The sequence below is a fragment of the Argopecten irradians genome, unplaced genomic scaffold (assembly GCF_041381155.1).
Source record: "Argopecten irradians isolate NY unplaced genomic scaffold, Ai_NY scaffold_0293, whole genome shotgun sequence".
NCBI lineage: Eukaryota > Metazoa > Mollusca > Bivalvia > Pectinida > Pectinidae > Argopecten > Argopecten irradians.
Genome location: NW_027187760.1, coordinates 1 through 63,972, shown reverse-complemented (window position 1 = coordinate 63,972; position 63,972 = coordinate 1). Strand labels below are relative to the sequence as shown.

Genomic DNA, 63,972 nt, shown 5'->3' with positions numbered 1-63,972 from the left:
GTCAACAAGATGGCCGACAGGCGGCCATCTTGGATTTTGATAGTTTAAGTTTTGTTACCGCAATTTCTCAAAAAGTACTGAAGGGATCTTTCTCAAATTTCATATGTAGGTTCCCTAGGGCCCTAGATGTGTATGTTTGCATTTTGGGAAGCCGATCGGTGAACAAAATGGCCGACAGGCGGCCATCTTGGATTTTGATAGTTTAAGTTTGTTACCGCTATTTCTCAAAAAGTACTGAAGGGATCTTTCTCAAATTTCATATGTAGGTTCCCCTAGAACCCTAGTTGTGCATATTGCATTTTGGGACCGATCGGTGAAACAAGATGACCGACCGACGGCCATCTTGGATTTTGATAGTTAAAGTTAATTGTTATCGCTATTTCTTAAAGTTAATTGTTATCGCTATTTCTCAGAAAGTACTGAAGGAATCTTTCTCAAATTCCAAGCATAGTTTCCCCTTGTACCCTAGTTTGTGCATAGTACCTTTAAGGACTGCTCCATAATGCTTTTTGGGACTGATCGGTAAAAAAGATGGCCAACCGGCCGCCATCTTAGATTTCATTGTTGAAGTTTGTTACCACTTTTTCTTAGAAAGTACTATAGCGATCTGTCTCAAATTTTTATATGTAGTGTGTTTGAAAAAGTTTGAAAAGCAGGGAAAAAGATCCTCTTTCCATTGTCAGACATAAATCATTCTTTGGTGGGCGCCAAAGATCCCTCTGGGATCTCTTGTTGATTTTCCTCAGTGGTATATTTGATTCATATAACAGAGTTATCTCCCTTTCAGTTAAGTATCAATTGTGACATCATTATTTTGTGAGTGTAACTCATGTCATTATCTCTGAAAAGTATGATGTTATCCTCAGAAACACATAAGGGCAGACAACTCTGTAATATGCAAATATGGGAATATATAAGAGTCTTTAGCCCTTGTCCATTGGCATTGAAAGTTAAATCGGGGGGATAGACAAAAAACATCAGTTTTTATATTGTAACTAGAAAAATAGAATCTTTGTATTGTTCCAGCAGACAATCCTCCGCAAAGAGTGTTCTGTCGTCACCCGAGGCTAGCCTTCAGTGAAATCATCAGTTATAAGGCTGACCCGAGCCTCAAATGGTTAGCGGTCACAGGACTCACCCCTGAGGTATGGTTACATGAAGACATGCATGTTTGATGATGCTTTGTGTTCATCTTTTTGGGTGGTGGGTATTGCTTTATAGTCAAATGTGATTTTGTCTGGGAAAAAACCTTTGAATCCCCTTCCTTCCCTTCCTTTAGATTCTAAACTGTTTCAACTGTACTTGGTGTGTTCATATCTGTTTTATCAGGAGAAGAGGATCTCGGGGATCACCCAGCTGTACAGCGTCAGTGATGACATCACACAGTGTATTGGTGCCCACGCCGTCTGCTTCTCTACCTATCACTATGACGACAATCCGTCACAGTCCACCGTCATGTGTGTGGCCTCCAGGGAGACCCACGACCACGGCAAGGTCAGCTCCAACACAAAAACAAGGAATTTTTCACATTTTAAAGATTTTTCTTTGTGACTACATTTCAGATGGACGCTTCAGTTCTTTGGTATAGAATGTGTGTACCTAATGAGTTCTAACTATATCATCCACTAACTATTCAGTTTTCTGTGAACCAACTTTCTTTGGTGGTAATTCTAAATTTTGTCCTTTCCATTTCAAACCATTTTGCAGCGATCAACTTTTGCTGATATACCAATAAGATTGAAAAACCATCCATTGTGATTCAGCTACTTTATTTGAAGAGATGAATTTTCATCAATTGATGTTGATCATGTAAATAGCAAAAGAAGTTGGGTAACAGTAGTGGTGGATTGACAGTCAGAATTCTCCCCTGTATCAGAACGTCTCTATCTAATGTTCATTGTTGTAGAGGTATTTCATCATATTCAACATCCTTTAATAAATTCTAATTTGATAGAAAGAATAGATAAATTTTGCTAATTTACCAAAATAATGTAATATCAAGTCAAAAGTACTGTTCCTTGATGTGAATCTTACATGTTTAAAGGTTGGCAACTCAGCATCTGACTCTGACAAACTCTTGTTACAGGTACATGTGATAGAGCTGGGGCCATACAAACAGGGAAACTTTGCCCCGCGAAACAACTACGACCTCATTCAGTATCTAGATGACGTTGATCGTTATGATTTCCCAGTATCTCTGCATGTAAGTGTGGTAAAATTTGTTCGATAACTTAAAAGTTTAGATTTTCATATTTTATGAGAGTTTGAGTACAATATTAATGAAAATCACAAAAGAAATATAATTCAATCTTGATAATAAGTCTCATTTTGTAAGCCATGGCCTATTTGATAGGTATCTTTGACAAAATCGTCTAAATGTCCGTCCCACTAGAGCTGTTTGTATACTATTTATTAAGTATTGTGAGAGAATAATTTCCAAGCATTTATATATAAAGCTGTTGTTTGTGTGTGTGCAGGTATCCTGTAAGTACGGCCTGCTGTTTGTGATGACCAAATATGGTTATCTTTATCTGTGTGACATGGAAACGGCTGCCTGTCTGTGTTGTACACGAGTCTCGCTCAACGTCATCTTTACCTCGACGCTCAACACCGATTCTCAGGGAATAGTGGGCGTAACGCGGGGCGGACAGGTACACTTTTCCTCTGTTAACTATTAAATTTTAGTCTTATTTCAACAGTTAGCTTCAGATGTTTATTATGAAACTTTAGTTAGAGAGTATCTACAGAGGGCCTTGTATGGGGTATCTATCACACATGTTTTGTCAGCATTTATTTCATATTTTGTTAACACGATGGCTGTACAAGTAAATGTGAATGTCCTGACTCATTATTTGAAGAATTTATCAGAAATATTTAGAACTTGCTTTTCATTGATACTCTATATGTTTATCAAGCAATTCAAGTTTGACCTTGATTATATCCAAAACAGTTACAATAATAAAATTTGTATCAGTAGATTTTAACTCCAGGTAATATCTTCATTAAAACTTTGTATGTCAATATCAAAGACTTACAATTCAGGCTTGATCGTTAGTTTGTTATTCTTGGTTGTTTTAGATTGTAACTGTGGATATTAAAAAGGATGGTTTCATCAAGTATGTACGTGATACTGCCAAGAAGACAAACCAGGCCAATCGACTAGAGAAGGCCATTTCTATACAGATAGACAATGATGAGGATGTAAGGGGATCGCGGGACACCAGCACATCCTCCCAAATGGAGCCAAACTCTTTTCTGCTACGAGATGCAAACAGCAATATACCAAAACTGAAATGATACAGACATCAATATAAACACATTTGTCATGGTAACGATGTCTCAGGTTGATGATAAAGTTTGGCAAACAAATCAAGTCAAGATTACAGAATTTGTTTTTCTAGCTATATTTACCATCTATTGGAATGTAAAAGAAAATCTTGTATGGATTACAAGATAGTGTTAATGGATATGGTATTGCTGTAAGTCATGTGACATTTGGCTTATTTGAAACATTGACATCAATTTCAGACGGTTGTAAACCCACAATAACCACTGAAGTTGATCTCTTATATCTAATCTAGTCAGCATGATAGCATTTCAGAATTTCATTGATGGTTTTAATGTTCAAACATTTCATAAGAAGAAGCTTCATCTCTCATCATCAGTATCCTCATCAGCTTTATAGTGTGTTGTTTGACCTCTCAATATTAAAGCATTGATAGCATCATATACAGTAGTACATTGATCATCAAAATGTATCAACCAATGTGTTATAAGGCAGTGTACTGCAGCTAGTATTTACCAGTGTTATAAATGTTCTCTCTAGCCGAGGGTTACCAGTATATTGGGGCTAGTATTTACCAGTGGTATAAATGTTCTCTCTAGACGAGGGGTACCCGTATATTGGGGCTAGTTAGACGAGGGGTACCAGTATATTGGGGCTAGCTAGCCGAGGGGTGGCTACCAGGGTATAGTATTGGGGCTAGCTAGCCGAGGGGTACCAGTATATTGGGGCTAGCTAGTCAAGGGGTACCAGTATCTTGGGGCTAGCTAGCCGAGGGGTATTGGGCTAGCCAGTACCAGTATATTGGGGCTAGCTAGCCGGGTTAGGGGTACCAGTATATTGGGGTATAGCTAGTCAATAGGGGGTACCAGTATATTGGGGCTAGCTAGTCGAGGGGTACCAGTATATTGGGGCTAGCTAGCCCAGGGGTACCAGTATATTGGAACTAGCTAGCCAAGGGGTACCAGTATATTGGGGCTAGCTAGTCGAGGAGTACCAGTATATTGGGGCTAGCTAGCCGAGGGGTACCAGTATATTGGGGCTAGCTAGCCCAGGGGTACCAGTATATTGGAACTAGCTAGCCAAGGGGTACCAGTATATTGGGGCTAGTATTTACCAGTTTTATAAATGTTCTCTCTGGCTGAGGGGTGCCAGTATATTGGGGCTAGTGTTTATCAGGGTTACTGAAACTCTATTTAGCCAAGAGGTATATTGACAAATCGCCAGTGGGTAACACATGTGACTTTGCATTTTGTATTATGATTCAACATCTTTTGCCATGACATTGAATGGGTACATGCATGATGTGTGGCTACTGGCTACTCACTACCTGGTCAATGTTAATTAGAGCTAGTGGTCTCTAGAGTTACACCTATTCAGATTGTTTATTACTGGTAGGTCTTATTTCACCTCTCATCAAATATACATAGTATATAAATCTTTAACCTTCATAGGTCATGAATCATCAGTGTTTCCCATAATTTTAATTTGTGTTACGTATATTAAGATTAAATGTCATAGATAGTCATGTCTAATTAATTGACTGATATTGTCTAATACCGGCAGAAATGTGAGCCATGATGTTATGATTGATACACTAATTATCTTCATAAATTGTACACAATTAAAAGTCAATCTGTTGATTAAAGTATGTAAGTGAATTAGTTCCGAAGAGAGTACTTATACAATTTTTTAGCTCACCTGGCCCGAAGGGCCGGTGAGCTTATGTCATGGCGCGGCGTCCGTCGTCCGTTGTCCGTCGGCGTCCGTCGGCGTCCGTCTGTCCGTCAACATTTCCTTTAAATCGCTACTAGTCCTAGAGTTCTGCATGGAATGTAACCAAATTTGGCCACAAACATCCTTGGGGGAAGGGGAACAGAACTTGTATAAATTTTGGCTCTGACCCCCCGGGGGCAGGAGGGGTGGGGCCCAATAGGGGAAATAGAGGTAAATCCTTTAAATCACTACTAGTCTGCATGGAATGTAACCAAATTTGGCCACAAACATCCTTGGGGGAATAAGAACAGAGTTTGTATAAATTTTGGCTCTGACCCCCCAGGGGCAGGAGGGGTGGGGCCCAATAGGGGAAATAGAGGTAAATCCTTTAAATCACTACTTGTCCTAGAGTTCTTCATGGAATGTAACCAAATTTGGCCACAAACATCCTTGGGGGAAGGGGAACAGAACTTGTATAAATTTTGGCTCTGACCCCCTCGGGGGCAGGAGGGGCGGGGCCCAATAGGGGAAATAGAGGTAAATCCTATAAATCGCTATTAGTCCTAGAGTTCTGCATGGATTGTAACCAAATTTGGCCACAAACATCCTTGGGAAAAGGGGAACAGAACTTGTGTAAAAATTTTGGCTCTGAGACCCCCCAGGGGCAGGTAGGGGCGGGGGCCCAATAGGGGAATTAGAGGTATATATTCTCATTCCTTCAGAAAAGAAACAATGAACCTGTATTCAGAACATTACTTGGCATTACAAACCAGGTGAGCGATACAGGCCCTCTGGGCCTCTTGTTAAATAAATAATATAATTATTGTGTCAATATAACTTCTTATCCTGACTAATGCGATATTATTTGTTTAAACAAAGGAAAGATCTGTTTCAGCTTTGAACAGTTATGATATGTGATTAAACATACAATGGAATGATAATCCGGAAGCTGATTTAGTAAACGATAATTCGAAACATTTACAATCCCAAATGTTTAGGCCTGGGACACAAGAGGTCGGATTATAGATGGTCCACTATATTTGTTGTTGACTGAAATCCATAGAAAATCCACGTTTTTCTCAATAGAAATCCAGCCATTGACACTGTTGTATAAGGAAACACTTGTGATGTTGTAAACCAACTTATTCTCATGTGATTAAAGGAAAAATGCGGGAAATAAGTCGCTAAGAAAATGATTTGGTTTACAGTGTAAGGGTATTTTAAATCTTATTAACATCTTGTGGTAGCTTATTTGTATGCTTAACCGCTATGATATATAAACTAGACCTCATTGTAGGATCAAAAATTTTTTTTGATGAAATCCATGTGGGTGTGATGTCAATTCTATATACAACAATAGTTATGACATATGATATGGTATGAGTAACAAAATGGTCTTTTGCGTCTACTAAATTTCGCGATTTCCATTTCAAAACAAGTTCAAGAAGATAATCATTTGCAGATTTAAAAATTGAATTTTAAATTCATATCAATATAAATGCTGTAAATGTTCATTCACAAAGATCAACTTTCAAAAAATTACTTGGCATGTGAAATTTGCCAAAGTCAATCGCATGGGAAAGAATATTGGTTTACTTTAAGTCGAAGATCCATTTAATTTGAAGCATTAATTGTATTAGTCATAGCAGAACATACAAATATTCAGAATTGAACTGTTATGATGGCCCCACTTACTGAGTTACTGTAAATCCTTATTTTCACCTACATTACTGTAAATGCTTCACCTATTTTGTAAATCCTTTATTTTCACTACTGAGTAAAGCATTTTCACCTACTGAAGTAAATCATTTTCAGAATACTGGTTACTGTAAATCTGCAATAGAGTCACAAGAATGAGTAACATTTTCACCTATACTGAAATCCTTGAATTTCATACAAAATCCTTTATTTTCACCTACATTGTATGCTTCATTTTGCGGTAAAGCAGAAGTCAGAGAATGGCTAGCTGCAATAGAGTCACAAGAATTAACATACATATGATTGAATAAAATCAAATATCCGCAGCGAAGTGTTAAAAGTAATGATTTGGGTATGGTTGATATGTGGATCAGGATGCCTCGATCAGTCGTCGTCATTTCTTACACATTGAATACTTCTTGGCTTTAAAGTGAAGGTTTTGTAAAGTTTTGATTCAGCACTAAATTTCCAAACACAAAATTTCTTTAAAACAAGTTTGATAATAAAATCATATCATGCTTTTTGCTCCAAAAATACTTTGTTTATAAATTATCTTTCTTCAGAATATGACTGAAATTCTAACAGCAAAAATTTTCTTTCAATAAAAGAAAAATTTTATTGCCTTTGATTTTTCATTTCATAATACATGTAAATTACATACATTTGTATCAGAATTTCGAAATAACAGCATTTTGATGAAGATATTTCACATTGAATCAAACCTTTACTAACACCACTCAAATGTTTGTTGTATAACTATATATTGTTGACATTTGGAGCTACATCGAATAGTTGTTAGTTTATTACCTGGCTTGTTTAGTTTGTGTGTAAGTTGGGGAAACCCATCTGTAAAATCAACTTTGTGCCAAAAGTAAAATACAATGATCTGTAATTATAAAACAGTGTAGTCCTAATTGTTGTCGTGAAACATTTACTTCTAGCAGAATTTTAGTATTCATTTTAAATAATATTGTCACAAACACTCAGCTTTAAATCTATTAGAAATCCTAAAATTACAGTTTACATATTTACGCATTACCACAGTATTTTTTGTTCATGTAAAAGGATTTGTACATAGTAATATAGCTTTACTATGACGTTGTATATCAGTAGTTTTGTGTGGTTGCTTTAATAATTGCTCTTTGGCACTGAAAATTGGTTCTAAAATTTTACCAAAGCTTTGCACTCCATCTCCTTACATAGTTATCTGCCTTTGTGTGTAGATTTGACATAATAAGTTTACACGCACAAATCATGTTGTTTTCTCTTAGAAATATGTCGTTAAACTTACAGCAACATAACGTCAAAATCAATTACCTACACACAAGAGGAGACAACTCCAGAATATACTAATGCAGAATTAATTTTGGCAATGTCGCAGGCTCGACTAATCTGACAGAATTTTTTGGTTTAGCCTTTAAGATTATTTCCTACCTCCGCAGCATTTCCTAGTGCCTTCTGATGTACTGAAGGCAGCTTTTAGCCCTTATTTCTGTGTAAAACTGTCAAAAATTTTCAGGTACCATTACAGTAAATGTCTATATTTTAGCGTTAATCATATTTTATAGCTCTTTCTGCGCCAGACATTTTGTGCTAATTGCATTTTCTGTCATAAGAATAGTAATAACCATATGAATGTGTAGATTTATCATTACACTGATCTGTTCAGAAGTGATTTTTCACTAAAATTTGATAACATCATAATGAGAACATTTACAGTACAAATGATAGGTGTAATATTTTCAATTTGGAACTGAATGTTAGCAAATCAAAGAAAAGTTAGCTTGAGGTTCATGATGGAGACATATAGTATTCGTCAGAATATTGTTCAAGTTGAATTCAAAAAGTATTAAAAGCAAGGAATTGTGATATTAAAATTAAAAGTAATGAAAAATATCCAATTTAGTGTATTAACTATAGTACCATGTAAAATGGTCTTGGTTTAACCTTTAAACTTGTTGTAAATGTAAATGAGTATATATACCGTGAAAAAGTCTAAATTTATGTCTAGAAGTGCTAGAAATTTTACTTTATGAAGGCTTTATATATATATATATGTGTGTATTTCAATGCTTGTTATATATAGTTACTGTTTAACTTGTAAACAATCATTTGTATTTTTGTGCCATTTTTAAATGTATGACTATACATGTATATCAATGATATTTTGTTTTTTAGTTGATATTGTACATTTTTAGCATTATAGATAAAAACGTAACCTATGATTTTATCTGTAGTACCATATTTGACCCAATAAGTGTCCAGTTTGTTCAGAAAATTGAAAAATGAAAAGGTGCTTAATAAGATGAAATTATTGTAAATTTATGTAATTTTGGTCTTTATTTATGCTCGGATAATGATATTTAGGCCTCAAAAGTGGGAGAGGCGCTTATTTGGACATGGGCACTAATTGGGTGGAATACGGTATTTATTATGTTGACAATCCATCTCTGATCTTGATTGTAAATGCAGTACTTACTTTTATCACATAATCCGCCTGATATCCAGTGACTTCACACATGTAATATTTTTGGCTGGAAATTTATTGTGACCTCAGGACTTGATGCTGGTAAACAATAACGTGCCGTCGGGGTTTGAGGATGTTCTCACAAAGTGGTGTAATTATATTACATGATAAATAAATAATATTTTGATTAAAATATGAATCCTTATTCTCCATTTCATAAAAGATCTGACAACCGTTCATGCTATGGTGATCTGTAACTATTTTCTTTTTAATCCTGTTACAATTTTTGTGATATTACTACATACATGAAAAGGATTATGTATACTTTGAAAGCTCTGCAAACTGTTGAATCCTTGGAACTTTATCTTCAAGATTTTTGGAGACAGTATCGGTAATTTTGTTGGACAATCACATTGACTTCCCTGTGATGGGATGTTGTCAGATATCCTCTATGGAACAGAGTGGGAATATATTATTTATCTATATTTAAATCATATTTACAGAATTCCTACCAATTAAGTCCCTGTGTATTTATCAATCTTCAAATATCACCGACTGAAACTGATCTTCCCATGTTTTACATAATGGCTTTTTACATCGATCAACATTTGTAAATATTTACATGTTGTGTAACAAGTTAGATTGTAGCTTGTTAATATGTTTGAGATTTATATATATATATATATATATATATACGTATATTTAAGTTTTCTGGTATTGTGTGAGGCTACTAATACTGTGTGATATATAGTTGAGTTATTATTATTGTTTATTTCTGTTATTACTTTTTATTTTATAACTAAGTTTATATTATTATGCTTCATACTACATCAATGAGGCTGTCAATTCTGTCTCTGATAGCAATAAATAATTCAATTTTGCTTGTTACAAGGATTTTCATTGGCTTAAAAATTTACTTTATCAGCCCATAAAGAAAAAAATGGTGTTGCCGTTTGTAATGTTGCTTCTGATTGGCTGAGATGACAGCGTAATGATTTCATTGACAAAAGAGTCACAAAATGAATTTTGAATATTGAAGCCATCATCTTTATTACATTGAATTATAAAGATTAATTTGAATAGATTTTGTATATTATGGAGATATAACACAAAAATCTGAAAGTACTCTCATTCGCAGTTTATCTAGAGATACACTCAGATTTTTGTGTTATATCTCCATAACATAAAAAATCTATTAAATTTAATCCTTAAATAACCATCTTCATTGTAAGAAACCCACAGTTGATTGCACAGAGATACAGTGTAGCCTCCTGGAATCAATAGACACACATTAAGATAAAGAAATTACAGTAATTGATAAATTACAATGTAAACCAATAATCTTACATTTCACATTAAATAACAGGACTTTGGAGTATGTTACATAATATGAGTTTTGCTTGAGATGTATTAAGTCATTCACCCATGAAGACACATTAAACTCTTCTAAAGCTCAAGCTGGAACAGTTCAATATAGAAATTTCTGGGGTGAATCAAGTCAATTAATATATTTTCAGGCACTCACCTCCTGGAGCTTTAAATCCACGTATGTATAATGTTTACATGTCTCCCAAAGATTAATGTCCTTTGATATGATTTACCAATTTATAATTGACAACCATTCATACACAGGAACGTTAGGTCTCATGGTTTCCTGTCTCATATTTTTGGCCAATATTATGTAAATAAATTACTTGACAAATAGACAATAATTATTTATACTGGTATACCGGTATATATTATAAACATTCTTAAAAAATGTTTTAATAGACAATTGAATTCAGTATTTCAAGGATAAAACTTTTTTCCTCAATGAAATATTATCTGACATCTCCGATATTATAGTATATAAAATATTTTATGTACATTATCTATGATTTTGTTTGTTAATCTTGTACTGCAACATTTAAAGCTACATGTATATTAAAACTTAATTAGAAAATAGTGTTTTGTTTTGATTTTGACACACCTAGCAGAAAGGTTTATGACTATTTATGTTACCTGGTATATGGTGTAATGTAAGTACCTGTAACCAAATTATCTTTACATAACCTCTCACATTGATTGAGCTGGGTTAGATGTCCGAAAAATTCACTAGTTTTCCACCCCTTGGATTCAAGTTCAAAACCCACCACATGGCACTGTTGCCAGGTTCTGGCTTTAGGTTGGCAATTTTTCTATAGATCTTGCTTTGTTGTCATTTTCATGCAAGGGTTTTCAAAACATAAACACATCTTGAAGTTTTAATTTTTGCTCTTGAAAAAATGTCTCATAAAATCATATAAGAAAATACTCATGGTCCTATATATTATATTTTCTCCTCCTAACCTTGGCAACTCTGGGTGTTATACTAGGATATAAGATAAAGCCAAATGCACAACCAGGAGATACGCAGGTCCTTATGCATGTTGAGATGAACAGCAAAAACCAAACACGTTTTGTATGGCCTTACCATATGTAATAGAGTTTTCTTAGCTTTATATTATTAGGACCAGTTACAGTACTGTAGCTTTCTTCAGACAGAGAATTGCACCAGCCAGAGTAAGAATCTAAACCAAGAACTATGAAGCAATCAGCTGACCAATCGTCTTCACTCGGGCGCTCCGGTTACCTTCCACTCTAAGACACCTCGCGCACTAACATCTAGGCCATCAAAAGTGATTTGTATAAGTTGTATAACTTGTTTCGCAATCGATGTAAAATAAATAAAGTTCATACCGGTATTTCCATAAATCTTCAAAACAAGCAGATCAGGTTCACTCTGGATATCATAATGTTTTCAATCTTATTGTCACTCCGTTTCATAAAGGATCCGTGAACATCCCACTAGTGGTTACGTTCTGGTGACATTTCGAATTGGTCAATTAAATTTCTACTTCCAGGATCTTTGAAGTAAATCTTAGGGGACAAAAAGATTGAAGAGCTGTCAGAATCATTTTCATGTATGTGGTTATCCTGCTAAAGAGCACAAAATAGCTATATATGCAGTAACAAAATGTTTCAGTTGACAGAGCTAGATGGATTCAAACTGAAGTACATATGTACAGGGAGTATAAAGGTTATCAGAATGTGACCCTGATAGAATGTTGTATAAGTGATATACATGTAATTTAATCAGAGTGATAATTTTTCAGAAAATAGAAAAGAAAAATCACCAAAACATTGCAGTACACTTTTAATTTTGTTTTATTTACAAAATACAATGTATGTGTAGAAAATATCTATAGAAAATGAAATCAATGTACATGATAATTTAGATGTGAACTATTCACAAAGGACGGTATTATGGTAATGATATTCAGGGCTATTTCTGTAAAGTGAATTGCTCTATGAATTCTTTCTGTTCTCTTTCTTCTTTTAGTAGAGCTTCATACTGTATCCGCAATCTGTTGAAATAATAAAACAAAGTTTTAGGAATATATCTCCATCACAATTGTATTTCAATAAGTCTTACATACAATTACCAATGGAGATTAAACCTTAACTGTAATTCATAACCTGATGTGACAAAGTAATCTTATATTTAAACTCACACTCCTTCTGAATCAAGGACTAGAAAAGACTATTGTGGAATTTCAGGGGTGAATGATTTAAAGCAGCATTGGTGCTACCCATTGATTTTCACATTTACGCCCACCTTAGTTGTGTACCATTGTAATCAATTATCACAGCATGTAAAGCAGTTGTGTAATACTTGTACAGTACATTGCAGAGCTACCCATTGATTTTCACATTTATAACCACCTTAGTTGTGTACCATTGCAATCAATTACCACAGCATGTAAAGCAGTTGTGTAATACTTGTACAGTACATTCAAATCACCAAAGATTTGTGAGCTTTATTCCATACTAATGTCAGAAAGGGAAATAACTCTTAATATCATGAATTATTGACATTTAAGTGTTTTACATTTGGGGCATTTTATATAAATTACTGCCCTTGCTAGGGATCAAACTTGAGACTTTTGACTTTCTAGTCTAATGTAAAACCCAACGAGCTAAGAGAAATTAAACTCTCTCTAGTCAAAACATTTGCATATTGAGTCAAGATTAGCAAGATACTTACATGTACCTATCTTCTATTAAAGGAAAAGCAAAAAATAAACATAAAAAGAGTTTTGTTACAACATTGACATATAGAATTACCTTTCAAGCTGCATTTTCTTTTCTGATGTCAAAGCTTGGAGTTGTTGCTGTTGTGACTCTCTCTGTTTTGCAATTGATTTTAATAAATTACGCGAACCAATGGCCTAATAAAAGAAAGAGATGTCTTTGTTAAATATATTATAATCTGTTATATCAAATTTAACTTTTGAAGTTTCATTGCAAATGTAATAGAGATTTAAATGTTACAATTTGGTAATTTGATAATTTCAAATTTTTCACCCACCATTTTACAATACAAATTCTCTATGACAGAAAATGTCATACCAAACCAGATATAAATTACTTTTAGATATATTCTAATTCTAAATGCTATAATCTCAGACATTTTTATCTCCCTCTCTCAAAAAAAAAAAAAAAAAAAGGTTTTACCTTCATTTTTTCTTTTTCCACCTCTTTTGCAACATTATCTACCACTTCAATAAAAGTCCCAACAATCTTTTGAAACCCACCAATTTCTGAAAAACAAATTTAAAATATTAATACGTGTAACATGATTCAGATAACACAATCATGCAGTACTTAATTTAAGAGTATGGTTTTAATAAACAGTGTAAACTTCCCAAAACCGAACCTTCTCAAAATTGATCATCTCTAGAAACTGAACATGGATTACATGTGCGGAATGAATTCCTTTTTTATTAATAGTAAATAAAACTTCCCAAAATCGATCCCTCCCAATTCTGAATACCGGACGGATTTTGAGATCGGAATAGTCAAATGTAACTAAAATGCACTTCTGAAAACCTGTCTTACCAGAGCGACACTGATCGCTTGTATTGAGGTCTGCAAATCAACCGACTGTGAAATACACACGTACCTGTAACCATAGTTGTCGCATGCCTTGTTCTGGGGCATGTATCCAGGTGTGAGGGCTATAGGTATATGTACACAGTAATTATACCAGAGATATTGGAGTAATTATTTTCATCATGTCTATTGTTTAGATATTTAACGAAGGTCTACCACGTGCACACGGTTTGTTTACTGTAGGAATATAAGCAGAGCTAGTAATGAAGAGAAAATTTTGAATTTAAAATAAGAGTTTATAACGTAAATTCTCTGTATGAAGAAGCCGAAGCCATTTATTGTTTTAGAAAAAGACCGGCATCGACTGATCATCGTGTAATTAGATAATATTTAATTAATATTATTCTTGACGGAAGCGATCGGCTGTATGTAGGTTAGATCAGATGAGAACATCCCCAAGAACATTCACACAACTAACTAGGTTTATAAGCGATAACAAAGTAAAGATTGTTGTAATCCATTCCTTTTAAACGTATGATTCCCTCTTTTGTGGTAACATTCACATTAACAATTAATATCGGTCGGTTATAACGAACACTAGGCATACCGTAATTACAGTATAGTGTAGAAAACAACTTCTGATCAATTAAATCCGGATCGTTATGATCGATATTCCATTCACTTCTCCAAACCGAACCCTCTCTAAACTGGCTGAAATTCTATCCACTGTATGACTATGATCGGTTTAAGGAAGTTCCACTGTAATAAATTCATACAGTAAAACACAGTTATTGTGAATCTCTGGGGACTGACTAAATCACTTTTTTCTATGTTCAAATCCTAGTCTAGGCACTATATTTTCTTCTCTCCTGTTGCATTAAGTCATAACTATCCCAAATTCATTGCAAAATATTATAGCGTAAAACAATGTGAAAATCATTTGCAACTCATATCTTATCTATCAAAAACAATTGATGTAGATCCCTCAATATTTTGACAAATTAAATGTAGTACAACATCTAGCTTTTTTTTTTTTTTTTTTTTCTTTTCAAAAGAAAAATGTGAAAACTGTAATATGCACACATTTTTTTTTATCATGAAAATATAAATCATGAACATACTAATTGATAAATAAAAATCAATTTATGTATAATAAGCAAGTTGCAAGACCTAGCAATAGTGTACAGTGTTTTGAGTATGATGTAGGCAGCTTTTAGCTTTTCAGGTGCAAGTGTTCTCGACAAAAACATTCATGCTAATGAAATTTTCTCGTGATTCCCCAGAGATTTTCTTCTTTTACTTACTGTCAACAAAGTCTTTACATTCTTCTTTTAATTCTAATGTCTGTTGTTGAACTTCAGGTTCAAGAACTCGTATTTTATTCAGGTCATCAAAGTGAAGACCAGCCCTGGCTAATGCTTCGTCTGCCATTTTACAACAAAGTGAATGTCAAGGAAATCGGTGTGATATTGACGCTTAAAGTAATTGAACCTTTCATGCAAACGCTCGCAAGACTGAGTTTGTACTTAGTCGTTGTGTAGTTTCGTAAATAAATTTCAAATGCAAATATTTATTTATAAAATAACTCATTATTGCCAGGTATGAGCATAGAAAGTATATTTTCAATTTAAATTGATATCTTTTTATGTGGAAAAGAAGGAATCTATGTAACTTTTTCATCAAATTATATGCGAGCTTCGTATTTTTTCTAGCTTTGTATGATTTGGGTGGGTGTTGACGTCATATTTTTTCTCGTACTTTAAAGTGGAGTTCTATATATAGATACGGGTATAAATAGAATTACCAACCAATGTTCTTCAAAAATGTGAGGAGACGTCTTCCAGGACACTTCTGAAGCAGGCAAGATGAGTAATAGTAATATTAATCGTGTATAAATTACGAGAAATACCGTCTGAACTACAGACCGCCGTAGACATTTCTCTCCATTTAGGGTTGATCTCAACCCCCTCCCTCTGACTCAATGATGTCTGGGGAGACAAAAACTGTGATCAAGGGAAACTCCTCCAAGTATGTGAAGCTAAATGTTGGAGGGACACTCCACTATACCACCATTGGAACGCTCACCAAACAAGACACCATGCTCAGAGCTATGTTCAGTGGAAGGATGGAGGTGCTCACAGATTCAGAAGGTATAAAAATGACAAACGTATTTATGTAGGCCTTTGGCTTGCTGAGATTTGTCACATTTCTTTTAGATCATAATTGCTCATTTCATCCATGGGGAATACATATTATTCTGGAGAACTAAAATATATACTATAGCTATAAATATATGTAACACAAAAGGAGATCAAAATGCAGCTGTAGTGTTATTAGTGGGGGCTCGAATCTGCGACCAACAATGTTTGATATATAGCTTTACAGTGTTAGCAAAACAATGCTAGATAAGTCTCAGTTGATTAGACAAATGGATTCTCTTAAATTATGATATGGGACCGAAGTATATAGTCCTAACTGTAGCGGGAATGGCATCCTTATTGGATTGGATCGATCATTGGCAACCAGGTTGCTCAGCGGTAAATCATGATCATTCGGCTAGTGTTCAGAGGTCCTGGATTTGAACCCTAGTCTTATAATCGTATATGCTCTATCGATTGAACTTTATATACACTTGTACATGGTCACCAATAATCGACACAAGCACAGTCCAATAAATCGATATGAATGTATTGCAAGATCTTTCCATAGACATTCCTTGTGGATAGCAGGTGCATTGCAAACATTCTGAAAACCAACCAGCGCTGCTGTACCAATTAAGGCTATCTGGCCATGCATTTGTCTGGTTATTGATCATGATCCCAAATAATATAGATAACTGGCCGAGAAATATGCTACACATTCTCCTCCCTTTCATTTTCAAACTGAATTCTCCATACAACCGAGCTTCGGGTTTAATTCAAATTTCCCTTGTCAAGTACAGTATGAGTACATTCATTTCTCTAGCTTTTGGTCATTGTGAGGCATATGTATCCAGTACTAGTTTAATGGGATCGAGAGCAAGGTGATCAGATAATTATAAATATAAGGGTTAATGTTCCAATCTGGAATCTCCAGATACTAGCCTAACCAATCTGTATAGCTATACATCATTCGATAAAAATGGAAAATGAAAAATTGTTGATAATTTACATATACAATGTATATTTTTAGTATTACATGTGACTATTTCTATTTTAGTACAGTAACACTGTATTTGAAGAGATCTAGATCAGAGAAGCTAAATGATCATGATATCGATCTTATGAGACTACTTCAGTACTGTAGTGTATTTGTACATGTATTATGATACATTTTGTTATTAAATGCCGACTTCTTATTTCAGGTTGGATACTCATAGATCGCAGTGGTAAATACTTTGGCCAGGTGCTGAATTTCTTGAGGGATGGTACTATTCCGCTGCCCGAGACACGACGAGAATTGATGGAGCTTCTGGCGGAGGCCAAGTATTACCTTGTACAGGATTTGGTGGTGCTGGTGGAGGCTGCAGTAAAGAACATGGACCACACTGTGGAGCTCGTGTGTAAAGTCCCTCTCATCACCTCACATAAGGAGGAACAACTACTGCTCACAACCTCCACTAAGGTATACAGTGCCACCACTCTCATTTAGGATAGTCATAGGCTCTCTCTTAGTGTATCCACTAAGGTATACAGTGCCACCACTCTCATTTAGGATAGTCATAGGCTCTCTCTTAGTGTATCCACTAAGGTATACATTGCCACCACTGTCATTTATCGATAGCAGCATGGGTTTCCTCTTAGTGTATCCAATCCAATTATCTTATTGTTAACAATACCAGTAGACTACACCTACTGGTTGATATACTGTGTAAAGGAATTATGGTTAAGGTGTTCCAACATATTCCCTGCTAGCTGTCTGCCTCTGGGTTTGAGTTTGATTCTCATGTGAAACAGTTTCCAGGTACGGGTACTGACAGTAGGTTTGTGGTTTAACTCCACATACACTAGCTTTCCTCTACATCATTATCCTTGTGTGTCTTTAAATGATCCTGAATGTTAATTAATAGATTGTAAAAATGCTTCAGTACAATACTTTGCTTTAGGCTATTATGTCATTAATGGGAAAACAGTGACTACTGGTATTTTAATCCAGCTTGCTCATATTCTGTCTATTGTGGCAAATTACCAAGATTGTTTAAATAATTTGTAAACACAGAGCATGTCCTAATTGTATCAATTTCAATGGAAAGTGGCATAAGGCAAAGTAACTCCATAATTGATTTTTGAAACTTGATAGAATAAGATTAAACATTGGTAATTACTATCTGTGCAAAATGCTTTGCCACAATTTTACAATTCATTTTCTTTACAGCCTGTGGTGAAGTTAATATGTAACAGACATAATAACAAGTATTCCTACACAAGGTAAGACTGATATATTATACATTTTATTTCCAACATTATGTTATATGTCTCTTTAATATTAAATACAATTAATATGATATATACATATCATATACATTTTAATTAAAAGATGAATTTTTAAATCAGGAAAACTTCAAATAAATAAATTTGAATTATCAATATCATAATAACAGAGACACAACAAAATTACCCAGTATGTTGCAAATCACACAATAATATTATTAGCCAATTCATTTTATCATTATCAACCTGGCTGAAATTCCAGTAACCATATATGTTATGGTAATACAGTCCTCACTTTGTCTTTATTGTGTATTATTACTAAATCACTGTACATTAATAATTCTATAATTTTTCAGCAACTCTGATGATAATTTACTGAAGAATTTGGAACTGTTTGATAAACTGTCGTTACGTTTCAATCGTCGAGTATTATTTGTGAAGGATGTGATAGGGAGTAATGAGATTTGTTGCTGGTCCTTTTACGGCCACGGATCCAAAATCGCTGAGGTCTGTTGTACCTCTATAGTGTACGGCACGGACAAGAAACACACAAAAGTAAGTACTCAGGAATACCGGTAGGTAACCTGTGTTAAAAGTCTCAAGTCAATTTTGAAACATACTGTCAGAAATTTTGTTATCTTAAAGTCATCAGACTTCAGTTTTATCAACGTTTCATATAATTAAATTAAAGGAAATTGTAGAAATTTGGGGGAAATCTAAAGATAAGGAACCGAACCTACGATAACTTCTGTAATTCTAAACCTATGAAGAACTTTAAATTATTAGTTACAGAGTTTTCTTGTATTAAGGAATATTGATAAAACTGTTATTATTATCTTTATTTCCTCCAAAATGAAGAGTATATAATGATAATAAAAATGTATATGAAAAAACCCCATATGATAACAGCATGAGATAATATGTACAAAATTAGACAGAGAATAGTGGGGGGGGGGATACTTAACATAATTATTATAAATCAGAGAAAGAGAGAAGAGGCCACAATTCTCTCAGATATTTCTATATCAAATTATTTTCAATATTTATATATATTCATAAACGAGTAAGTTTTAATCAGTTACATATACAAATTGAACATCTTTTTTAAAGTATACATGCATGTCAATCTGAATTGTTCTATATCATACCATTCCAATGCATAGTCCAAGGGACCTCCTAATAATACAGGTATTAGCTCAAAATCTGAGAGGGAGTATAAATATGAAATAAAATCTACATTTGTGATTGATACATTTGAACACACCGGTATGAAATCATTTCTTAACTGTTCAGTTAATGAACAATTCAGAACAATATGACCAACAATATCAGTGTAAAAGTGTCCACAAAAGTAACATAATATTACAGAATTTTCTAAACGTATATCTTACATTTTCAAGGCAATTTGGATGACGTAGAGCTAGTTTCCAATGGTAATGGGGTTTTAAACAATCATGTAATGATAACAATCGTGTGAATTCTGCGTCATTTGACATTCTCAATTTCCAGGCATTTGTTTCATACATAGTTACAGATTTGTGGACTAATGCCTTCCAACAATATCTGGAACGGAAAGATCCATCATCAAAAATTTTTAAGACATATTCATATAAGTTGTATTTTGGTAATGTCTGGAGTAAAACCTTTTTGAACATACGTAGTCACATTATTTAAAGGGACAATTAATTCTACGAGAACATTAAAATTTGTATATATATCGGAAAACCCCCAGTTCTAATGGAAATTAGATCAGTCGGTTTTACTGTGATATGTCAGAAAATCCCATGGTGGTGAAATGCGTGTGAAATGTTCAAACTCACTCGCTGTCCGCCATTACACATTGTGGTCAAATATCTTGTATGCCGAACCCAGTCCCTTGCTCGTAGAGTAATGCTACTTTTGTCTAGAACAGCTCAAATCGCTCTGATAGAAGTGTGTTTACCTTATTAGGTGAATTGTCTTGCCTAAAAAATCATTATATCACCTCCACAGCGGTTATGTAGTTCATTTGTTTAACGTGCATGACTTTGGCTCGGATATTGGTACAGCGTACATATTGTACCTGCTTAATCGTATTGGTCAACGATTTGTAATTACAAAGGTATCAATTAAAATACTAAACAATGACGTGGAATTTGTCAATATCTAATGTTATATGTTTCATAAGAAATTTAGAACAATACATTTATGAAATATTTTGCTTCTTGGTTATGTAAAAGAATTAGCGTGAGTGAATTGTCCCTTTAAAAAATATCTCACATTGAAAATTCTAAAAATCAAATTTGTTCTTTTCACTCTGCAAACTCTGCCTAGGAACAATAGTTTTTTAATGTCTATATAAGCCAAATATCTACCAAAGTTGATATACCTGATTTTTTTAGCATTAAGCAGGACACACAATTACTTTGACTTAAATTAAACAAAGTAATCAGTATGGTAGGTGCTATAGGATCTTAAGTTTATGAGGGTAAAATGTAATGTAATCAATATTTAGCCTGATTACTAGACAAATAAGGTTATTTTATAAATCTTTGAATAAATTGTTTCCAAAGTTGTTTAAATGATCTGATATGGATGGACAGTAATTGTTATATACAATGTACTTGTTACTGATAAAAGTTTGTAATAATTGTAGGTTGAGTTTCCTGAGGCTCGTATATTTGAGGAGACCCTGAATGTGCTGCTTTATGAGAACCGTGAATCCCGCCCAGACGAATGTCTCATGCAAGCTACGAGGGGATACGCTGATGTGCACCACAACAGTGATGAAGAAATGGAGGAGAAACTGGAGCGGAAAGATCGAATGCGTCGGAAATAACTACATGTATTTAATATGTATGGTTATTGAATGTTAACTTGTTATAGTGTATGGACATTGTGATAAAGTGTGCTGCGAGCTTCATTAGAGAGCCTGTCTCCCCCACCTACATCATGGACTCATCCATATCAGTAGATTTCAGACCTGTCTTCCCCACATACTGGATAAATCTTGGAATCATCCATATTGGTAGATTGTCACCCCACCTTCAACAAAGACTCATCTTTAATAGAATAAGTCTCTACCATTGTAAGTGTTCATTGACCCACTTTTTATGTGATTTTAAGTCACTTAAGTAAAAATTTCCTTTACCAAAGCCAAAACTTCTTTTAATAATATGCATTGTCTTTGGGAGGAAATATCTCAATCTTGAAATAATTCTTTAAAAAATACCTAGAATATGAATTTTGTAGATTTAATGAAGATCAAAATAATTTGTTTTTCTAAAACAGTCTGTCTGAATTGTGTTTGATGGGGGACAGGATGAAGCAGTTTATTTCAGGCTCCTATATGTTTTATTGGGGAGGGCCAGGGACTCTGGGTAGGAGAGGGGGGTGTAAAAGTGGGTTTAGAGCCATTTAGTTGGGGACATAAAGGGCAGGCACAGTTTTCAGGCTCGTACAGGTGGTAGAGGGTGGGGATAGGGGTTGGGAGCATGCAGTGTGTTAGGCTCCAAGTGTAGCGTGTCCGAAATAGTATATGTTACCCCTAAACTGTTCCCATGCTTGTTGCGTACAGAGTAAATGTTTTTAATTTTGATGAATCTATATTTCGTTAAAGAAGTATACCATGTAAGTTAATACTGTGTAATGTATTTGAACAGTGTTAATTAAGGAATGTCCTGAATAGACTGCTCATAAGATTTTAACCTAAAATGCATTTCTTAGTACACACTGTAACCCATTATAGTAACGACTCACAAATTTGCATGTTACCTTACTGACTATTTCAAGTACGTTGATCAGAGCTCTGTTCATCTAAAACTCAGACTTTACTTTATCTGCTAATTAGATGAAATCAGCTATGTTCGTCTTCGGAGAAATGTTTATATCATTCATCTCTGAATTAAGTAAGTAATATTTAGATCTTAAATTGCCTTCATTATTATAATAGCGAAAAAAAATTCAACTTCAGTTGAATTTATATACTGTATTCGCCGTAATTAGCGCCCAGGGCCCTTAAACAAAGGGAGCGCTTATTAATGAACCAAAATGTAATTTATGGGACGAAAAAAGTCAGGCATGTTTTAAATCTTTTTGTACTTTCTGGTACATTAATCTGTTACAGTAAACATGCATATGCCTTTTATCGTTTAAGACACATGATTATTTTGTGATTCACATGTAAAGGATTCACAAGTTCATGTAATATGGGATCCAATGCTGATGTTAGAGGCATCACATGTTATAAAACATTGTTAAATCCATGGAATTAAGGTGTTTATACAACTTCAACTTTTCTCTAGAATAGGGGAGGGGCACATATAGGGGGAGGGGCGCTAATTATGGGGAATATGGTAACTCATACTGTTTAATTCTAAAAGATTTGATTTCCCAAATAATACTTTTCGTAACATAGATGTATTCAGGTAACTTATGGTCCCTCTATGAGTTAATATGCTTTGACTGTATCTTAGGTCACTCAACAGAATTTGTCAATAATAACTTTGTCAGGTGTTATTGTACTATTCAGCATTAACTAGGGGACTGGTAACTACCATTCTGATCTATCAGGGTTACTTCCCTTTTGTTTTAAACTCAATTTCACCTCTTCTAGGATACAACTTTATTTTTAGCTCTTCTGCTTTTTGAAGCTCTTCCATCTATGAGGTGGAAGATCTTCTGAGAAGACTGCTCTTCTTAGAAGAGCCTAAATCGAGTTGGACTATATAGACAGAGTGGAATAAAGGGAAATATCTAACTAAAGGGAAGTAACTCTGATAGATAAGAATGCATTGTTACTGTTGCCCCGAAGATTACCTCAAGTGTAAATGCCAAATATATAGGTTATAATATTTGACTATGTTCATTGTCAGATTTCTCCTTTTAAATGTAATTGGTATGCCTGGTATCAAAATGAGTTTCCTTGTGTGTTATTCCGTATTTGCATATTACAGAGTTATCTGTCCTTGCGGGTATGTATTGATTGTGACGTCATGTGTTTGTGAACATAACGTCATACTTTTCGGAGAAAACGGCATGAATTGCGCTCACAAAATAATGATGTAACAATCGATATCTACCCGCAAGGGAGCTAACTCTGTAATATGCAAAGACAGAATAGCCACATGCACTATACTGGAAGCAGTTGTTTTCCTCTGAAGTAAATATTACAGTTTGAAATACTGTTAAAATATGACTGTTTTTTGTATGATTATATATAACCATCACTGTATCATTACTATGTGAGTAAACTGTATTGTCTACACAGTTGTGAGTATATTCTTATGTTATTATATTGCTGTCCCGCTCACTTCCTAATAACAAATTACAAACCACATGCTATATTAAATATATTAAAATATTTATTTTACAAAAAAGAAAAGAATTTATATAGAATCATAGTACAATATTTTATCTAAAGAATAATATGAAAAGATATTTTTTTCGTACATCAGTGCTCAATAGAATGTTTAATAAAACCAAATGTAACTGTATGTGATCATTTTTCAAAGCTTTCACTCTCTTTCACTCTATGTTGATTAAGGAATATATCATATTTTTTTTTTGTAGTTAAAGTATATCAATAAAATGTGAAGTTAATGCATATTTTCTAATAAAAGTACCAAAATGGGCCTTTGGAAATTTAAAACCTATTGTTATGATAACTTGTACAAGTTTTCTAGGACCTGGCACAGATTGAAAGTTTTGAATTTACGTTGATTATAATACGCGTACTGATTTCATTATACAAGTAACTACATCCCTCTCTGTAGCAAAATATAAGAATTGTACTATTAAAATATCAGATTCCAAAGTTGTACATTCTTTGTGCTGTGAATTGCACTGCACAGGAACCTTGATTCTGTTTAATGAATCCAGTGCCGGCTTTGAGATATATATACTAATTTCAATTTACTGTATAAGTACAATATCTAAATGAATTGCATCAGTTTTGTACCAATATGTCAGAAATGTACAAAAATTAGATCCCAAAATGCACACTCTGTGGATTATATCCTGTACAATATTGTTGACTTGTTTACTTCAGTGTCAGAGATATTCTGATTTCATTATGCTGTATTCCGTACTGCATTACCTCCGCGTAACTGTTGGTATCCATTGTGATGTCATTACTTTGTGAGCACAATTAACTCATATCGTTTTCTCTGAAAAGTATGATGCTACCCCCTAAAACACATGACGTCACAATCAATACTTACCCGCAAGGGCAGATAACTCTGTCACCTGCAAATATAGAATAAGTACCAATATGTGAGAAATGTACTGTATATCAGATCTGGTACAGCCCTTGTGTGGTGAAATGTACTGTATATCAGATCTGGTACAGCCCTTGTGTGGTGGAATGTACTGTATATCAGATCTGGTACAGCCCTTGTGTGGTGAAATGTACTGTATATCAGATCTGGTACAGCCCTTGTGTGGTGAAATGTACTGTATATCAGATCTGGTACAGCCCTTGTGTGGTGAAATGTACTGTATTTATCAGCTTTATCAGCAAGCTTTGTATTTGATGCTGATGCCAAATCATGCATGTCCTTGTTCTCTCTTCTGTGTTTTGTTAAGAAGAAGAGAAAGGATGTCTATTAGACTCATAGTGACTATCATACCTTGTTTATTTTGTTCTGTACGGCTAAATTATTATTTCTGTGATTTTAATTGATTATCTGAGATCTGAGTTTTATTAAAGTTGCTATTGTATTGACTTTCTCGTTATTATGTTATATATCAGTGCTTTGTTAAAATGAAATGAAGAATGTCTTAACATGTACTTACCGTATTCGCTGTACCCAAGGCACTTAAGAATTGTAATGAATGGAGATATAATCATTTATTACAGAACAAAAATATGGAAGTTGTGGACGAAAAAAAACTGTATAAAGTCTGCTATATTTTAATGCTTCCTCTACTCATGACACAATCATCTTTCACTGTAAACATGCCCTTTATCCTTTGAAACATAGTATTACTAGTGATTACTACCCCTATCGTAATATCCACCTTGGAGGCTTGACAATGTCGCAGAACGACTGATGGCATTTTAGAAGAATATTACTGACCAATCATAGGCCTACAAAGTCTCCCTTTTAAGATTATAGAGAGAGAGTGACGCAATACTTCAAAGCCATACAGTCAGAATACAGACATTCAATTCTTTTGATGTATAAACTGCCTGTCTCATCTGCTACTGCATACTGAGCCTTCAGCTTTTCTATGACATAATCCATGAGTGGATATTAAGACAGTGAAACTTCAGGAATATCGAGAATTACCCATAGATAACTATTTCAAATACATTTATATTATGAATAATACAATACTTTCTACTTATACTAATTTATTATACATAAATGCAAATCTTTCGGCTACATCTATTACAAAGAAGGTAAAATTAAAGTTGGAAATTTGAAAATATTTTGTTTATATCCCCTTGATTTGTAGTGTGTTTTGGGTACATATGTACACCATATTACGACTAAATTATCTCCGATTCTTCATGTATTTTGATGCTTGATGTTCTAATATGATTGTTGGTCAATCAGTTTATCTAGATGGACATTTTCTGATGGGAAGTTGTAATAGACATCATCACCGAATTATCTCCCCTGATACAGAATATTCTGTAGGAAAATCATATCTATGTCATCTGGATTCAACACCATAAACACATTTTTATTCTCTGAATGTTTTGTTGATAAACCATCACATTTCTAATCAACACTTCTATCCAATCTAGCTCCTTTAGTTAAGAAGGTTTACATTTTTCTTAGTCCAAAGCCATGAAAATCTTTCAATATATATATAAATATTTTACTCTTATGAACCTTAAACCTATTGTAGCTATGATTGTACTATAACATTCTTCAAACATATTTTTTACATCTGTGTGCAGCACTTCAGAAGAAAGTGCACGGGTATATACAACAATGCAATTAAACATAGATCTGACATAAAAATGCATTTCTTGGATATAAATATATTTGCACTTGATATTATTAAGATGATGTATAAAATATCATGAGATTATTTCTAATACAAAATGTATCGTTTATATTTTTAAAGATGCTCCACCGCCGACAGAGCATAAATGATATTCATCATTTGAACAATAATTGGTGTCTAATCATGTATATTTATGTATAATTAACACAAAAAAAAAAAAAATTACTTCGCCTTTGGTGCATGCGCAATCAGTACTTCATTCAATATAGTATATAGTGGCACAGATGTTTTTTCGGGATGCAATTAATTATTTTTTATATTTTTAACTTGAAGTAAAATTAGAAGCTCAAACTTTTCAATCGTGGTAATGGTTTAAAGTAAGTAACTTTTGTAACTGAAGAAAAATACTGAATCGTCTGCTACTGTTTTTGATAGTGAAAAAATACCATTCGTCAGCGGTGGAGCATCTTTAAAGGATTTGTGCAGTCAAAAATGATAATTTCAGTTTATGCTGGAAAAGGCTTTATTAGCACGTGTAGAAACATCTCCATGCCGCGCGCGACCGGAATAACCTGTAAGCCGCCGATATCGGGGTCAAATTTTCTGACCACCCGATTATGCATATTTTCTAGCTCTAAACCGTGAGATGTCATAATAGTCCGTGGTTTATAGCTGTACTATAACTGATGTGCTATCACTTATATCGACGGTCACAGAAAAAGCCGATCAACGATTTTTTATGATTACTTTTGAGTGAAGTTAATCGTACAATAACTTTGGCTCGAATGTAAATAACTAAAAGAGTGAAATTCGATGTTTCAAATACTCTAATTAATGCTCTAATAGCTGGTATCTTCGTGTTATTATGAAAGAAAATTGACACAGAAATAAAAGTTTCGGATTTTTTGTCGAGGAGTTCAGCAACGAATAAGCTTTAATTAGATAATATTTTCCTGTAGTCTGTATCTTTGATACATTGTGAATTGCAAAGTTTGTGACTTTAAAAAGAAATTTTACGTAACAATTTAAGAAATCCTTGATTAAAGCATCAAGGAAATGATGCTTGACGTACGTACAGTACACACCTATGATTGATCATTACAAACATTGTGTTGTGTGTTACGTTGCTAACCGAATAAATTTAGATACATTTATCACAATACCGTAAAGCGTTTCAACATGCGATAGAAAGAATTTATTTTTGATATTATAAAAGATCAAAATATTGAATTATTAAGCAAAACAAACTATTTTTTCAGACCGTACGGTCGCTTTCAATTTTTAATCGATAACGAGTAGATACGCCGATATAGATTTATAATTAGCCATGCCTTTGGTTTGATGGTTATGTAATACCTTGACCAGGATGTTGTTTACCTGTACACAACGCCATTCATCAAACTCACCTGTAATTACCTGGCCGCGGGCAATTTGCTATTCGATGGGCTATATCGGGTATTTGCTTTTATCTTGCTGCCAATCAGGTTAGGACATCCGTTAATTGAATTGTGATTTGAATTATGGAAACCCCTTACATCTATTATATATGCTCTAGGTTTTTTATTGTCACCTCCATTTTTAAAATAAAGATGTAAAAGCAAATGGAAATAAAATGTCCCTGATCATACCTAGGAATATATATTACATATATATATATCGTACACAGGTAAAACAATAATGGAAGATGACTTGTTCAGAAATAAAAATGGTTCTAAGAACTATTTCAAGTAAAGGTTTAACCTTAAAAATTAATCCAGTCTAGTACTGTAATTTACGGAGCCCGCGAAGGGACATGGAAATATATTTATTAATCCGTGCACACGGTTTGTGAATCCGTCCGCACGGTTTGTCAATCCGTTCGCACGGATTACTAATCCATGCACACGGTTTGTCAATCCGTGCACACGGTTTGCCAATCTGTCCGCACGGTTTGTCAATCCGTGCGCACGGATTACTAATCCGTGCACACGGTTTGCCATTCCGTGCACACGGTTTGTGAATCCGTTCGCACGGATTACTAATCCGTGCACACGGTTTGTCAATCCGTGCACACGGTTTGTCAATCCGTGCACACGGTTTGTGAATCCGTGCACACGGTTTGTCAATCCGTGCACACGGTTTGTCAATCCGTGCACACGGTTTACCAATCCGTGCACACGGTTTGTCAATCCGTGCACACGGTTTGTCAATCCGTCCGCACGGTTTACTAATCCGTGCACACGGTTTGACAATCCGTCCGCACGGTTTACCAATCCGCCTATAATTAGACTATATCTATGCACTGGGATTACTATCTTCACTGGACAAGGGTTCAATTCAATACTTAGGGTTTACACGGACTTGTATTAAGGATTACACGGTTATATAAGGTAAGGACATGCTACTTTCTCTTATTTAACCTTTTTGGTCAATTCTTTGTATTATTTTGTTAGGGAGAATAGCTGTATTCTACTTCTTACTTCGTGTTAATGTCATCAAAATGATGTGAGAAAACACCAGGTTTACAATTGTCACGTTTTTCTTCGAGTTTATACGACGTTCTTATACAATATTGTTAGAAGATAATGGCTTATAATTAAATCCAGACTTTGGGATACATATGATAAAATGTGGTATTACAGTGTACTGTCTGAAGTTTATGCAAAATATTGTATTTTTTCTGTTACAGGTATGGGTGACGGATGTACATGTATGCCATTGGACAAGCGATATTTCGTCAAATATATCCATTGAATCGCTTGATTAAAAATCATAACTTTAGTTTTGATGTGGAATATGTACATTGGTCATTGGGATAAATCCTTTAAGTCCTTTTAGCAACCCAAAGTTTCTGCAAGCTTAAAATACCCCTATAGATATTATCCACGGTGATACAACGGGCTTAATAAACTGTTAAGTACAGTGCAGATAATTGTCAGAAATAATGAATGATCTTAGTTCCTGACCAATGAAGGGACTGTCTTCACGGATAAACTTAAATTAATTAAAATGCGACGTATTTAAATTTAAAGTAATCCTGAAATTTTGTGTAAATTCAAGTGAATATAAGACATCGTTTTAAATAGATGGAACAACGTCTTAGAATGTGACGTGACAGTCGGGGAAAACTGTGTACCTTCGATATATGAGTAGTGCCTTATTATGCCATAGCCATCGAAAAGCAAGTTTCGAACTGGCAATTTATATAATTAGGGGCAGCATGCCAGCTGACGCCTGATTCACAGGGACATGAGAATTAGTTACACTTTATATAACCATGGACACACCAGAGTGCCCACAGACCATTTTAGATGTTTTAGAGGCTAGATAAAAAAATAGGTAAAAATCATACTCTATAGTTTGGTATCAGTGTCTTAGTAACTCGGGCTACCTTGCTTGTCGGGACATTACTCGGTTGTCTGACCGATTGGAGCCCTACTCTTTATGTTGTCATTATTCAAGAATGCTACATATGTAATATCAATACCTATAATTCATTCTAAAGTTGCCGTAGCTATCATATCATTTCTAAACGCGTGCACAATATAGAAGCCTAAGAATTAGTTAAAGGAGAGTTGCCAAGTGGTTCAGATGTCCTGACATATTACCACACTACCTCTGGATCGCGAGTTCAAAACTTTCTTCCCTATGTATACAACTGTATACATTACAAAGAGGTATGATTTTTACCGATTTTAATCTAGACCCTTAAAACATATAATATGCATTGCCATCCAAAAGGTCTGTTACAAGTGTCTAGATTCTGTATAAAATAGTTTTGACAAAAATCCATGTGTAACAAAACTTTTGGAGGACAGTGTATGTCCAATATTACGAGTTTAAGTACATATGGACCATCAAGTCCCTGTGGTCAAGGATTACGTCCTTATAGAAAACAACCAACTGTACTGTATTATTAAAACAGAGGAATATTAGTTAGCTATTGAGTTCTATAATTAAAGTCTAGGTTCTCATATAACACTAGATAGAACAAAAATGGGTCCTTCTGCTCAAACTCCAACCAGGGTAGCTATATTGAATTAAGGCGCATTATGCGCTAAAAAATCCTGAAATTCTAATATTTTACCTATTCATTATCAAAATTGATATTTTGAACTTAAATCTCAATATGAATTTCCAAATTCATATGGTTATCTAGGAAAAATTGCCTGTCAGAAAACATTTTTACTTTTGAAATTCATAATTAGCCAGCCAATCAGCGGCCGGGTTAAATTTTATCCTGGGCTCGTATACACAGGGGCCATTTCGAAGGTCTTTTTTTTCATTTTGTTGGTTGTTCCCTACTGTGGTTCACATCGTGTACAAGAGAAATCGCTGTAGTGTGTGGTGTATAGATAGGAGGCTGCGAAGAATCACTTCATATTATAGATTGACGAAATACAAGCACGAGTTTCATGTTTTCCCATTATTCAGTCAATATCCTATCTTTAACAAAGCACATCATAATTTCTACAAGATAACTTATTAATCTTTACTCATCCTCGATAACCCAGTGGTTAATATGACTGTTTTTATATCGACCGTGGATATATCGTCAGTGATAGCAACCCATGGAGTATCAAAGATGACCGCCCCTCACTGGGCATCCTTTTTTTTGCGCTGAACCATGCAGGTAAATTGAGGTTCTTGGAATTCTCAAAATCTTACATTTTCTCCCTTTAAATGTTTTGCATATACAGCAATAATGACCATATAATAATGTAGAAAGCAATGTCATTTACAACGGCTAACAAACCAAAACCAAATCTGACGCCGACGCCAAGGCGATTCCACAAAACAAGGAATGTGTACCTAAATACTCTATGGTGTTTTACCAAATTCTGTAAAACATTGCTGCACACAACGATGTGTATGGTACATGTATATATTTAAAAAAATAAACAAAAAAAAACCACATATATTTGTGCCTTTCTGTGTTAATTAAGTCATATGTGCCTGTATATAAAGAATAACACAGTGCTTGGGATTTTGAGCACAGGTATTCGTCACATCTCCTCTGTATTCGCCAATGTTATCCACTCCTACTTGAAAGTACACGCACCTCATGTTTCGAAATTTGTTACAACGCTCAGCCGAAAAAGTTCAAAGAATATTACAAAAATAACATTGAAGCTAGTCCGAACTGTCTTTATAAGGTCGCAGCCCTTCGTACATGAAAATAAAGAAAAAACACACTCTTCAAAATTTAATCCTACACACTGACAGCTTCAGTTTGCGGCCGCCATTTATCCACTGTAAAAAAATCTCATCAGCGGGAATGCGATGTTTGAAGTCAGCTCATTATATAATCAAGCGATTCAAAGCCTTTTAAGATCCGACGAACGTGATCTTCATCCGACAGAAGCTCAGTGCTGTTGCTCTTTATTTGCAAGCGTTCAAGTGATATCCTAACGTCCAATATAATCACCTGACCAAAAACGGCATATCTGTTACGGAAATAAAAGTTTCTTTCTTCTCTTATGTGGGTTTCCTTCTCAAATGGGATTTTGGGACAAGGATAGTGTGTGAATATATATGGATAAAAAATAAACAAAAAATTCGGCTCCGTTATTTCCATAAATTGAACTTTTTAACATTGCATAATTTATGCTTACTGTTGAAGTTACTGAAGCCTTCGGTCATATTACCAAACTTGATATCGTCTTTAGACGTCACATTGTCAGATTGGTTCCCAGTCGTCAGTAAGCCCAACACAGGGATCTGATAATTAGTTACAGTTTATAGAAATACAGGTTACAAGAGTCGTTGTTGTTGCATACAGAATATATTCCACAGGGTGAGTTACTTGTTAAAAGTTACGAGCTTGAACTCGAGTATGGAAAACATTGTATGACCTGTGTCTACCACAATACGTTTTAAAGGTCTAAATCTTACATTTGTCTTATACATGTACACCATTTAGAGTATGATTCCAGCCTATTTTATTATATAAATCTATACAACGACTGAAAATGGTTATACATGTCTATAAACTAATTAATTTGCAGATGCCTTTGAGCTCCAACATTCGGACGAGGACAACTGTACAATTTTAAAAGTGAACGAATCCATGTACAGGTTGATGTTAAGAAACAAACAATATATTGTGTCCATTTAATACTAGATTATTGCACATGTATTTCACCACTATATGAAGACGGACCATGTTACAACTCATTTAAATATTGCTAATGTAAATATTTTCATATGTACAGGTCAGCATACATACACTGATTATACATGTAACAAAAAATGTGAAAACGTAGCCAAAACAAATCGATTTATTGTGACAATCAATCAACTATCATTTGTAAAATAATGAGATACATTTGTGTATCAGTCAGCGTATATACATGTTTTTTTTTATTAAAGTCAACAATAAATCCATGGAAAATATCCCGTTTGACATAAAACCCCAAAACATGTACCTTTTCGAAACACCTTTTATTTTAAAAAATAGGAATATAAAACGAGACTGATAATTTTGTAGAGTTGCAAAAGTTAATTAACACTACACTTATCATCATCTTCTGAACAATTTAAATAAAATGTTCACCTTCATAACGCGGGTCGTCTTATGCTTTCCGCCTCGTTGTAATCATCGTGCGTTAGTTGACTATCACTGTGTCAGACGAAAAAAACAGCTCAATGAATATTTTCTTCACACGTAGTTTTAAAGAAACTTTTTTTTTTTAATGGCAGTGTTTATTGGTCTTTGGTCAAATTAGTGACAGTCGCGCGATGTCTTTCACTTTTGAGTTCGAAACCTATGTGGAGTGGGGCAGTTGTCAGGATTTTGAAACATATCGATGGTTTTCTCCCAATACGTACTCTGTCTTTATTTTTTCTCTCGATAAGACTCGTCCTTTTATAGCCCTGTCTGATCTTATCCTTGATCACCAGACGAGCGTGACATTATTTTAAGGACAATTAATAATATGGTTAACTAATCAATGTCAGATTTTAGATAGAGCCATTTTAGCATCACATTGAAACACAGTCAACCGGTATTCTTCTTAAAAACTTTGGTATCGTTTTACCACCAGTATGTCGTCTCTCCGTTGAGTTACACAATAATATTTGACTACTTTTTCCCGTAATGGAAGCACGTGTCATTGTTTTTGAATTGCCGTCAACTGGAATATAAAGAAGAAATTGTCTATTAGATGAAGTACATATATACATGCATTGTGTATATTTTTTAATATTACTCTTTACTCTGTGATCTAATTATTTAAAATGTTAACATCGACTTCTAAGCATACTTATAACATGTCGTTTACTTCATACTTACAAATTGAAAATAATAAATAATCTGTAGGCATCAATTAAAAAACACATTAAACGTTTTGTAAGATACATGTTTATAGGTCTCCATTGTATTATCCATTAATTAAACCTAGATTTCCTTACCTCATGTTGCCGCCATGCCCTCTATAATCAATTGACTCTAAGGTAGTCGATGGTTCAATGTTCAATGTACACGTCACGGTTTAATAATATATCAAATAGACAAACCGTGTGCACGGATTCACAAACCGTGTGCACGGATTGGCAAACCGTGTGCACGGATTGGCAAACCGTGTGCACGGATTAGTAAACAGTGTGTACATATTGACAAACCGTGCGCACGGATTAGTAATCCGTGCGAACCGATTGACAAACCGTGTGCACGGATTGGTAAACCATGTGCACGGATTGACAAACCGTGTGCACGGATTAGTAAACCGTGTGCACGGATTCACAAACCGTGTGCACGGATTGGCAAACCGTGTGCACGGATTGGCAAACCGTGTGCACGGATTGGTAAACCGTATGTACAGATTGACAAACCGTGTGCACGGATTAGTAATCCGTGCGAACGGATTGACAAACCGTGTGCACGGATTGGTAAACCGTGTGCACGGATTCACAAACCGTCTGCACGGATTAGTAATCCGTGCGGACGGATTGACAAACCGTGTGCACGGATTAATAAATATATTTCCATGTCCCTTCGCGGGCTCCGTAGTAATTACGGAATCGTGGCATAGAGCAATTTTCCGTAATTTCTATGGTATTAGTAAAAATTCTAATCATGTATTTGCACCGTTTCGAATCTACATGTACATGTATAGTCATACAAGAAGGGTTACACCATTACCACACTAAATATACTTATTTAAATATCACTAAGTATATTTTTAAAAAGGTACAAGATATTATATCTATTTATAATTCAATGTTGCTTGTTACGAGCATTTCCATTGGCTTAAAAATTTACTTTATCAGCCCATAAAGGAAAAAATGGCGTCGCCGTTTGTAACGTCGCTTCTGATTGGCTGAGATGACGGCGTAATAATTTCATAGACAAAAGAGTCCCAAAATGAATTTTAAATGTTGAAGAGATTATCTTTAGTAAATTGAATTATAAGGATTAATTTGAATAGATTTTTTATGTTATGGATATATAACACAAAAATCTGAGTGTACTCTCATCATAAACCGCTTCGCGGTTTATTTAGAGTACACTCAGATTTTTGTGTTATATCTCCATAACATAAAAAATCTATTCAAGTTAATCCTTAAATAATGCTTCTATATAAGTAATTTCATTTTTCATTTGAACACTATATGTGATTCCTTTTTGAATTATACGATAAATGTTCATATATCATACAATTAAATTTCGGTATGATATACAAAAGGATCGACAATGAATATACTATTTTAAAGATTTAGTATAATTTTGAAATAATGAATTTAAATCTACACTTATACTGTACAAGGATTTATAAGTCTCATATACGTCCTTGTACTGTAGAAACATATATCAGAAATATCATTGATGTATTTCTGCTTTTTAGTAAACGTTATGGATACATTTTCAAAGGCAACAATATACATATTATTTTCGGTATAAGTTCTGTACTGTTACTCCAATACCACATAACCGTCCACATTTTATTTTTACTCAAAAACTGTGCCGTGTTTGCATGGTTATAGCAGAAGTTTGAAATGAAAACACGGATTCTAGATATATTCATGCTAAATTTTGGGATTTTACTCGTAAAAAGATAGTGTTACATTATATGGTTTTATATTACACAGAAATTTACATAATATGCTATCTAAATCTCAGTCCAGACTGATCCGAACATCATTTTGATATCGCTATCAAATTGGACTGATTATCTAATATAAAGCTAGATATATGCTTGTTTGAATGTTGAAATGGTGTAAATGGAATGTTTTGAAACTGAAAATATCTACATCATAAAGCTAGAATAACCATTTACTCGAAAACTCAAATTGTAGATCAAACGTATACGTATATGTGCTGTATAGATGTATAATATGCTAGGCTTACCCTGTGTAGCCGCGGACTACTGTGACATCACAAGACCACGTGACTGCCTAGCTCATTATCTCTGAACCGTAGTCGACACTACCCGTAAATCACAACCAAAACAAACCGATAGCACTAAAAGCAAGGAGATTCGTTGGGTGGGACTTAATTTTTCATTCATCCAAAGCAATATCCTGACGTATTATCAAAAAAATAATTGGCTGCACAAATCCTTTAATGATTAAAAAAAAAATAAAAAAAAAGAAAATTTTACTGCCGAAACCCGGGATCGAACCAGGGACCTTTAGATCTTCAGTCTAACGCTCTCCCAACTGAGCTATTTCGGCACTTGATAATTTAGGCAATGTTAAAATGCCATAATAGTATTTTCCTGAGTATTTGCTTAGATTATAGAGAATTATCAACGGAATGTGTACATTTTGTCAAAAAATTTAGTATTTTATTAACCTAATACAATAAAATCTGCCTAACAAGGTGATTTAAGACAAACTCATTGTGTAACCATAACCACGTGCTCGTTAAGAGCCTCCGCGTGCTGTCAGAGTTACTTCCCTTTACATATGATCTGTCTACAAATTAATCGTTTCTGTCAGGTTTTATGGGATTTACGAAATGCAAAATTAATTTATCATTATAAACTGACGTTGATATAGTGATAATCAAAATCGCATGGTCATTGTTGTAGTCAACTTTGAAAGATTAATTTTTTCTTCTTGGGTCTATCGTTATGTTTCTTTAGGACAATTAAGGAACGCGATACTGCAAACAAAACTCTTCTTTATAGCAGATGTTTTTTAACCAAGTACATTGTATATCAATGTAGATATTCATACTTTTATTAAATGATTAATTTATATTAAACTCATACGAAACGAAACATTGCATTTATATAAAATGGGCGATCTTAGTTGCCAGATGATATTTCATCTACAGGCAGGTTTCTAATTTCACGTGCACACAAACATGGACTTTTAGCAGGTAGAAATGTTTTCTGTCCTTAATATTTACATAAAAAATAAATCTTTATGTCATTAAAGTCAACCTATATGTCAGAAATGCACTGTACAAGTCCAAAAGAAACATGTAGGCCTATCACTGCACAAGATTGTAACACGAGTATCGTAGGATAAGATGAATTTCTCATCAACTGATATCCAGATAGTGAAACGTTATATTGCGAATTTTAGACATTTCAACATTTGGGATATTTATGAATCTAATTTTCTGTCTTAATTTCATGGCGCTGTGACACTTTAATTAATTAGCCCCAACACGACACTGTCTTGGTATATAAATCAGACGAAACATCACAATTGGTGGTCCTGCACTTCAGCTGCACACCTTGACGTTTTTGCTGAACTTCTCTGGAAAAAAATGATAAAAAAAAAAACGGATTTTTTTTTTTTTTTTTTTTGCTTTTTAATTCATTTAAAAAAATCAGCTTAGACGGGGCAACAGTTAAAACATTAAAAAAATCGTAGTGCCTTGTGTATTATTACCAGGAGCAGAGTTATTACCAGGAGCAGAGTTGTGTTTCTGCCAGTAGTAAAAAGAAAGGGAATATTTCAAAGAACAGGTCGGCATAGTCCATTATATTAGTTAGAAATCAAACGCACTCTGTAAACGATCTAAAATATCGAAAAATGATAATACTATGTCAAAAGAGAAAATGTATGTAGACCACGTGATATGTAAAATCTTTACTTCATGATTTGACACATTACATATATTTTAAAATGTAGTCTTATATTGAAGTATATTGATAAAGAATAAATTTCAAAGCGCGATCTCAAATATCGCACAGGGACATGCGAGACATTCTGGACATGTACTAATATTTAGACTTATACTGGCTTTCCTGTCGGTGTTTAGCGCTGGTTCACCATAATATCTCTTTTAATCCCCCTTCTAGTCCATAACAAAAACCTTAATAAAAATTTTAAAGCAATAAAAAAGAAGCCTGTAGTTTTTGGAAGTGGACATGGATGACGGACGGTGACTTTTGATTGGTTAATTCTTGGTTACATTCTTGGTGAGGCTCAATACGAGGACGAAAACACTTTCGGGGTTCACTTAATTGAGCGCACATGAATCAATTACTAAAGTGATTCGCCCGTGACTAATTTACACTCATCTGTAAAAATGTACCATTAAATGGTAAGCTATAGCAAAGATTTAAATAGTAAAGTTAAATTATATATGTCTCTGGTTTTAACAGAGAAAAACGGAAATCTTTATGTCCAAATTTGATGTATCAATGAGAATGGAAGCGACTACTGTCCTTTGTCATGGGACTATATAACATATTTTGGGCAAGCAGAAATGTTTCTGATGTATATGAAATAAATTACTGTCTGTAAAAGCATGCATACATTATTTTTATTATTTTTTAAATGTATACATATATACTCCGTATGTGCAAAAAATTCTTCAACCATTTTTTCGCTGAAATAAAAAGAATGCGTAAATTTTTACGTGATTATTATAATTGCCATATCAAATAATCTATCATTCATACTGCAATGTGCATTACATTACGCGCCTTGTAGCAATATAATTAGTTAAGTCCTTAATTTATTATGAAAACTAGTTATATTAATCAGCCTAGCTATAATGACCATGTCTTTGTGGTAAGCGGGCAGTTTTACTGAACGGCTAGAGTTGCTTCCCTTGGTAGTTTCTCACCTGTGCAGGTAGCAAGCCAGGTGACGATTAGTTTGGCGTCTGCCAGTACGGTGTGATAAAACACGGGGTACGTTACAGTTGATACGGCTGCTGGAGTCATCCCCCGGGGATATATATAACCATGTGATGTCACAGGTGATCTATTAGTGTGTTTTAGTCGTGAGTTTTATTTCCGTTTACCTGGATATAACGGCATTGTTTTGTTTTCCCTTATAAAGGATTACTACAGTACAACTACCGTGTAAATGTTCCTGTCAAAATGGCGGTGTAACACTCGCCTATAGTTGGAACTACTGGGCCTTACAAACGGGTGTCGCACGGGAGTTACCTGTCAACTCTGGGACCCTAGGGGTCCCGCGTGTGATTTGTGTAATGGCAACAGGTGCCCTATAAGGAGTTAATCATGGCTCAAAGGGGACCGCAGCAATTTCCCGGAGGGACCAAGGTGAGTGGGTTTTACCTGGGGTGTATTGGTGTTAGTCTGTACTGAAACTTTATTTTAAAGGTATCCTTAATTAACTCTTAATGAATGTGTACTAAATAGATATGATCAAGTTAAAGCATGTATTTTTGACGAATGTTTAATTTCAGGTAGGAATATTATCAATTTATCAACAACCATGCAGCGTGACAAAAAATTTTTTTTTTAGACAAAATAATCAGGGCCCATTGATGTATGCTAAAATATTTGTTCAGGTATCCATTCTTTCCTACACGACATAAAGTTTTAAAGCGTATGTCTGTTGTTCTAACCTCTATCGTTGTTGGAGTATATATAAACATCTGTATAATACAATGTCTACCTTTGTATATTTTGTCTAAATTCACAATCCATCCTCTTGGGGAAAAATGTCAGATTGAATGATTAAGCCTCCAGAAATACCATGATAACTATGTCATGATCGACTTTCGTATTCAAAGCAAAAACATAAAAATCAAAGAAACCATGTTGGTTAGATAGAGAAGGTAAAATAATTGAACTGGATTGACCATAACATGATAGCAGATTTTCATCTGGTATTTATATATGTATACAGTCTGTTGTTCATTAATTCAGCATCATGCAGGGATAACATCAGTTTTTGTAATTCCACCTCTAGCTACAACTCTGGTCGATGTCATTTTGTATTGAATATTTATAAAGCCTGCAGGTCCAGCTTATCCTAAAAATATTCAACTTGTGTGTTTCCTGCAATGGCTACACAAATAAACTAAACTTACCCTCTCCCTCTCTCTGCCATGGACCATTAATCTGTAGTTGCATACCCATAGTTATTCCTTTAAATAATCCCCCATTTTCTTGCTTCGACCCCCTCTTGTACCTTGAGCCACTGATCAATCTTGTCTCCTCCCACTCCCTCCCCTGCTCTCATCATGTATGTATGTATGTATGTATGTCATACCTTGTACTGCCTCCCCCAAATGATTACCCCCCCCCCCCCCCCCATTCCTATAATCATGTATGATAACGATTCCCCTACCACTAGACATGAAGTAACACAAAAATCCCTATTTCTGGCCTGTCCTTTACCAAGTCCCCTACCCGAGAATTTTTACTTACTGTATGTCTCATGCAGACCCCTCTGTATCGGCTATCCCCATTGACTACCTGACATTGATTTGTACAAGGTATGGATACAGTAACCCTATACAGCCATTCATGTACGTAATACCTCCCTAAAACCCTGAATCCCTATAATATATATACCCAACATTGATTTGTACAAGTCGTACAAGTTGGTATGAACCCCCAGTAATACAATACCCCTGTTTCTGCATTAGAGGATATTGATTTCTCAATATAAGTTTTTCTCCGCCCATTTGATGTGAATAAATCTATGGACAGATGTTTGTGATCTGATTCATTCTCATCTGTTTACATTTACAAAATGGATATGGAAATATAGTTTTGTGCTCAAGTGAATATAGTCCTATACAGATGATAAATGTGTAATGCTAACAAGTGTCTGACAAAGTAGTAATATACAACTATGTTACAAAATTTTGACTTGAAAGTTTGTTTCGAGAAATCGAGGTCAATTAAGTCAGGAATCCACAGACAATCCCTGATTTAATTTTGTTAGCGTTGATTTGTGGAATCAAAGATTTTATTTTCCAGATTAAGGGATATGAATATAATATGTGTTACCTGTCGACAGGTACGCAAAGAATACATGAGAGAATTTGAAATACAACGTTCTACTTATAAATATATAATAATAAATAAATACAGAAGTGTACATGTGTATGTAGGTTTGTGAGCATGCAGGTTTATAGCTGTACAGGTAGTATAATAAAAGGTTTACTTTTGTGGTAAACGACATGCAGTCTAATACCTGACTACTAAATAACAGGTATTCCTAGCAGCTTTACGCCATACTGGTGTTGGACAAATATGTGATACTTCAGATATGACATCTTGTTTACAATCGCCATCTTCTGTCCTAAAGAGAAGTGTCTAAGATTACCTGGTATCTCCTGCCACATAAAATGTGCTTGTATGTATTATAGATATACCGAAAAAATATGGCATAGAGATTCCCTCTTATCTATGCTAGACAAACCTTTATAAATCTTTTCATCTTCTATCCTATTGTCATCTTACCTTAGCCCTATGCAGGCCCCAGTCCATCAAAAATCCATAGGAATATATATTTCCTTTCCTGCAACCTATAGTACAGCTATGATTCTAACCCCCCCCCCTCCCCTTATCCTAATTCCCACCTCATCACTGTGTCTGTCACTTATGAAACCCTGTCCCCCTTCCCCAACCCTAACCCCTCCCCTCGATCCTTATCATATAGCCCCCTCCCGTCATCGGCTTTAACACCCTCCCTTCCTGTTATCCTAACCCCCTAGCTAAATACCCCATCATACTGTCCCCTGCCCCACCCTCCAATCCCCTGTGGTCAATGGAATTCCTGCCATCTCTACTTTGCATTCTACCTTTTGAAATTTGAAATTCTTCAGTCTTTATAAGTTTTCTTTCTATCAATTTTTCTATAGAAATATTTCACAGAACATGTCTGTTGAATTTGTACCTTATTTTATAGATGCCAGGGTATATGTTATACACCCATATAATCACAGGAAAATAATTATATATAAGTGTTTGTGAAATGTTGTAAGGAGTAAATATGATGGGTAATACACTGGCCAGGTATGACAGTAGCCACAATATCCAGTGAAGGTGGTATGATAATACACATGTAAACAGGGAATCATCGAACTACTCATATATATACTCACAGTTGTGTGGAAATCACAGAAAAATTACCACACAGGCCATGATATATTATGTCTGCAAGGGTATGTACATGTATAGAACTAACTATGGATCATTACATATATAATATAAAGGTATGATACTTAGTTTATTTTGGGATTCATTTACAAATTGGAGGCAGGGGTTGCGGGTGGGGGTGGGGTTGGGGGGAATGTAGAGTAATGTTGGTATTTAGAGGAAAAAAACCACTGACCTACAAATCAATATATGGTAAATTCTCCAGCGCTGATTAACTAACCCAGAAGTGGAGGGCTATGGTTGAATGTGCAGTTGCCTCAATTTACCTTTATTTACCTATCAGCCACATGCACATGCAGCTGACAATATGGCCCCTGCATGATTTGTGTTGTTGTCAGTGAGATATTTCATTTGTATTTTGTCATTTCAAATGGTAGTTACATACAGGGGTAGTAACAGCTAGGGCCTCAAACAGCAGATATACCTGTAGAAGTGGACCGCAATATACGGTACAGGTAATTCACATTTCAGTGTTACCTGTAGAAGTGAAATGCAATATACAGGTAATTCACATCTCAGTGTTACCTGTTGAAGTGAAATGCAATTCATTATACAAGACCGGTAATTCGAATTCACATCTCTCCGAGTTAATAGTTGCAATACATGTGGGTATAGATAGAATGTCCAATGGAGAGACTGTAATCTCCTTGTGGTAAATAATACCTAACTTATGATGAAACAATTACCTTCTTATCAATTCACCTGAGTCCATCTGATCTAGGTAAAAGATGCTCTAACGAGAATTTCAGGTGAAATCGTACCTGTGTAGCATAATCTCGGATGTCAACAGGACTAAGTCCTCTATCTTGGGATAAGTACTTTATCACCTATTGTAAATATTCAATTAGACTATCATGGTAATATGATGGAGGGTCGTAGCATCAGCGGGAAGCCTCTTGTGTCTACCTGGTAGTTAGGTAGGTAGGATCCAGGTATGATATAGTTACAGGTAGGTAGAATCCAGGTATGACAAACGAGATAAAAAAAATGTCACCCCATCATCATGTCTAGTGGTCTGTAGATAAAATGTAGATAAAGCCTCGGCTGCTGTGGGATCGTGTGTAAGGAGCTGAGAACATGAGACAGTTCTGTGGTATTGTCGCAGCATTATTGCATTAATTAAGCTAATTGTCTAAATCATCATAGCAATATATGCAATATAGCTATACGGTACATGTGTTTTATCGCAGACATATATGCCAGAGAACTGAAGTTACAAAAATGGTTTTAAAAAGCTTCCTTTTTTTCAAAACAGATTACATAGATTATATATACCATATTATACCAAAGTCCATACCAAATTCCAAATTTTAAATTTTGAATGATCTCCCCCTGATTCAAACATCAAAACTAAGACTTACAGTTTGTAAAAGATCCTTGTAGATATTTCTCTATGCCAACACTCATTGCAGCCATCCCAACCTAAGCTAATTATGTTAATTGTCTGATCTTGAATCAATTCTTATGAGTAATTTGAATTATATGAAGCAATTATAAGTAAGCAGATTTCAAGTTAGATTGTCATAGATTGTATTATAAGGAATTATTTACTAAGAGAAGAAGAATGTAAAATATGTGTGACTGCCATGCATGCAAATGAATATAAGATCTTTAATAATCTAATTACAATATCATTAGAAGACAATTATGTAATACATGTACATGATGGCACTTTGCATTGTATGTATAAAATCACATCATGCTGATAATGCGACTATAGGTGCAGTAATTTTTAGAGTTAGATGGACTTGATTATATAAATATGATATAAATATCCTAATAAAAGTATGTCACCTGTCACAAAGTCAGTTATATATCTCTTGTGTGATATTTTATATCAGAGATGGATAATTAGGCATTCAGCCTTGAAAAGGCTTCCTATATATTATACATGACGCCATCGTTTTTACCAGAGTAGCATATCCAGCCTCAGTAGGGAGAAACTGTTATTTCTCCGTCACATCAAGCTAATTAATATTTCATACAGACCTAGATCAAACAGTTTGATACTCAGTTTAATACCTGAACATCTCGTCGATTCTCCCTTTGATGAGTACACAGATATTGTTACAAGAAATAATTAACAGGAAGTTTTCTATAGATAGCATCAGTGCAACAGGTGAGGTCTAAATTATTTACTACTTTGTTATATAATTAGGTTTTTTTTACGTTAGGTATATTTACAGGTATGTTGAGCTTGTAAAGAACAATTGGTTATAGTCACTATATATACCTTATGTAACTGATTGAACTATGATTAATAATGATTTACCGTAATATAGATAATAAATATATATAGGATGAGGATAAATGGTAAGAGTTGGGCTGGAGGACGGATCATATAGGATGAGGATAAATGGTAAGAGTTGGGCTGGAGGACAGATCATAGTAATGATAATACGTCAATACAGTTAAACCTGTCTATAAAGACCACTCTTGTGACCCGAGAAAGTGGTCTAATTAAGTAGGTGGTCTTTATACAGAGGTGATTGCTAATTTTTAAGGCAGCTAGTTTGAATGTACCAGCTACAGGTAATTATACTATAGCGAAACACAGTTAACTCCTGTAAAGGTTCATGAAAAGAAACATATTTTCTATAAACATAATCTATTAATTAAGTTAGGTTTTATGTTTCAAGGTTAAAAGGTTAATTTTTTTTAAATGAATTCTGCTAAATATTGTAGAATTTCCATTACTAGCCATATGACAGAAGTTTGTGAAAGTGAATGTCATAGATCTTGAGATTGAATATGAATACTTTATCAAAAGTAGGTAACAATAACTTGATACACCAAACGACTATTTTAGATCACTTACATATTAAAACCTGTCCATTCTTCATTGATAAGAATAATCGGTTCTTCATGATAAAAGATACAGGATGATACTGAAAAAATAGTTTAGATAAATTCCATGAATAATTATTCACTTCAAAGTTACTTATATGATGGGGTGAGAGGCCTATTATTACAGTTAATTATAATGTTTTATATAAAAATTGTATATGTGTGTATATAGTTGTGGACACAGTGGAAATCAGTTGATGGATTGTTGGTATAGAAGGCTGTTCCTCCTGCTTGTCAACATGTAATAATTCATGTGGCCTGTCTCACTTATCATTGATCAAGCTTGACCTCAATAATGTATATAGATGTGTTTATACTCCACCCATTTTATTATTTAATCAGATTAAAATAATCTTTGGTGATAGATGTAAGTCATTTTTGTTGCCACGTCTCACAGGAATTTGGAAAAAACTAAATAGAATATTTTAGAGGGGGGATAAATCATTTTAGAGTACAATTGTGTTTTATGTACAATATATATGAAAAAGTAGGATATGATATGAGATGCATGTTCACTTCAAAAATTGAAAATGTTTGGAGATTTTCGGTAATATATTAGAAATATATTGGTGTCACAGTACAGTCAGGTGGAGACAACTCGTATATCTAGGTGGTTTACTTTTGTTGTAGGAGCTTAGACAATGTGTTTTGTACGTTTATAATTTGGTGTACAGTTTAAGGGGAGACAACTTTTGTTACATAAACTGTTTACTTGCCATTTGTGTGCTTCAAGGAGAGATAACTTCAGTTAAATAGAGGATGTTTAATTGTTGTTTATGAAATTCAAAGTGAGACAAATCCTGGTGATCTGGTGTACTTTTTTGAGGAATTCAGGGGGAGACAACTCCTTTGAAATATAAGGAAAATTTAGTTGTACAGTATTGCTGTAAAAGTTACTTATTCAAGGTGTGATAATTCCTGTGATAGATAGTTAACTGTAATATTAGTGTCCTATTCAGTGTAATATATGTTCCATGGAATTTGAGGACGTGCTGAAATCCTGTCTATAGCTCAGTCACTCCAGTAACAGGAATCCACAGCTAATTATGCAATACTGACCTACTGACCTCCAATATCAATATATCCATACCCTGGGTCTTCCTCAATTCCATTCACACACAGGAGTCCATATTTTTAGATGGGTGACAATGACAAGTTAAAAGTAAATTAAATACCTCCATTCATATCTCCTACTTTTTTTAATCCAAATTATGTGGAATGACTAGTTCATTATTGAATAACCTTGTAGGTCCTATCACTCGGAATGTAATAGGGTAATATATATAAATACTGGAGAGAAAGCCTCTGTTGTACTGTCTCGATCAAGTGTATGACAGTACAAATTTATAGAGAATATACCTTTATATAAACACAAGTTCAAATGTCTTGTTAGGCAGTCTAGGTCCTGGGATATTTTCATATTTTCTATTCATGGATTGCTAAGAAATATTTTTGACTTAATATTGCTTTTTTTCTTTCAATGATCATCAACATAATTTCAATGTATTGTAGTTTATAAGTCTTTTTTTGAAATGAAATAAGTGAAAAAAGTTTAAGAAATAACATGTAAGCTGACAAAGCTTTAACAAGTCGTCTAAGTGCAGAGCAGTTTTGGTGAACATAGCAGAGAAATTATCCACCTGGAGTTTTTTTTGGTGTGATTAAGATGGGAAGTGAAACAGGTAAGTCTTTTACAGGTGTAGAATGTACGCGCTGAACTGTTTAAATCATCATTACAGTTCTATACTGTTATCATACTTAATTGGTCAAAGGACTGAAAACCTTACAGTCAGTTTTTTATCTTTGATTTTACCTGCCTTGAGTTTAATGTCATAGAGTTTTAAGAATTTCTAGGTGTTGTTTTTACTTGTAACATTCGTGTCTTTAAATTGTCACAGTGATAATTTACTGACTCCTTGGTTCTGGCTGTGGGAATTGTTTGTTAGAATTCTTGATAATCATTGTCGGGTCACGATTGACACTTTCATTGAACTTGTTTACAAAGGTATATAATAATTTTGGTAAATATACATATGAAAAGGGATTAATACTCTATAGACAAACTTGAATTAAAAGTAGAAAACTATATGTATACATGTAACGAAATTGACATACTGTGTTAAAATGTCATATTTTGTATATTAGATATAATTGCAAACAAATTTTTTTCAAAAGTTTAAAGAAGAAATTGGTCATTACCTAAATTGGTTATTATGGCATTGTTGTCTGTGAATGTAAAATTCAAAAAGCTTTACATTGTGTTGATGTGAATTAATGACTTATACATACTTGTTATTCATGTCAATTTGCATTGAGATAAATATTGTGCAAGAAAAAACAGTTTTTGACATGACAGGCTGATTATATTTGTCCAATAGCCAGGTATTTCAGGTGAGTGGTCATTATCGTTTCTCGTTACTGGGAATGTGTAGAGTGTCCTATGGGGCTGTAGCCCTAGCTTAAGTGATCTCACTATGGAGGAAACGGCTTTGATTGTGATCTTCACAGGTTCAAATACAGGTTACTAAATCATAAAATGATTTTGATACCATTTTAATGCCATCACAGAAAGTTACAGTTGTATAGTTATATTCCATTAATTGTATTCTGTTATGAGAAAAATCATATACATATGTTATCCGCAGTAATATCTGGTTTTCATTGTACTACTGCGGATAACAGTTCTATATTCTATGTAAATCACATGATCTTATTGACGCATATATGCAAAACATGATCTTATGGAGTCCGACATGATCTTATTGAGTCTGACATGATCTTATGGACTCCGACATGATCTTATTGAGTCTGACATGATCTTATTGAGTCAGACGTGATCTTATGGACTCCGACATGATCTTAATGATCATGTAGTCCGACATGATCTTATTGAGTCTGACATGATCTTATTGAGTCAGACATTATCATTTTGAGTCAGACGGAGTCAGATGTGATCTTATTGAGTCCGACATGATATTATGGAGTCTGACATGATCTTATTGAGTCCGACATGATCTTATTGATTCCGACATGATCTTATTGAGTCCGACATGATCTTATGGAGTCTGACATGATCTTATTGAGTCAGACTTGATCTTATGGAGTCCGACATTATCTTACTGCGTCAGATATGATCTCATTGAGTCAGACATTATCTTACAGAGTCTGACATGATCTTATTGAGTCAGACATGATCATCTTGAGTCAGATGTGATCTTTTGAGTCAGACGTGATCTTATCGAGTTAGACATGATCTTTTTGATTCAGACATGATCTTTTTGATTCAGACATTATCTTATTGAGTCCGAAATTATCTTACTGAGTCAGATATGATCATCATGAGTCAGACATGATTTCATTGAGTCGACAGACATGATCATCTTGAGTCAGACGGGATCTTATTGCATCAGACGGGATCTTATGTAGTTAGACATGATCTTATTGAGTCAGACATGATCTTATGTTGTAAGACTTGATCTTATGTAGTAAGACATGATCTTATTGAGTCTGATATGATCTTATTGAGTCTGATATGATCTTATTGAGTCTGACATGATCTTATTGAGTCAGACATGATCTTATGTAATAAGACATGATCTTATTGAGTCAGACATGATCTTATTGAGTCAGACATGATCTTATGTAGTTAGACATGATCTTATTGAGTCAGACATGATCTTATGTTGTAAGACTTGATCTTATGTAATAAGACATGATCTTATTGAGTCAGACATGATCTTATTAAGTCAGAAAGGATCTTACTGAGTCAGACGGAATCTTATTGAGTCAGACAGGACCTTACATCTTTATCTTACATATGTTCCATTTCAATTTTTTTGCCGAAATGATCATGATGATCGATTCTGATGATCAAATGTTTAATGTTTGATTTTGAAGTTATATACCACAACTGAATCCACAGCAGCCCGACACCTAGCTAGTATCAAACAGACTACAGACTGTTTGTATGGTGTGTTTGTTGGTGTACAGGTACCATCAATGTTTTACAGGTAATCGTACAGGTATTGATCACATATTTATATTGGTAAAGCCTAGAATGGAATGTGTGGCAGGAAAACACACAGACTGTATTCTATACACTTAACACGGATAAACGTTACAGCGAATCTACAGACAACAAAAAGATTTGGGGTTGAGGGAGGGTGTTAGAGATAAGCTAAATTATACAACACCTAATAAAAAGTATAATTTATACATCAAAAATGTCCTCATAAAAAACAAAGAACTAAAATGGCCACACCTATAGACATTCCATTAATCTGTTTACGATATCCCTCCCCCCTCAAAAGTAACTTTATATCCAGTGTTGTAAGGTATGTGCACTGTAGGATAATTCATTGATGGAGGATTAGGGAAGTTAGTTAAAAATATTTTTTGGGGAAGATAAAATACAATTCTAATCTTAAAGAAAGTCAACAACAATATTATTTAAGCTTAAGTACAAATATATCTTACTTGTTTAATAAAGCCAGATCAGATCAAATGAGAAGAATAAAATGCTTTGATTGGTTTAACGTCCTATTATAAAAGTCAGGTGACATTGAAGGATGTAGCTGGTTTAGAAGATACTGAGTGAGGAAAGCCAAAGTAACCAACGAAAAACGGCCAAGCTGTGGTCAGTACCTGTATGGTGATTACCCTACGTAACGGCCAAGCTGTGGTCAGTACCTGTATGGTGATTACCCTACGTAACGGCCAAGCTGTGGTCAGTACCTGTATGGTGATTACCCTACATAACGGCCAAGCTGTGGTCGGTACCTGTATGGTGATTAACCTACGTAACGGCCAAGCTGTGGTCAGTACCTGTATGGTGATTACCCTACGTAACGGCCAAGCTGTGGTCAGTACCTGTATGGTGATTACCCTACGTAACGGCCAAGCTGTGGTCAGTACCTTTATGGTGATTACCCTACATAACGGCCAAGCTGTGGTCGGTACCTGTATGGTGATTACCCTACGTAACGGCCAAGCTGTGGTCAGTACCTGTTTGGTGATTACCCTACATAACGGCCAAGCTGTGGTCAGTACCTGTATGGTGATTACCCTACATAACGGCCAAGCTGTTGTCAGTACATATATGGTGATTACCCTATGTAACGGCCAAGCTGTGGTCAGTACCTGTATGGTGATTACCCTACGTAACGGCCAAGCTGTGGTCGGTACCTGTATGGTGATTACCCTACGTAACGGCCAAGCTGTGGTCAGTACCTGTATGGTGATTACCCTACGTAACGGCCATGCTGTGGTCAGTACCTGTATGGTGAATACCCTACGTAACGGCCAAGCTGTGGTCAGTACCTGTATGGTGATTACCCTACGTAACGGCCAAGCTGTGGTCAGTACCTGCATGGTGATTACCCTACATAACGGCCAAGCTGTTGTCAGTACCTGTATGGTGATTACCCTACGTAACGGCCAAGCTGTGGTCAGTACCTGTATGGTGATTACCCTACGTAACGGCCAAGCTGTGGTCAGTACCTGTATGGTGATTACCCTACGTAACGGCCAAGCTGTGGTCAGTACCTGTATGGAGCTAATATGATCCAGTTGCGGTAATATGTCAGGACATCTTTACCGCTACCTTTAATTGGTCACCACTGCCCCTATTCAAATGAACTCTCAGATAATTATATACTTACTATAAAATTTGATGTTAATATTTCTTTCCAAATTCTAAACACAGTAACAAACATATGAAACTGAATTACAGTTTACTTTCTATCTTAAAAGTTTACAATCAAGACTAGACAATTGTATAGAAACATGCTATTGAAGCCACAAAAGTGTATAATTATGATATTTATAGGCCATATTTCCTTTTACATTTCATTATAAAACAATTTTTAAATATTTACATTTGGCTTAGCCAGCTTGTACTAAGACAATTTCTGGCAATGATTCTTTGCCAAAGTAAATTTGTCTTAATCTTAAATGGAGGTCAGACATTGTTCAGTTCTGTTTATAAAATATTTCAGTCCAACTCATTCACGAAGAGGTCAATATAGAACAATTTACGATTGGAACTCAAGGAATGGTGTTTTCTGTATACACCATATATAGCACATGTCCTAATCCATAGGTCAAATAACTTACCATGATCTGTTTTAGAGCCTCAGGGCCCATTGTTTTGTTCTCGACCGATCCTTATAACAGATCATGGTAGTAAGTCAAAATGGAAGGAAAGTATGTGGCTAAGTATTGCATTGTTTAACAGATAAAACACTATTGTCCCTGAAGTTTATGTACATAAGCTACAAATAATTACCTCCTACCCAAGTTTGTCTCAGGAATAAGGGCGACAAGAAAAGAAGTATGTCAACACCCGTTTTAAAGTTTGCGTTGCGATAAGTGTTTGTGGTAGCTTCACTAAAGCTAGGAGTTGTAGAATCGACCATTGTGGTCATAAGGATTTACGGGGACATGACTTGAATGGGGAGGATCAGTAGGGGCGGATAAAACATTAGATTGTCATACAACAGATATAATCAGGGCAGGAAATCCTGTTGACCCTTGACATTTATATGCCCCCCGTCATGTTATATATGAGTAACATGAAATATTGCCCTTGTCATATGTCCCGCTGAATCGCTCAGCGTTGTGTCCGAGGGTGCATACCCTGAAATTGTTACCTCTTCCCATAGTTGCTTGTTCCATCCCGTTCAGTCATGTCAAGATTTCATATAGGCAGGGGTGTGTACGTCTTACGGCATTTTTGTTTTAACAGCAATTTTAGAAATAAAACTAGTACATATTTCATATACAGTAAATCTGTAGGGTCAATACCTATTTGACCCTTCAAATCCAACATTCATACATTTCAAAACTCTGTATGTTAACCAGTATTGGCAAAGGAACCAAGATCTTCAGTCTTATAGTTCGATCAGGACCTACGTACCGTATTCGACCCAATAAGCGCCAATGTCCCTTTAAGCCCCCTTCCCACTTTGAGGCCTCAATTTCATTTGCTAGGGCATAGGACCAAAACTATCAAAACCGTATAGGTTTGCAATAATTTCGTCTCATTAAGCACCTTTGCATTTTTTCAATTTTTTTAAACGCCCTGGGCTCTTATTGGGTTGAATACGATATCCTATTTTCCCAGGAAGATATGTTGAATTGTAAAGCATCAAAAATATAAGTTACTTACAAGTTTGTTATGTACAAATACAAATGAACCATGAACATCCAATTGTTAAAACATTTTCCTATAGTTAAAAACAAACTTTGAAAAACCAGAGAAGGCGGACTTGATTGAAATTTGCGGCTTGAAAATACAAAATGTTACAATCTTTGGTCTATGAAATAAGGCTAGAGCGGCCAACTTGAATGTTGAGAAAAGCTGAGATGTCCCAGAAAATCCAAAGGTCTCCTTCTTCATGATAATTTGTAATTCAATCCTACAAGGCAGATAGTTAAAGTGCATCTATTATGACTTTGGGTGCAAACATACAATATGGATGCCTTTAAAATGCAAATCAATCTGTCCACTCCATCAAAACAGTAGGAATTCAGCTTGATGTACCAAATTTCATACGACGTCACTTAAAGTACATAGGTATGTTTTACATTGTTTATTTTGAATCATGTACTATGTTATGTGTATAAGCATACCAGGTGCAGTGTGCTACATAATGCATATAAAAACCAAGCTTCCTAAAGTGGTATGGGCTCCGAGCTACCTAATATGATTATTCGTACATAAATCAGTCGGGAGCATGGAGAGCTCATGGGTGCATGTTTACATAAGCTTCTCTGTGACAAGGACATAAACGGAAAGACGACCCAGAGTAGCTGTAATAAAATGGCTACTGTTGTGGAATCTGGGTTAGTGATTTCATCGTATTAACACACTGACCACTAAAAACTTGAAACTTGTAACCATGGTTATAGTATATGATGCAATGAAAAAATGATATGGGTTTTTATGAGATTTTTTAATTAGGTTCTTATATCTGGTTTCATTTTCTTCTCCAGTGACTTAATAATTAATAATGTTACTGCTGTACTTTTATTGGCTGCTGACCGATATTATAAATAAACGTTTGTTTACTTAGGGGCTGGCAGAGACTTAGTAGTTAGGGTGTCCGACATTCTACCAATATACATTAATTAAGACTCAATGCACCTTTGGTTTGCAAGTTCAAGTCTTAATTCGAGGCCCATGTATGGTAAGTTGCAAAGACTACCAAGTGTAGGTTGATGGTTTTTTCTCTGAGCTCTTCATTAATTTCCATCATGGCGTGTCCTAAAATGACCCTGACTATTTATAGGATGAGACATAAAATAGGATCAAGCCTGACAAACAGGAAATCCACTGCTGACTGGTCCCCTCATTATATAAAGGTACATTGATTTACATGTGATATTGACTAGTAGTCCCACACTACTCACTAGATACTCGGGTTAAACATTCATTGACTGGGTTGAGCAACTCGAGACATCCGAGGGGGCTTCTATTGTCACTGTTATCAATAAAGTCCATGTAGTTTGTGTAAATATTGAATAATTTTCTTTCGCTCACAAACTTTGAAGATCTCTAGCTTCATTTGTCTCGGTTGAATTTCCCACTATACATTATAGAAGTACTCAATAGAGACCTTTCTCTCTTAACAAAGCACTGCACAGAAAGTCTGCATTGGCCGTCTATCTGTTTCTGCTCAAGTATAACCTATTCTGCTCGGCCATGAACGCTCTTCACTGACAACTATTGTATGATTTTATCTTGATTCTTTTTAATTGAACTCCTCATATATGTGGAAATGTATAAAATTAAATTTTAATTTAGACCTTATTTATTTTGAACATTTTGAAGTTGTCAACTCAGTTCCGTTGTTATATGCCTAGGTATATAGAAGCTTGTAGTTGGTCTATGTTGTGGGAGGGAATTATTCTTGAGTCACAGGTAAAACATGGAGACTTTACTAGTTAGGGTCGCCTTAAGCTTGTGGTAATCACTCACAGACCATCTGTCTATCTATCTGATATGTCTGCCCACAATTGGCTTCCGGATACAGAGATTTCCTCAAAATTTTGAACTTGACCATCGTTAAATGCTAGCTATATAGGTGATAGGACGAAGATGTGCAAATGGATCAGATGCCTACAGTATATTTAAAGACTTTGATATCCAAGACAGTCGCTTTGACCCCCTAATTATACAGGAGGTTTTTGAGGATACTAAATACAGTGGTAATCTTTGCATCCAAAATGGCTGCAGTGGCCCCTAAAAGGATCTAAACTCTTAACAATGATCAATGGAAATTGTTCATTTTACTGTTGTCATTTACGTACTGCAAAAGGGGTCAATCTTCTTAGCGGCAGCGAGGTCCTCTCTAACAGATGTCAGTTTTCTATATCTTGAACACTGATCAGGAACCCAATGCACTTTGACGTACTTTAGATATTACTTGAATTAACTCACCTGAACACATGATTTTTAAGTTCCCTTCGTTATGGTTCGTTAAATGATCATGTCGATAGATTACATAATACTATTCTCCCACATTGGATTCTTGTGATTGATAACTTTTTAAAGCGAAATTTTACCAAAGATTTTGCCTATAATAAGTGAAACCTTATCATTGAATTCATAATTGTAAATGAATACTAAATTTGCTTAGTTTTTGGCCCACTTTCCATTTTAACTCAATTCAATTTTGAATCATTCTTTGCATTACAATGCGATATTTTGACTGTCATGACTACATTGCCTCTAACATTCTGACTGGTCCAGATCCACCAGCTCATATCCAGGTAGTGTACATTACCATTATTTTGTGTCAAAGTCAGGAGTCATGGTATGTGACTACAAATTGTAGCGGGAATTATCTGAATTTATAATTGCTGTTATTATCAAATTTTAAACCACTGTTGGCCTGCTACACTGACAGTTAAACTATCAGACGAGGTTAAAACGGCCTGCTACACTGACAGTTAAACTATCAGACGAGGTTAAAACGTTAATGAGACCAGTATTATCGATGTTTCATCATAGCCGTGTTGTATCACATATACCGTACTGTTATTGTCGTAAACATTATAATCAAACCTATTATTTCCCAATGTTCCAAGCAAGAATGAATAAGGTAATGAACGCTTTGCCTGCAGAAATTTTGTTGGGTTTTTTCTCACAAGAAAAATAAATGCTTGACCTTGATCCATTTTGCTGCCTAATAAGCACATTTTCAGGCTTTCTTGGTTCAATTTTGCTATTAAAGACTTGAAAATAATCAAGATTTTTGCGTCAGGATTTCCTGTAAGGGGCAGTCTTGAGTTTAAAATATCATCAAATCATGGTTTGTATACATGGTGGACTCGTATGAACATGATCTGAGTACTCTGTAGTAAAATCAGTGATTTAAACGTTAATTATGTTGTCTGACTTGTTCTACCCAGCTGGTAGTCACTACAGTCAGCATGCAGCAGTTTGAAAAGTTAACCAAACTTAGTAAGATGATTCCGATCAGTCTGACTTCAGATTCTATGATAAGCTCGATTCGACATATCCATTTCCAATTCCACAGTTATGAATCAGAAATGGATCGAAGCATGCACAGACTCAAAATATCATATACCTGAGGGATACCTTGACGATCATCTATTGTCTAGGTTTTTGTTTCAGGTAGAGTATTGAGATTTCTGTCCTTAATGACCTAATTAGCTATTATTAAGATGTTTTAAACCTAACCAATCACTTGTAATCAACCAGCATTCATTGATTTACATGACCTAAGAAAGAAAGGACATGAGTTTTTATTCTTAGTTCAAATGGCAAGTAGTTTATAGGACATATTTGACATTAATTTTTAATTAAAAAAATTGCTTATACCTGTATGTACTTATATATATGTGTTCTGCGTACCTGTATTTTACACCTGTCCTGTTAATTACTGGTAGAACATATATCTCTAGCCAAATGTAGACCAAATTTTATAGTTTTCTTGAAAGGAAATTTATACTTTGATATCAAAGTGAATGTCAAATAGATGTCATGTTCTTTGAGATTATGACTTTGTATGATGAATTCAGAATAGAAAAAAAGAAAAATGTATTTTTTGCCGATGACTTTTCTGTGACAGAAATCCATATGATTTTAATGCATAACTTGTAAAGTATAATTCCTCGGTCCAAGGAGTTACAAAGACCTCGGAAGGCTTGTGTTCAGGTAGGTCTAAATAGTTTATATGTTTTTGAGAAGAGATATTGCTAAATATTCATTATTACACATTAAAATCCAAATTCCACGACACTTTTGAGTACATATATATATACCTTTTTGTGTGTTACCTGTATTATCTAAGTCGTTTGATGTTTTAGTAGATTGTGAAAGGTTATTGTGGCCTATTAGATCGTGAATTGCTGCAGGATTGAATTTGATGTAAGTTTCCCCCAAGCCTTGTATTAAGGCACCTGTCGTGTTTAGTTTGTAACATTTTCATGTGTTAAAATTTTTAAAGATTTTTATCAGACGTTGTGATTCACTTTGTATTGTTCGGTGATATGCCGCGCCACAAAGGGAAGATTTAAAAATTAGCATGTGTCTCTGTCACTGTAGCAACTTGGAGCCCGTCATGTTAGCCACATGATCGGTGCGCTCCAGAGTCTGACAGGTGAGCACATTCACACCTGTGAAATAGGATGTACCAAAGTAAGGAAATACTGTAAAATAGCTGTGGGACAAGTAAAGCATCCTCTTCTAATAAAAATCTCATTAGACTGATAAAAGATACCTTATATAGCTTTTATATGTTTATTTCAATTAAGTGTATAAGGGTAGGGAGGGGGGAGGGGCGCTGTGGACAAGTGGTTAAGATATCTAGCATTCCTTCCACTATAGACCATCAAACTCAGCTCTGGATCCTCTAATTATGCAGAGAAGTTTCAGTGTAGGATAAACTATTTTATTTTCTCAAAAACTATATTTCGAGCTTCATTATTTTCGCTTGATTTCGTGTTCGGGCCCTCTTGGAAAATTACATGAAAAATATACCTCTTGCATATGTTGATCTTTGAGGTAGCACTCAGCTACAGCAAGGAAACTGCTCCATCAAAATGTCACAGTCCATATGTGGTTTAAGGGAAACGCATCATTCAAATCAATTTAAAAAAAAAGAGAGACTTAGTTTTGGTCATAAGAATAAGTACAGACACCCTCCTGACTACAAGAGTTCTGTATTTTCACGTCCAAGTTCAGTAGTGTGGTATGTATGTCTGATGGTGCAAAAAGGACTTTAAATAATCGCTAAACTGTTGAGTATGCAGGATGAAGTGAATCACTAAGATTCTTGAGAACATTCCAGAGATTGTTCCAATAGAGTCAAGCTGTGCTGAAATTAACTGAGGATGATAGTTGTGTAAGAATGAAATCAGGTGTCCCCCAACATTTAATTGGTTAATACCCTCTGAATGACAGACTTTTATGTCAAAGTTAGGAAATCCTTCCACGGGTAAAGTCACATCGTCCTTCACCATTTCCAAAATTCTGCTTCGTCACGATGAAACATATTAATACAGAATGGTTATATTAGAAACCATCGTAAAATTTGGCAACTTCATTGAAAAAAAAAGATAAAAATTACATCATCTCTGTATTGCAACAGTGTTTTAAGATTTATGACCCTTACCAGTATTTCTTATGATTGTATATATTATGACCATGTCATGTGATCCGGCCGTTTAGTTATGAAAACTAATAAGTTTATAAATCAGAGATTATGCGAGGATATTTTTAGAATCAGTGGCAGCTTATTACCAGTCACAATGAAATTATAATTATTTATTAGGAGTTGACCATCAGAAACGTCTCTGTTTGCACTGTCTGTCTCTGTGCGACGAAAAAGTGGAAATCAGTATGAAATGTATGATGAAGTATAACTTATTATTTGAGTTATGTTTAGTCTTAATTTCATTGTCAACAGCAAAGATGAGAATCAATACATTTGAGTTATATTTTCTATAGGTTGACATGTTACCACAAGCCCTCCAACTCTGGGTTCTGAGTTCAAATCCCAGATGGGGCAATTGCCAGGTATATGACCACTGGTCGGTTTTTCTTTGAGCATTCTGGCTTTCTTCCACCAACAAACTTGGCACATCGTTGAATGACCCTGACTGTTAATAGTACATAAATCTAATGAAACCAAAACTGACTATTGTTTAGAAAAGTTTGATTTAATGCTATTTCCAGTGTTAATTTTGAATTTGGCATAATTATAATTCTGTATAAAATACTAAAAAACATCAGCTGCATACTTTTAACAATTTGAACAAGTGTTATGATATAATTATGTAGTTGAACAGTAATCAGGAATAATCGTCAACTCATTCTGATGAAAATATTATATTAGTTATTGGTGATAGACAAGGAAATTTGATCAAACAATTTTCTGATATAATAGTCACATGATTCTGGTTATTCTACACAATTGTCTAGCATGTTCAATTTTATAGATTTAGATTAGATTGGGCTCAGTGTCACTAGCACTCCTGAAAATTAAGTAATCTTTAACTTAAAATTCTCCATAGAAAAGCAATAGAAAACCTTTCCTTAACTTATCATTTGTTATGCTTTTCTATGGAGATTTTTTGTACAAGAATTCTGTAACTTAAGATAAGAAGTTAAGGAATATTGATGAAGCTGGGCCTTTATCATGATCATGAAGACAATAATAAGTTTACAAGTTTTTGTATAAAATATATAATTGCAGTAAAGAACACTATATCTGTTGGACTTTCTGTTACCCTTTACACCATATATACAGTTATCATGTAAAACACCGACCACAATAAATAGAGAAATGGACGCCATAGATTCCAGTCGACTGACAGACCAAGGACAATAAAACAGTATGATGGACAGAGCAGGTTGATCCCTTACACACTTTATTATAAAGCACCAGACAGCTTTATATATACAGGCATTGTCACCGGAGTTAACTCCATCCTGTCCCGTCGTAAAGATTAGATACAGCGAGATGAGGGTGATCCGAGTTACCTGGGTGTTTTATGACGAATTTGTTTTATGTTTGTGGTGTCAAAGTGACATTCAGCGTCTTAGCACTCCTATCGTCTTGTTACTGGCACGGTGATCTGTCCCTCAAAGTTTAACAATTTTACCTCGACTACTTGGTATTCATCAACATGATCTCCGCGACCACATAAAGTGTCTGATGGCGATTTCAACAGCACTTCGCATATAAGTCACTCTGGTTATTTTGTCATTATGTAGAAAGCATGTATAGAGGATATGTACTCCTTAATACATGATAGGTAATATCTACAAATATTTACAATTTAACAATGGTTTTAAAGGGGGAAAACAGGAAAGGGGAGATAACTCAGTAGGGGATACTTATTCCTGGTAAGGGGAAATAGGTTGATAACTCTGTATGGCTATAATTAAACCCTGGCTAGGATAGAGCATGAATAGAAAAGAAAAAAGCATTACAGAAAGTTGTTTTTCCTTGATAAGGCAATTAATTCTGAAGATTAACGGAAATGTTGTGATTGTGGATAACAAATGTGAAGACAAAAGGGAGACCACTCAGTATTTGTCTGGAATGATAAATTCTATGTTTCACAGAGGAGTACTTTTGTAAGCTAAAGAAATAAATACTATGGTACATTGATCATTTCAGTACATAAATTGTAACTAGTCAGATGGAAGGAATTGTTTCAGATAAAAATAAAATCTTAGATATAGATGTGAGTTATTTCTGTATTGGAGACAACTTGTTTTTTTGTTGACAGATAATAATCTGTAGTAACCTGTCAACTTTCAGAAATCATTAGAGATTGGATCTATAAGTTATCGACTACTCAGACATAATTTCAATGTCATGATGACACAGTCATTTCCAAGTTAAGTTTTCCACCCAGAATCGGAGGTGTCACTAAAAGATTGCATTCCTTTCTATGTTGTCTTCAATCTAATCTCCTGATAACAAGCAAAGAACATTACACAATACCTTTGACACAATAACTGTGAAGGTCACACAGAGGTGACAAAACCTATAATTAACACCCACGATTGACAGCTAGTATCTGGTCTACATCTGGACGATAAACAGTTAGCATTCTGTGATTGGGGCAAGTTTGTCATTGATTTAGAAGAATGAAGAAATTCCTTGCCACACTGTATCAGATATCCTGATCTATCTTTGTTTGTTGATTTTCTCTGTTTATTTATACATTAAGTTGCGAGGGGTAGATGAGTTTTGTTTATATGGTAATGGAAAATGTCACTGCTCTGTCCAGAATGGCAGTTCTACATGCAGAGGTTACAGGGTAAAGAGCTGGAAAGGATCCTTTGTTGTAGGCCAGGATAGATATTTTATGCCAGCTAGATTTAAAGTTTTTCATTCTGTACTGGATTTAATTTTGTTGAATTAGTTAAAAGTTATTGCTATCATGCATATTTCTTACAAGTGTAGAAGAAAATCAATGCTTAGAATTTAACATTTTTCTGTAAGTTACATGCCCTTATGATAATTATCACACTATGAAATAATGATGACATCTAGTGTTCAACTTGAAAATAAAGAAGCAAAGAAAAACATAATAAAAACAATTTATTAGAGTAGTATTTAATGGCCTAGCTATTATATTGAGTTCCCAGGCCACAGTCAATGTCACGGTTAATATTGCTATATATACCACTCTTCAAATAACAAGTTGTTCATTTTTATGCCTTCATGAACAAGTGACAAAGGGGCATAATCCACTAGTGGTTACCCATGTCCATCCCATTTGATCCTGCCCCTTGTAATTGCGGTCTTTTCTGTGACATGAGTATGACAGGGACAGTTAAATGTCTTTTAGGCATCATGATAAATATCCTTGGATAATTCCATATGGTGATAACCAGTCTCTTGCTGCTTGTAATTTATTAGACATGTACACTACAGTTACATGTATAAGACAAGGCTATACCATGCACTATTAAATGAACATCTGCAGCCTTGGGATATTGAATTTATTTTCCTCTCTGATAAAGTTTATTGTAACACTGACTTTCTCACAATCCGTTAGAAAATTACTGTTATACATTTTATATTACATTAGTATTGACATCTTCTCATACGACTGAATCAACATTATGGTTATTGATGAGGGACAAGGTGTTTTCAAAAGCTGATCAATGGCTGAAATGGGAAATCAATGTAAATACATCCCATAATTCATAAACAGGAAGTAGGTGTTACAGTTAGAGTGGATCAAAATAACAGAGAAGCTAATCTTTTCTGCATCAATATTCTTGGTAATTGTAACCGGACTGTGAATTTATGCTTTATCTTTATTTCAGCTCTATTTTACCATTATAATTTTTATTAAAAAAACTGAGAATTAAGGGAATATTGCAGAATTTTAAAATGTTCTACTTGCTCCTTAAATAACCATTCTGCTACCTACTGTGGACTATTATAGTGGTAGTTTATGACACCTTAACCACATAGTCACAGTAACATTTGGATAAAAATAAAAAAAAGCTGTAAGTGCTAGCTTGAAAGAGGGACAAAATGGTAGAAAAGTAAAACTAGGGTAAGATTTGAACTGGTAGATATTGTAGATGTAACATTCTGCTACCAACCTCAATTTAGCCATCACGAAGCTCGTCTCACAGAATACTGCCTATAAATCACATTGAAAAGCATGCAACAAAGTCATACACTAACATTTATGTCGGCACATTAACATGAATTTACATGTTAGAATATGTAGACTTGTTTTTTGTTTTCTGTTAAGTATGTACCAAGTCTCTGGTTCGTCAGCGAGTGTATCCTGAGGTAACGTATAGCCATTGTTGGCTAATATTTAAAATAAAATGTGATTTTATCTCTTAAATAAGAAATATCAGGTGATATAATGACACAGGAAACTGATACTTTCCAGTCACACCTGAAGAGGGAGCATTCTGAATCCCTCATTGTATAATGTTCGTGTTCCAGTACCAAGGAAGACTTTGAATCCCCTATAACCATCTGTTTATATCTCAAATTTATGCTGCAGACTTACAACTTGTTAAACAATTTCTCAGGGATTATGTGATGGAGGTATAGACAGGGATTATGTGCCAGAGATATGAGCCTTATTCCAGTTGAAACACTCAATGTACAAAGAATGTTTTTTACCTTGTTTCCACCTTCATTGTTCATTAGTAACTGTAGATATGCTATCAACCCTGTCCATAAAGACCACACATCAAGGGACAAAGAAACATAATGTTGTTATAACCAGGTGGTCTTTATACACAGGTCAAATGGCCGGCCAACTGTGACCTACAAAAAGTGGTCTTATTCAGCAGGTTTTCTGTATACAAAGGTAGTAATTAAGGCTGGTTGATTAGAATTATGTCTCTGCAATGAAATCGGAGGCATGTGGTGTGAGTGTTACCCGTAAATCTCTCATCCTGGACAGAGGTGTGGAAATTCTTATGTTACATTATAGACTATTTCTAGTTTATTAAAAGTTTGAGTTTGTACATGTAGTAATATTCATAAAGCTGTTATATCAAGCTTCTTAGGAACACTAATGTTATGTAGAGTTGAGTACATACAATGCTGTCGATATTTACCTAAGATCGATCAACCATGACAAGCTATCCATGGATGAAATAGAATTTGATTTTTGTCACATCAAGCTGTGAAGAGAGTCGAGCCCTGCCTCCATTTATGGCCAGCGACCGCCACAAAAGGAAAGGCGCGTCCTTGTAGGATACGCTCAATTGTAGGAGGATGATTCAATTTAAAGCATAATAACCTGTGTCTATTTAAGTAGCTTTAAAGCTTTTCAAAGACCCCACCAATGCTTTTCAGTGGCGTGTATAGAAACTCATTGAAAGTGAAACGGTAGTATTGAGGTTGAATTAGATAGCATGACGTCAGTTGTGTTACCTTGTAGCAAACCAATGTCAGTGATGTTATGTAACGTGTTAACAGCACTATAGACTAGGCTTATGGTGTACCTGTGAACTGTAGCTCAGGTTATAACAGACACAGGAATTTAAAGTACAATACCCAAAATGGTAGTCAGTTTATTGGGAAAAGGGAAGGTCATTTTATTGAATTTATTTTTAAAACGACTACAATTTATATAGGTTTATGCTAACATTGTGTCACTTTTACATGTCTGAAACGTGCTTGAAGGAGTCATAGTAAATTTAAGATGATAAATGACAATATTAGTGCTAAGGTCCACTTTTTTAAGGGTATTCACTTGGTCGGACAAAGGAAGTATGTTACTAAGACTTGTAGCAGTCAAGGCTAATGTTAATATGTATCAATGGAATTATCAAGTTATAGGCAAACCAGACATACTTATGTTTTAGATGATAGGCCAGAAAGCAAAAACAAAATGTAGGCAGCGAGGGATTTGTTTACATAATCTTGATGGTTCATCCTCGACTAGGATCACTATAGATCAAGTGGTTATTAGGACAGCTTTGATAAAAAAATATTTAGTCAGATAAAGTATAGACTTATCAAAATGTATAACCTAGGTATGTTGATTTAACCAGATATGGAGTAAACGGTTCCCTTGTCTTATCAAAACTATTGAAAGATAAGGATAAGATCCAATCAGAATATTGACGAATGATCAGCACTTAAAGGAATGAGGTCATGTCAGAGGTTAAGGGTAAAATGGTGAGAGAACCAGAGGTTCCAGGAGATTTAGTGTCTCTGTTACATAGATACACATGTATATTGAATCAGAAGGTCAATTCAAGGTCAATATTTTGACTCCCATTTACATTTTCAGGGATTCTTTCAAATGTGCATATATTGACTTTTTGTTAAATTTATTGTTATACAAATCTTTCATTGTGAGATCATATAACACAATTTGAAATCTACAATGTTCTAATTTTACATGCCAAACTTGAAACCTTATACCAGAAAGATTTCTGATTATAACTTTATATTTGCAAGATAAGGAGTCAGTTAATGCCAAATAAAAATAGATTACAATGGAATTAAGATTACAAAAGGTATGTCATATTTAGAATACCTTATGACATTGCATTTGTAGGAATTATGTTTTACTAGATCAGATAGTGAAAATGAATAACTGCAGGTTTTAGCTAGGATGTTTACCGGGTAAAAGCAGAGAATTAAATTTTGACATTTGTAATGTAAAACAGTGGTTTAAACCAATGGTATGTCAATAAATGTAGAACAGGTAAGAAACAAAGATATATATGTAGTTGTATTGATCGTGTACAGGTAAAGCCAGGTAAGACAGCTGATAATACACAGGTAACATAGGTATGTTCTTTACCGCTATCCTTTGTCCAGCTGGCATGCCGCGTGGCGAGGGAACCGTGTCTAATGTAGTCTTGTAATCGCTGGTGCCGATCTGTGT

At 34.7% G+C, this 63,972-nt stretch overlaps 3 protein-coding genes, 1 long non-coding RNA gene and 1 other non-coding gene across 5 annotated transcripts; 2 read left to right on the top strand and 3 right to left on the bottom strand.

The window, feature by feature from the left end:
• Positions 1–1,026: 1,026 nt before the first annotated feature.
• LOC138312367 (clathrin heavy chain-like) lies at positions 1,027–3,854 on the top strand (the record flags this gene model as incomplete). The annotated part of the gene is made up of 5 exons (XM_069253272.1): positions 1,027–1,145; positions 1,330–1,494; positions 2,087–2,203; positions 2,478–2,651; positions 3,079–3,854. Coding segments are annotated over 5 exons (794 nt in total), but the record flags the coding sequence as incomplete, so codon positions are not given.
• An 8,468-nt stretch (positions 3,855–12,322) lies between these two features.
• LOC138312365 (intraflagellar transport protein 20 homolog) lies at positions 12,323–15,546 on the bottom strand. The gene is made up of 4 exons (XM_069253271.1): positions 15,383–15,546; positions 13,701–13,786; positions 13,311–13,414; positions 12,323–12,550 (listed from the first exon to the last, which is right to left on the bottom strand). Exons 1-4 carry the CDS (start codon positions 15,507–15,509, stop codon positions 12,469–12,471), a joined length of 399 nt encoding a protein of 132 aa, XP_069109372.1. The 5' UTR covers positions 15,510–15,546; the 3' UTR covers positions 12,323–12,468.
• Positions 15,547–15,790: 244 nt separating this feature from the next.
• On the top strand, positions 15,791–25,191 carry LOC138312368 (BTB/POZ domain-containing adapter for CUL3-mediated RhoA degradation protein 3-like). The gene is made up of 5 exons (XM_069253273.1): positions 15,791–16,228; positions 17,422–17,681; positions 18,432–18,484; positions 18,844–19,042; positions 21,123–25,191. The coding sequence occupies exons 1-5, from the start codon at positions 16,060–16,062 to the stop codon at positions 21,303–21,305; spliced, it is 864 nt and encodes a 287-aa protein (XP_069109374.1). The 5' UTR covers positions 15,791–16,059; the 3' UTR covers positions 21,306–25,191.
• Positions 25,192–32,674: 7,483 nt separating this feature from the next.
• LOC138312366 (uncharacterized) lies at positions 32,675–33,869 on the bottom strand. The gene is made up of 2 exons (XR_011206933.1): positions 33,821–33,869; positions 32,675–33,543 (listed from the first exon to the last, which is right to left on the bottom strand). It is a non-coding gene; the product is annotated as an uncharacterized lncRNA (long non-coding RNA).
• A 2,140-nt stretch (positions 33,870–36,009) lies between these two features.
• Positions 36,010–36,082, bottom strand: Trnaf-gaa (transfer RNA phenylalanine (anticodon GAA)). Its single transcript has one exon. It is a non-coding gene; the product is annotated as a tRNA-Phe (tRNA).
• Positions 36,083–63,972: the final 27,890 nt, after the last annotated feature.

Bases quoted from the DNA above. Each gene is read 5' to 3' on its own strand.
- LOC138312365 (XM_069253271.1), bottom strand. From the start codon at position 15,509: ATGGCAGACGAAGCATTAGCCAGGGCTGGTCTTCACTTTGATGACCTG. The intron at 13,787-15,382 runs GTAAGTAAAAGA...TTTGTTTTTCAG, and splicing joins ATGTAAAGACTTTGTTGACA to AAATTGGTGGGTTTCAAAAG. The intron at 12,551-13,310 runs GTAATTCTATAT...TTATTTCAACAG, and splicing joins AAGAAAATGCAGCTTGAAAG to ATTGCGGATACAGTATGAAG.
- LOC138312368 (XM_069253273.1), top strand. From the start codon at position 16,060: ATGATGTCTGGGGAGACAAAAACTGTGATCAAGGGAAACTCCTCCAAG. The intron at 17,682-18,431 runs GTATACAGTGCC...TTTTCTTTACAG, and splicing joins TGCTCACAACCTCCACTAAG to CCTGTGGTGAAGTTAATATG. The intron at 19,043-21,122 runs GTAAGTACTCAG...TAATAATTGTAG, and splicing joins CGGACAAGAAACACACAAAA to GTTGAGTTTCCTGAGGCTCG.